This window comes from Engraulis encrasicolus, chromosome 18 (genome assembly GCF_034702125.1).
Source record: "Engraulis encrasicolus isolate BLACKSEA-1 chromosome 18, IST_EnEncr_1.0, whole genome shotgun sequence".
In the NCBI taxonomy this organism is placed as follows: domain Eukaryota; kingdom Metazoa; phylum Chordata; class Actinopteri; order Clupeiformes; family Engraulidae; genus Engraulis; species Engraulis encrasicolus.
In genome coordinates this window covers 34,432,821-34,498,055 of record NC_085874.1, presented here as the reverse complement: position 1 = coordinate 34,498,055, position 65,235 = coordinate 34,432,821, and the positions used below count along the sequence as shown (strand labels likewise).

General features: G+C 43.4%; 4 protein-coding genes across 9 annotated transcripts in view; 1 reads left to right on the top strand and 3 right to left on the bottom strand.

Moving 5' to 3' along the window:
* Nucleotides 1–994, top strand: part of itpk1a (inositol-tetrakisphosphate 1-kinase a) — a 68,410-nt gene extending 67,416 nt beyond the window's left edge. For both annotated transcript variants that reach the window (XM_063223504.1, XM_063223505.1), the window contains one exon: nt 1–994. This exon is cut by the window's left edge and continues 764 nt beyond it. The gene's annotated coding sequence lies outside the window, so the exon portion shown is untranslated.
* Nucleotides 995–4,500: 3,506 nt separating this feature from the next.
* Nucleotides 4,501–35,558, bottom strand: chga (chromogranin A). Its single transcript, XM_063222163.1, has 10 exons — nt 35,319–35,558; nt 34,881–34,924; nt 32,355–32,448; nt 28,823–28,891; nt 26,645–26,749; nt 14,535–14,677; nt 14,201–14,486; nt 7,870–8,180; nt 6,704–6,925; nt 4,501–5,698 (listed from the first exon to the last, which is right to left on the bottom strand). Exons 1-10 carry the CDS (start codon nt 35,362–35,364, stop codon nt 5,612–5,614), a joined length of 1,407 nt encoding a protein of 468 aa, XP_063078233.1. The 5' UTR covers nt 35,365–35,558; the 3' UTR covers nt 4,501–5,611.
* Nucleotides 35,559–40,273: 4,715 nt separating this feature from the next.
* On the bottom strand, nt 40,274–55,883 carry si:dkey-177p2.18 (phospholipase B1, membrane-associated). Its single transcript, XM_063222493.1, has 16 exons — nt 55,753–55,883; nt 54,405–54,469; nt 53,670–53,760; nt 52,562–52,620; nt 51,310–51,377; nt 50,879–50,922; nt 49,880–50,000; nt 48,708–48,759; nt 48,216–48,296; nt 47,194–47,259; nt 46,115–46,206; nt 45,287–45,368; nt 44,708–44,809; nt 43,442–43,537; nt 42,711–42,782; nt 40,274–41,364 (listed from the first exon to the last, which is right to left on the bottom strand). The coding sequence occupies exons 1-16, from the start codon at nt 55,808–55,810 to the stop codon at nt 41,194–41,196; spliced, it is 1,320 nt and encodes a 439-aa protein (XP_063078563.1). The 5' UTR covers nt 55,811–55,883; the 3' UTR covers nt 40,274–41,193.
* Nucleotides 55,884–56,750: 867 nt separating this feature from the next.
* Nucleotides 56,751–65,235, bottom strand: part of sel1l (SEL1L adaptor subunit of SYVN1 ubiquitin ligase) — a 22,195-nt gene continuing 13,710 nt past the window's right edge. For 3 of the 5 annotated variants that reach the window (XM_063223498.1, XM_063223501.1, XM_063223499.1), the window contains exons 15-21: nt 64,958–65,045; nt 63,884–64,032; nt 63,153–63,318; nt 62,656–62,733; nt 60,428–60,600; nt 59,449–59,577; nt 56,751–58,368 (exon numbers count right to left, since the gene is read on the bottom strand). In XM_063223498.1, the coding sequence (XP_063079568.1) occupies nt 58,087–58,368; nt 59,449–59,577; nt 60,428–60,600; nt 62,656–62,733; nt 63,153–63,318; nt 63,884–64,032; nt 64,958–65,045 (1,065 nt within the window). In that variant the 3' untranslated portion in view covers nt 56,751–58,086. The remainder of the gene's footprint in view (nt 58,369–59,448; nt 59,578–60,427; nt 60,601–62,655; nt 62,734–63,152; nt 63,319–63,883; nt 64,033–64,957; nt 65,046–65,235) is intronic. The other 2 variants (XM_063223500.1, XM_063223502.1) reach the window with 1 other exon arrangement.

Here is a 65,235-nt window from a genome sequence, read left to right as displayed (position 1 = left end):
CACCGCTTCTCATTACAAGCCTAGATTCTTTACACTCCTTTTACAAGGACTTTTGGGAAATAAGGAGTATGGAATCGAGAATCGAAAATGTTAAATTGTTAGTACTGGATTACATGGTCTGTTTGACTACTTGACTGTGTGTGTGTGTGTGTGTGTGTGTGTGTGTGCGTGTGTGCATGCGAGCGTGCGTGCGTGCGTGCTTGTGTGTGTGTGTGTGTGCGCGCGTGCGTGTGCGTGTGCGTGTGTGTGCATGCGAGCGTGCGTGCGTGCTTGTGTGCGTGTGCGTGTGTGTGTGCATGCGAGCGTGCGTGCGAGCGTGCGTGCTTGTGTGTGTGTGTGTGTGTGTGTGTGTGTGTGTGCGCGCGTGCGTGCGAGTGTGCGTGTGCTGTTATACCTATTGCACTCTCGTGTCCTCCGGTTCTCGACGTACGGACTTGAGGATTGAACAGAGGAGACAGACGAGGCACCTACATGCCTTAACAAAATGGATCATTCCTTTCTTCACTACTACAAGAAATATCAGCACACGTCGTCATATTCCATTATGTCCTCGAATCAGATGTTGGGGTTGTACTATATAATACAGATGTTTTGATTGTGGGTATTACTAGGGTAAAAGGGGATTGATGTGTGAAAAAAAGAGTTTCTCTATATTGATTCATTTTTATTCTTATTTGTAAATATTGCATAATGTTTAATTAACTTAAAAAAAGCGTAGATATGTAGTAATTCACTGTAAACCTCCTCACAGCTGATATATACATTATATAGCTGTTTCTTTTTAATATAGTCAGTGACAAGATCAGAGACCCCAATGTGAATGCATTTATCCTCCCCCCCAACTGCAGTGCCATCTTGATTGACATGTGTTATGTGAATATTATAAATGGTAGGCCTACATGAAAGACTTTGGGCTCATTTGTGACGAAGCAGTGTTGCTTTTGCTAGGCAGTGGGCATGCACACCTTGGCAGTTTGATGCATTCTGGTTAGAATTTCCTAACCACAATGTATCAAACTGGCAAAGTGTGCATGCTCGCTGCTTAGCAAAAGCAGTACTGCTTCGTCACGAACGAGCCTATTAGCTGTGGCCAAAATATCCACTCCAGTCGTTTACTACCCCCTAGTGACGGGCAACCTGGATGTATTAATTTGTATTAATAATGTATTATTATTATTAATAATAATAATAATAATAATAATAATAATAATTTATCAATAATATTTAAATTAATAATGTATTAATTTTACAATCCAGTGCCCGGCCCCTGCTGTGGCCTAGCGGTAGGGTAGGGCACTGGGTTACTACACCGGCAACCCGGGTTCGATTCCGGCTAGGGTCATTTGCCGATCCTTTCCAATCTTTCTCTCTCTCTCTCTCTCGACTCATTTCCTGTCTCTCCTCCACTGTCCTGTCATAAATAGGCAAAAAAAAGCCCTAAAAAAAATACAATCCAGTGCCAATGCCAGAATTCATGCTGTTCAATCAGAAATGTTACTTTTTTCATGAATACTTAGATTAGACTCTTTAGATTCTTTATCTAATCCAATCTACTAAAATAACACACTTCTTGGGGCAGAAATGATTCAAGGGATATTTTGTCCATAGTATAATGTCCATGCGATGTGAGAGATCGCCGCATCATGTACAGGAGGAGCAGACTCTGGGCCGCCTGTGACCCTGATGTGGCCCACACCTGTGCCAGAACAACACCAGACCATCGACCATCTCAGTCGTCTACACATAGGCCTACTTGAACATAGAAAACAGAATCGATCAAAAGGTATCTCTCCAGAGAGACAAAAGAGTGCGAGACAAAACATGGATGGAATGTCTAATTGCCACGGACAGTCTTTTCAACCACTTTTGTTTTTGTTTTGTTTTTTTCTCTCTCTTCTTTTTCATGCAAAAGCGTACTTTTCCCTGTGTTGCCATGCCAACCACTGTAGAAATGCTGGCTGTGGTCACAGCATTGTTCCATGCCCACAAGCCTTCCTCCCACCCCCTACCCATGAAGGTCTCTGACTGTATGCACTGTACATAATACTACATACACCTATACCTGTGTGTTGCACATTGTATATGTGGTGGGGTTTTGTTCTTTGCACATTTTTCGTTGGAGCAAAACTAACAATTTAATTTTCTTTTCTTTTTTTTTGGACATTTATGAATCAAATATGAAGCAACAGGGAAAAAAATAAAGAAGCACAAGAATGTGTGGTGATGATGGGAAAAAATATTTATGGCTTGTTGCTGTGTGTGTGTGAGAGAGAGAGTGACATCACTGATGTGGTAGAATTCACAAGCCAGAGCAAACTCACATTCTCAGACCATCTGCAAGGGAAGAGGTGTGAATGTGCGCATGCGTGTGAGTGACAGTGTCAGAGGGAGAGCAAGACTATACAGCCATTGCAAACAGTTTTGTCACCTATCCATCTGTTTGGAACAACAGCTAATAACCTGACTTTCAATCAATCACTTGGCTTCAGAAGTCGCTCATATGAAAGCTACAACCCTCCCAAATGAAATTTTACGTACAAAACTAAATGTCATGCATGAAAGGAAGATTGACCATTTAATGAACACAGAAAGGGCAGATTTTCACAAGACAAAAGTTTTATTAGCCTATCGAACATAATGTGAAAATGAGCAGATAAGTCATTTCAAAACGCTTCAAATATGCAGATCAGGTGTCATACTTAAATCACTGACTCACTCTCACCTCTTCAGAAGATCAACTTTGGCCTTAGGTGTATGTTTAGGGCCATTGTAATCATGGAAAGCAGCACAATGAAAAACAATGAAGGTCAATGAGAAATGGTGACATGTTCGCTATTTGTAGAGCAATACTGTAAATGTTTAAATTCATGATTTAATCAATAAAAGCCTTCAAACACCAGCAGCATGCATTCAGCTCCACATAAGAGCTGTATCCCTATCATGTTTCATTTTAGGCACCATGTATTCTTTTCATATTCTTAATCTCAACACCAAAGAAGTCTCTCACACTGTCCTGTCACAAAAAAGCTGACCAAGAGTTTGTCAGGCCTAATTCTGACAAAGATAAAGGCTAATGGGACTCATACTCTGAAGTCATGATCCCAAGATCAATCATTTAAAAACTGATAGCATCATAACTGTATGGTGTTGGAGATGAAGAATATGAAAAAAATTACATGGTGCCTAAAGTGAAACATAGTAGGATACAGCTCTTAAGTGGAGCTGCATGCATGCTGCTGGTGTTTGAGGGCTTTTATCATTGATTAAATCATGAATTTAAACATGTATTGCTCTACGAATAGCGAACATGTCACCATCTCTCATTGACCTTCATTGTTTTTCATTGTGTTGCTTTTCATGATTACTATGACCCTAAACATATACCTAAGGCCAAAGTTGATTTTCTGAAGAGGTGAGAGTGATTCAGTGATAAAGTATGACATCTGATTGCGTATTTGAAGTGACTTATCTGCTCATTTTCACATAATGTTCGATAGGCGACAAAACTTTTGTCTTCTGAAAATCTGCCCTTTCTGTGTTCATTAAATGGTCAATCTTCCTTTGGTGCGTGAAATTTATTTTTGTACATAAAACTTAATTTGGGAGGGTTGTAGCTTTCATATGAGCGACTTCTGAAGCCAAGTGATTAATTGAAAGTCAGGTTACTAGCTGTTGTTCCAAACAGATGGACAGATGGAAAAACACTTTTTGCAACGGCTATACAGTAACACTGTTTGGTTAGTGGAGGGTTTGGTTAGTGTTTCTCAACCTTTTTTTTAGGCAAGGCACCCTTTCAAATCATGAAAAATTTCAAGGCACCCCAAACCAACAAGCCGTAACATGGCATCGCATCCGATACCACACAAGTTTAGAAAAGTAACACATTTGGAGACGTCACACGACCTACGTTCAAAGTTGCAGCTAACTGGGGCGACCTATATTTACTTTATTGTATTGTGCGTAAATGGCAGATGAAAGATTCCACTGACTAGCATTAACTTATCAATTTAGAAAATTATGTATTATTACATTATTTATTAGCCAAGTTTCCGCGGCACCCCAGGGTGCCCCGGCACCCCTGTTGAGAAACACTGGGTTAGGCTATGCATAAAAGCCTATTGGCAATATGAGCTAGCCAGGCTGCGCCCTCCTAGTGACGCAACACCGTCAGCGTTGCAACTCGTCAGGTCAAGAGCAACGCAAGTACTTTCTGAGTTCCCTCAAATATGGGAACTCGTTACACTTTGCCGGAAAGCAAACAATCATAAGCAAGCCAAGGGAAGCCTGTAAACACCCCCCCAGTGACACCAATGGGCTTGACTGTAACACTGTGACACAGGGCCCGTTGAACCAGCAGAGAAAAATAATCTGGTTCTTTTATGCATACATAGCTTTGCTTTCCATTACTACATCAAATGAGTTATGATTCATACTGTATGCCTTGTGCTATAACCAGCGTCACTGGCAGCTTTTAGGTAAACTTTGGGGAGAGAGGAAGTAAGAAACTTGATGACAAATTACACCAACACACATTTGTTTTGTATTTTTAATTCTTTAGAATTTTTTATTTTTTGGTTTTCTTAACTAAATTCCCATACAGATTTCTTTTAAATACAAGTGTTTGTTTTTAAGTCTATGAAAAAAAGACATTTTATTTATTTTATTGCATCTATGAGGACCCCAACAAACATGATTTCTTTATAAATAGCCATATATGATGTTAAAGATGTTTTTATCCTGATAATATTTGCATAATACACAAGCTCGCACTATCCCCAAGTAGATAGGCTCTGGATTTTTATTACAACAATAATACAGACAAGTGTTTTATTTATATAATGTTGTCACAGAGATGTCACGCAAATGCTCAGATGCTTTTTCTTCTTGTCAAAGCGAGCGTGTCAGCGAGAGAGAGAGAGAGAGAGAGAGAGAGAGAGCGTCTTTGTCGAGCGTTTGAAAAGCAAGAGAGGTGTTAGCGAGTGTAGAGCAGGCCAAAGAAGAAGCAGCATGAACGATATGAAAGTCTCTTATGCCTCTTTTCCACTGCCGGTTTTCTGGTAGGCCTACAGCTCGACAAAGCTCAACTCTGTTGCCACTCTTTGCTTTACAATTGAGCTGTGTCGTAACTATTCAAAAAGCAGAAAGTGGCGGCCGAGTCGCGCTGTGTGGAGCTGGAGGCCTATCGGAAAACCGGCAGTGGAAAAGAGGCATTAGTTTCCTTACTTTTAGACAAGCTGGCTGTGGGGTAGCTTTCCCAGGAGGACTCATCTTTTGAAGGAAACAAAACAAGGGAGGAGGAAGGAAGGACATGAAAATGAGGGAGGAGGTGGCGTTGCGGTCACTCTGACCAACAGGTGGGTACTGTATGGATGATGCCCAGATCAGATCATGTGTACCGTAGCTGGACCACAGGGGAGAAGGAGGAGAGGAGGGCCATACAGTAGGACCTTACAGAGGGCCTTTTGTTGCCTTCAACACCTCTGAACGCACTTGCGTCCGTCTAACCAACCGAAGGCAGGGCAGCTAAGTGTACGGTAAGAGAGGAGGAAGAGGAAGGCAGCGAAGGAAGAGCAGCCCAGAGAGAGGGGGTTTGGGGGGGGGGGGGGTTCTCTCAGCCACGTCGCAGATCATGCAGCTTCTGAGCCACGTTCTCCAGCTCCGACTCAATGGCAGCCAGACTCTCAGGCATCTCAGAGTCCTGGAGAGGGAGAGGGGATAAACATTGGAAGAGTTTCCTTTTTTTAAAGATATTTTTTGGGCTTTTTGCATTTATTTGTGACAGGACAGTCAAGTGTATTGACAGGAGGTGAATGGGGAGACAGAGACGGGGAAGGATTGGTTAAAAGGACCGGGCCAGAATCAAACCCCGGTCGCCGGTGTAGCAGTGCAGTGCCCTACTGCTTGAGCCACAGCAAGGCCAACATTGGAAGAGATTTGTTGCTAAATGACATAGGTGTCATTTTTTGACTTGCATTTTATTGTTGTACGGTAAATGACTGTGCAGAAATCCTATCATCTATGTGTGAATTCTTGCCATTCAAATATTTTGAGAGCCTACTTTTGAAACCTAAATTAAATGCATTTTGCAATTCAGAACCCAAAAATAGAAAAATGTCAATTTCCCAAAAGGTTACGAAATGGATATACATAATTTTGCAACAAAGCTCTTCATTCATAAATAAACGAATAGTAATACACTTAATCTAGTAGGCTACTACATTTGTATATACCGTTACTACGTATAGTACTGGCTCCTCAGTAAATCCAGACATGAAACATTTTCAGCAGCTTCCACTGATAAAGCTTTTTCAGTTGCAGTTCCCATAACCTCTTTTGATCTGCAGCTTTAAAAATATATATATATATATATTATACAGTGAGTTTAAGTTTAAACAGACTTAAGCCATTTCCATTTCAGGGTACATAAATATGGATCAGTGGCATTCTACCTTTTTAAAATAAACTCCCCCTTGACATCATTCTAAGCCTCCCAACGCTGTAGAGCCCCAGTTGAGAAACATTACTATATACAGTATACTGTATACGTGCATACGGTATATATACATACAGTGCATACATACCACTACATATGAGCATAAACATGTTTTTGTTTAAAAGTTGTGCACTGTCCTATGACCTCTCTAACCGCCATTTCCTATGACCTTATGACCTCATAGCCCCCCATGACCTATGACCCCATTACCTCGGGCTTCCTGCTGGCGCTGCCCTCTTCGTCTCTGCGTTCGCCGGAGGGCTCTCGCCGGGCCATCAGGCGGAGCTCCCTCTCCTCAGGGCTGGAGGAGGAGCGCTGGAGCCCAGCGGGGGCCTCCTCCTCTGGGTACGCCTCCTTGGAGTGGTGTGGCATCTCCTGGAGCTCCTCGCCAGATCTCCTCTCCTCCTCTTCCTTCTCCTCCTCCAACGGTGCCTGGAATAGAACATAAAACATATTTTAATGAAGGAGGATCAATACAGCAACTCAGGACAGGAATGTTTTCATATTCAGAAAGGTGCAAGACTAACATTTTAGCATGGCATCTTCTCTGATGAAGTACTACTGAAGTATTTGAACTACGGTAGGTCCTTCCCGTTGATGCAACAGATTGTGAGGTACAGGAGCGCAGAGGATATACTTCCTTTCTATAAAATATATTTTTTTAACAATTGAGCAGTTCTTATTCGCTAAATCAACTGCACATTGGAGACTGGTCAAACGCAGTTTCAAACTTCTGTGTTAACCCTGTTACATAGATCTTTGACAATAAAGCACAGTTGACTAGACTTGACAATAAACAATTGAGAGGAAAGATATTAGTAAAGTACTCCAAATCACACACATCCACAGTAAAAAGTAAAACACCCAAATCTCAAACCTCACACACCCACCCACAGCCATACACATCCTTCCAGTAGGAGTTAAATCATTATGTGGCATGTGCCAGTGACATGCGGAAGTGGCATGCGATTATAAAACAGGAATGAGTTTTGGTTTAGGCACAGTTTGGCATGTTTATAGGTTGGTGTACAGACGTTTTTTCACTGACAGGTTAGGTTTAGGAATGAGTTTTGGTTTAGGCACAGTTCGACATCATAGTAGCCCCTGTAGCCATAGTAACCGTAACCGTGAGGGCACTTGGCATGCTGAGCCATGACAGCACTTGGCATGCCCGTTAATTGTTGTAATCACAGACCTAAAATACACAAATAATTAAAAACAGTAATTAATAATAATTAATCTAATTATAATTATTCATAATAATTAGTATAGGTATGTTGTTCTAATATACAATCAACGTGCATGCCACTGCCCACTTCCACATGCCACTAAATGATCTAACCCCCTCTCCATCCTTTCAGTTGATTCTGCTGTACCTCCTCCTCCTCCTCCACGGCCTCCTGCTCCTCCTCCATGGCACGCTCCATGGCTCTCCTCTGAGCCTGCTGGGTGAGGGGTGCGTCCCGGAGCAGGCCGTTCCATCTCTTCACACCAACTCCCCTCTTCTTCTCATCCTCCTCGTCCTCCTCCTCTTCCTCTGACTCGGTAGTGTTTTTCTTCTTCTTCTTGGTTGCGTCTGCGCTGTCTGTCATTGTCTTCTCCTCCTCCTCCGCGGCCCTCTTCTCCTCCTCAGCGGGGGACATGGAGGCATCTAAGGTGTCCGCTGGACCCGCTGGACCGTCGTTGACTATTTGGATAACAAAAGGAAATGCCACCCATGATGGACTGCTGTAGACCACTTACGTTTTTTTTTCCAGTTAGCAATTTACTTAGTTTCTTAAAGTGCTCTTTCTTTCTTTCTTTCTTTCTTTCTTTCTTTCTTTCTTTCTTTCTTTCTTTCTTTCTTTCCAAAGCTCCTGCTGTTTTCCTCTCATCTCTCCACACCACCAATCTCTCTGGCTCTCTTTCTCGGGTTGTGTTGTTCACTCTCATTTCTTATTTTAAATCTCTCTCTCCATCTCTCTGTCTCTGTCTCTCTCTCTCTCTCGCTGCCTCTGGCTCTCTCTCTCTCATTCTCCCCTCTCTCCCTCTCACTCTTTTCCCCCCTCTCTCCTCTTTCCTCTTAGCGCTCTGCTCTGCTTTGCCCAACCCTAATATCACCGTATTTTACATCTCTCTCCGTCTCTCTGTCTCTGTCTCTGTCTCTGTCTCTTTCTCGCTCTTTCGCGCTCTCTCTCTCTCTCTCTCTCTCTCTCTCTCTCTCTCTCTCTCTCTCTCTCTCTCTCTCTCTCTTTCTCATTCTCCCCTCTCTCCCTCTCTCTCTCCCCTCTCTCTCTCCTCTTTCCTCTTAGCACTCTGCTCTGCTCTGCTTTCCCCAGCCCCAATGTCAGTGTCCAACAACAGGCCTCCCTCCCTATTATCCGGCATCAGCAAGATGGCACTCTCCTTAATGAACTTCCCCATTGCCAGCTGGCCAGAGGTAGAGGTAGTGTGTGTGTGTGTGTGTGTGTGTGTGTGTGTGTGTGTGTGTGTGTGTGTGTGTGTGTGTGTGTGTGTGTGTGTGTGTGTGTGTGTGTGTGTGTGTTTTTATGTGTCGCTGGGGGGAGGTTGTTCTTGGATGTGACTCTCTCTCTCTATCTCTCTCTCTCTTTCTCTCTCTCTTTCTCTCTCTCTCTCTCTCTCTCTCTCTCTCTCTCTCTCTCTCTCTGGGGATCACATCCCTCCCTTCCCATCCCACAGACCTCAGTGCACCATGGAGATGCCGCAACAATGTGGCCTACATTTTTCCGAATGTCATTGTGTACATACAGTACTGTACAGTTTTATACATGCAGTAGTTATACATTTTCTACATGTGTTCCCAGTTAAAGACCATCCTATTATTACATTCTAGGTGTATTGTACTTTATTCTAGCCTATGCATTAGACTCAGTCTCTCTCCTGCCCCACAGCACCACTGTGCTAGTTGGTTAATGAATTCAATTATTTATTAGAAAGTTATCCAATCAGTTCATTGGTATAGCAATCATAATATGCAATATGTGACATTAGAATACATTCTTTTCTCTAAGCTCCCCACATTTGGGTTTGCATGCCCACCCACGGGGACCCCGGCTCGAGTCCGGCCGGGGTCATTTCCCGAGCCTCCCCTGTCTCTCTGTCCCATTCGTTTCCTGTCACCATCTTCGACTGTTCTGTCAAATAAAGGTATAAAAAGCCCCTACGTTTTTTTACATTCTTTTCTCAGCTATTTTATTCAAATCCATTCTAATTGATTCTATTTAATTCAACTCCTGTTTTTACCTTCAAGCCCATGCCCTCTCCCCCCAGTCATGGGCAAGCACAGATAGGGCAGAGGTGGTGCTAAAGCACCTGCCCCTTTGCCCTACAGGACGAAAAAATGCCCTTTTTGCAAACTCTTCTGTATTTTCTTGTGGTAATCTACAAAATGGTCGACAATCAAAAGCATGTGACAATAATGCCCCGATATAACATATATCATCTATATAGCCTAGTAAGGCAGCTGGATGTTCCACATGCCCAACTACCCCCCCCACCCCCCCCCCCCCCCCCACCCCCCCCCCCCCCCCCCCCCCCCCCCCCCCCCCCCCCCCCCCCGCCCCCCTCCGCACCCCCTCAAGCACCTGCCCCCCAACATGTCTGTGCACGCCACTGCCATCCACTGTTATACAACCTGGTGCGACCACTTGTTTCTCTATATTTATTTATATAGCTAGGAAGCTATAATGAGCAGAGAAACGTCTGTAGCGGCTGGACTGACTCCAGCGTCCATTATTTAATGAATTCTCCAGCTCGCCTGGATCTCATTTGGTAAATGGAGGCACTTACAGCACAGCTCTCCCCATTTATCCTCAGCATGTCAACCCAGCAGGAGCTCCATAGCAACATAGCAATCTCCATCTCTCTCTCTCTCTCTCTAGCAATCTCAATCTCTCTCTCTCTTCTATCTCTCTCTCCATAGCAATCTCCACCTCTCTCTCTTAATCTCTCTCTCTCTAGCAATTTCCATCTCTCTCTCTCTCTCTCAATCTCTCTCTCTCTCTCTCTCTCTCTCTCTCTCAATCTCTCTCCATCTCTACCCCTCTCTCTCTCTAGCAATCTCCATCTCTCTCTCTCCCCCTCTACTTTCGCTTTTCTCGCCTCAGTTCTTTCCTCCTCTACCTTTCTGTCACTGTCTCTCTCCTCCCTCTTTCGCTGTCCCTCACTCTTTGCCTTTCGTTCTTGTTCTCTCTTTCTGTGTTGCCCCGTCACCACTTACCCCTGTGTGCTGCTGTTTTGTTTTGCTCTTCTTTCGTAGTATATTCCTTAGCTCCGGCGGTATCTTCATCTTCCTTATTCCCCTCGATTTCTCTATCCCCCTCTTTGCTCCCTCCCTCTCCTCTCTTTCTTTCCTTCCCTCATGTCTATTATGCCATAACTCTCCTCACTTGCTGCATCTCTCTCTCCCTCTCTGTTTCTCTGTTTCTCTCTTTTAACTCTCTCACGCTCAAACCTCACACACTCTTTAATCATGTCTTTCACTCACTCTGCTACTGTCCCTTCAGTCCTCACCTTACAGTACCTCTTCCTTCCTTCCTTCCTTCCTTGCTTTCTCTCTGCTTTTTTCTTCCTTTCCCTTACGACCTATACTACTCTACTCACTGCACTGTTTTTCTGTGTCTTTTTCACTTCCTGTCTTTATTTTCCTTTCCCTCCCTCTTTGAACTCACTCTCTCTCTCTCTTTATCTCTCCCACCCTCTATTTCTGTCCCTCTCTCTTTCTCTATATCCTCATCTCACTCTCTCTCTTTCTGTCCCTCTCTCTTTCTCTATATCCTCATCTCACTCTCTCTCTTTCTGTCCCTCTCTCTTTCTCTATATCCTCATCTCACTCTCTCTCTCTTTCTGTCCCTCTCTCTCTGTCTCTATATCTTCGTTCATTATTCACTTTATGGCTTTCAGATCTAGTGTCTTTCATTTCTAGTCTCCGTCCTCATCTTTCATCATGGCATCATCGCTAATGCTCCCCATCTCTCTTCATCTTCCTCTCTCTCTCTCCCTTTCTCTCTCTCCTCTAGCCTTGCACTCCTTTGCTCTCCATCTCTCCATCATGTCCTCCTTCACTGTGTGCACTGCACTCCCTCTTCAGCATTTCAAGCTGTCTCTCTTGATTGCACTCTATTCATTTGTTCGGAGCCAATCAGTGCCATGCTCCATTTTTCATTTTTCAATTCTCTCTCTCTCTTCTCTCTCTCTCTCTCTCTCTCTCTCTCTCTCTCTCTCTCTCTCTCTCTCTCTCCCTCTGTCTCTGTCTCTCTCCCTCTCTCTCCCCTTTGTTCAGCCCCGTTCTTTATATCATCCTTAATCACCTCACTTGTAGATATGAATGACATACTGTACAGACGCACACAAAGATACAAACATGCTCTCTCTCTCACACACACACAAACACACGCCCGCATGCACGCACACACGCACAAACACACACACACACACACACACACACACACACACACACACACACACACACACACACACACACACACACACACACACACACACACACTCACACTCACACACACACACACACACACACACACACACACACACACACACACACACACACACACACACACACACACACACACACACACACACTAACACACGCAGAAAGAGATGGCTCCCTGGAGTGCTGTATTTATCTGTCATTGATCATCTGGCTACGCAGAGATGTAGGGGCTATTCATCCTGGTGACGAGTCATCATAATGATTATGAGTCTTCAGGGAAGGAGAGAGAGAGAGAGAGAGAGAGAGAGAGAGAGAGAGAGAGAGAGAGAGAGAGAGAGAGAGAGAGAGAGAGAGAGAGAGAGAGAGAGAGAGACAGAGACAGAGACAGAGACAGAGAGAGAGACAGAGACAGAGACAGAGAGAGAGAGAGAGAGAGAGACAGAGACAGAGACAGAGACAGAGACAGAGACAGAGAGAGAGAGAGAGAGAGAGAGAAAGAGAGAAAGAGAGAAAGAGAGAAAGAGAGAGAGAGAGAGGTGAGCCAGAGGCCTACTGTATGTCATACTCACTTCCACAAAAGAGCTGACAAGAGAGGAGACTACCTGTCTGCATCTGTTCTGGGCTATACACCTTTTTATCTCTCTGTCTCTCACTCAAACTCACTCACAAACAAACACACACACACACACACACACACACACACACACACACACACACACACACACACACACACACACACACACACACACACACACAGAGGGGGAGACAGAGAGCAGAGAGAGCGAGCGAGAGAATGAATGGCGAAAATAAGAAAGAAAGACAGGGAAAGAAGAGTAATGTAAGAGTAAAATGCTGCGTGTGTAGATGGATAGAGGGGCAGATGAAGAGAAGGAGGACATGAGGAAAGTAGAGTACATTTCACACCCAGGTTCATGTTCATATGCAGCAAGCCACACAGATACCCTCAGCTCTGCTCTGCTCGGCTTCCAATCTCACTTTCACTTCACTGACAACTGAGTGACCTGTGTCTTGTTTCACCATGTCAGTGAAAAGGGAAGCGGATCAGATCAATGTGTTTGATCTGCAGGTCTGGGTGCTTGGGTGCTTGGCTCCGTGAGCATACACACGTGACATTACATGGTAGCTGTGGCCTAATGTTTGGTGAGTCGGTACAGTTCTTCTACAGTGAGCTACCTCACTTGGCGGCCATTTTGGCGATGCCTTCGGGGATCTACTGTATTTCGGATTAACCCATTTTAGCCTGACGCAGCGTATACGCTATTTGACCTTTGGCGCCTGGAGCGACATATACTACACTGCATTCAGGCTTTTGAGATTTTGAGTTTTTTTAGGTAACACTTTATTTTAGGGATACATCTATTAGCACTAATTCATACAATGTCCCTGTATAAGTAACTTGGAAGGCATGTACAAAGCAAAATCAAACGTTTGTTAGGCATGTATTCGCAAATTTCTTTTTCATTAACAATAAGGGATTTGTTACCAATTTAACATTAGTAAGGACCTAGTAGGCCTTAGCGTTTGCTTAGTACATGCCTTACAAGTTACTTATGCAGGCATTAACATTGTAAATATTAGTGCTAATAGATGCATCCCTAAAATAAAGTGTTACCTTTTTTTCTTTATTAAAAATGTAGGTATGTTAAATCTGAATGAACACATTCTAATTAATACAGATGAGGGTCTTGGTTTTTAAACTTATTTCATGTTTTTATGCGGTTCGGTGGTTGAGATATTTAGGCTTTAATACGCAGAGGGCACCTTTTCCCAAAAAAGGCTCTGGCATTCAGCAGGTGTTTTTGCAGGTGCCTTAGGCTAAAATGGGTTAAAAAAGACCAGACAACCTGAAAATGAATGGAGGAATGGGAGATAAGGACCCATGGTTAAAACCTAGCTGCTTCTTGTGAATGAAAACCATGCATTTAAAGCTCCTTTTATCACAGGTTGTTTGAACAGGGCACAGGCACAGTACGCATAATAGCATGACTGTAACCAGTTCCCTGTACCTTCTGTGATGTATATTGTGCAAATTGTACGAATGTTGGTTTGTGTTGGTCTTGATGTGTCTCATCTTAACCCGCTTATTGTGGACTTGGAATGTAGGGATGTGGATATTTGTCTGGAAAATCAATTGAATTGAATTATGTCGTTTTGGATATATGTGTAAAATAGGTGGGATATACAAGTAAGAATAAATGTAATGTGATGAAATGTGACTACAAGTTCCATCCTCTCACCTTTTCCATACTTGGTCAAGGCCTCTTCATCCCCCTCCTCTTCCTCCGAACTTGAGCGTTTCTTCTCCTGCTCTGCCTCTCTCTGCTCCTGCTCCTGTTCTTTCTGTTTCTCCTGGCTCTCTATCTGTGAGCTCATAGTGTCAGAGATGTGGTTGATGGGGTTCTTCTCTCCTCCATCCTGCTCCTCCTCACTCCTCTCCTCCTCCTGGTTCTCGACGGCATCCTCCTCCTCCTCCTCCTCTTCTTCTTCTTCGCTCCTCTCCTGCTCCTTGCCTTCGACCTGCTTTCCCTCCTGGGACTCCTCTTCCTCCTCCTCCTCCTCCTCCTGGTGAGCCTCCCTCTCCATCTTCTCTGCCGCCCTCTCCGCCGCTGCCTCCTCCTCCTTCTCCTCTTCTCCCTCTTCCTCCTCCTCCTCCTCTTCCTCCTCAGCCTCTCTCTTCTCTCCAGGCTTCATGCCAGCCAGTAGCATCGATCGATCTGCCAGGGGGACAAAGAGAAGAGAAGAGTACAGCTCAGCTCAGAACACAGAGGCCTGCCAAGTCAGCCAGCCAAGTCAGCCAAAAGGATTTTATTTCATTTCCAAAAGGAGGCAGCGGTGAGGGAAATGGGATACAAAGGGGATGGGTAGAGGAAGGCACTTGTGAATATGGTTCAACACGGCGTGGTATTTATACTTTATCTCATGATAGATAGATAGATAGATAGATAGATAGATAGATAGATAGATAGATAGATAGATAGATAGATAGATAGATAGATAGATAGATAGATAGATAGATAGATAGATAGATAGACTGACTACACATAGTACCTAGTGCCATAATAGAAACACACTAGGGCTGGGCGGTTCTGGAAAAAATGTGTATCACGGTTTTCTTGATGAAAATTGATATCACGGTTCTCTGCACGTTTTTTTTTTGATAAGCGGTGATTTTTCCCCACATCTCAATGTTTCTGAAGAAAAGACTGACATTTTATTTAAAAATGAGATAAAATCCTGAATTTAAATTAATCTCCATTTCTATTTTAATCACTTTTTTGGAATAAAAACAACCTTGTGTAGGTGAAAACCATTATCACGTTTTTTTTAACAGTATACCGCCCAGCCCTTAAACACACAGAGACAGAGGTGCTGTTTATACGTAGCTGGATATTTTTATATGTGGATATTTTTTTGTCCTGCTTGTATTGGTTTTGCATTGGTTTTGGCCTTCCGTTTCAATGTAGCAGATATTTAAAATCCAGGTGTAAAAAGCAGGAGAAAAAAATATCTTGTTTAGGGGGCTGAAACGCATTTGTTACAATGGAGGATTTCTTTTTATCCACATGTTGCGTTTACACCTAACAGGAGAAGAAAATACCCTGCTAAAAAAATATCCTGCTACGTGGAAACAGCACCAGAGAGAGAGGAGAGAGAGAGAGAGAGTCCACTGCCTAGCAGTGATTAGATGCAGCTGCAGCTTGTTATCCCTGTACTGCAGTGTTTCCCAACCAGGGGTACGCGTACCACTAGGGGTACGTGAGCACACTGCAGCGGGTACTTGGAAAAATTTAATTTTATCAAATGCATGGAACATAGTAGTAGCATAATGTAATGTAATGTGTAACATAGTCACACTGGGATACAGAAAGCGATATAGAACATGAGTTACGAGGTACTCATGGTACAAAGAAAAGGCTTAGGGGGTACACGAGACAAAAAAAGGTTGGGAAACACTGCTGTACTGTATCCTTCACCTGAGCGGCACCCTGCTGCTGTTACAGCTACGGCAACTGACATAGGAGACCAGGCAGCCACAGAAAGACAGAGCACCACGCACCCATATAGGGCTGTAAATAATAATCTAAAAGTATCGATGCATTGATCCTACGGCCGACGATTTAATCGAATCACATCGTATCATGGGTCATCCTTAAGTATCAAAAATAATCGAATTGCTGCCCCCTGTCCAATGCCCTAGCTCCATAACATAATTGAAGTGAGAAAAGTAATTAAAATCTAATCTAATCTAATTGTATCGTATCCTGGGGAATTCTTAGGTATCAAAAACAATCAAATTTCTGCTTTAAGAAATCGATACCAAATCGTATCGTCATGGAGGCTGTGATTTACACCCCTACACCCACATACTGCATGATAACAACACACCCCCCCATTTCTCCTCCCTCACAAACACTCATCTCAAGGCCCTCCTCTCTTACGAAGTGAGAATAGCAAGAGTATCAATGCCAGAGTTTGACACCTCTCACCATCTCATTTGCCAATGGCATGTTTAAGTGGCTGAGTCACAGTAGCCTAGGCAACAATCAGACTCTCGTCTCATTCACTTTTCAGACTATTACCAAGCAGCTAGGGCAGCAGAGGTCATCTTGGAAATACAAACAAACTGACTGGTTTATTATTTCTCTTCCGGACAGCGTGTCTGTCAGTGAACGATGTGCGACTGATACTACTCATCTGTCTTCTGACTCACAGGGTACATGGTGTAAAATCTGTGGACTTGTTTTCTATACAGGCTTGTTTTAGAGGCTTGCTGTCTTGATTATTAAAAATCTCCTGGGACAGTGCCCAGCAATGTAACCTCACTTGGCAGTAACATAGTTAATAATATTTCAGTTAATACAAATTATATTTCCATGATATGCATAGAGTACATTTAAAGGGACTTTATGTAGGATTACAATTTTGGTAACACTTTATTTTAGGGATACATCTATTAGCACTAATACATACAATGTTAATGCCTGCATAAGTAACTTGTAAGGCATGTACTAAGCAAATGCTAAGGCCTACTAGGTCCTTACTAAGGTTAAATTGGTAATAAATCCCTTATTGTGCATTAACAAGACATTTGCGAATACATGCCTAACAAATGTTTGATTTTGCTTTGTACATGCCTTACAAGTTACTTATACAGGAACATTGTATGTATTAGTGCTAATAGATGTATCCCTAAAATAAAGTGTTACCAAAATTTTAATTAATCACTGTCCCGAGTCAGCCGACCACTTTCACAGTCCGTCCGCTGATAACCCCAAATGTAACTTTTGACAGAGCGCCGTGTCGTGGGAAACACTTTTCAAAATCACTTTACATACCGTATTCAGATTTGTATCAACGGCTGGCATTCTGTGATGAAAAACATTCTCACAGCGAGCTTATTTGAACAGCCTTTTTTTCCATGACATTGTAGATTTTGAGACAGGCATTCCACTGGCACTGCGCAAACAACGTAATCCTACATTGCGCCCCTTTAATACAATATCTCTTAAACTTACATCATTAAAGAACGGTTTATAAAATGACTCATTACATATTTTTCTTTATACTCTATGCAAAAACCCAACGCCATTCCTTGATATCCAATAACAAAAAAAAAAAAACTCTACGCCAACAGTAACCACGCCATCTATTTTTACTCTCCTTCGTGTCGTCTGCTCTGCAGTGTGTTTTCTCTCTCTCTTTCTCGAGCGTGCGCACTCTCTCAGTGTGTGTGTGTGTGTGTGTGTGTGTGTGTGTGTGTGTGCGTGCGTGCGTGCGTGCTTGGGTGCAGCTTGTGCGTGTTTGAGTGACTTTGTCTGTCTGACGATGTCTCTGCTAACCCTGTGTGTGTCTGTCTGTCTGTCTGTCTGTCTGCCTGCCTCTCTCTCTCTCTCTCTCTCTCTCTCTCTCTCTCTCTCGCTCTCTCTCTCTCTCTCCCTCTCCCTCTCTTACACACACACTCTCTCTCCATTTTTACTCTAGCTCTCCAATCCAAATCAGTCCTCTCCGAGCTGTCTCTCACAGGCGTATTAGCAGTCAATCTATGTCCCTTTTTGTCAGCCGCGTGCTCCTTGGATATTAGCCTCCCATTACACGCTCCGATCGGGGCTAATTCCAAACTTTTCGTCTCGGCCTCTCATTGCTATTCTCTCTACTACGCCTGCCTGTGCAGTAACTCAGCCCCCTGTGAGGTTTGGACATTCTCCATCCTCCTCAGTGGGAATATGCTGTCTGCTGTCAATCGAATTCTCTCCTTGTGTGTGTGTGTGTGTGTGTGCGTGTGTGTGTGTGTGTGTGTGTGTGTGTGTGTGTGTGTGTGTGTGTGTGTGTGTGTGTGTGTGTGTGTGTGTGTGTGTATACGTGTGTGTGTGTGTGTGTGTGTGTGTGTGTGTGTGTGTGTGTGTGTGTGTGTGTGTGTGTGTGTGTGTGTGTGTGTGTGTGTGTGTGTCTGTGTGTGTCTGTGTGCGTCCGTCTGTCTGTCTGTTTGGGAGACCCTGAGTAGTGTGAATGTGCCCTGTGTCCCAAATCTGTCAAAAGAGAACATGGCCTCACAGAGGACTTGCCAGTGCGGTCACAGCCCATGGCATGACAAGGATAAATAGAAAATTATAGAAGAAGCGCAACACTGCTGCAATAGGCATGAACGGGTACTTCGCTAGTAAATGTGTGTTACGCCCCTTTATGGGGGAAATCAAACCGAATGTCTCCAACTTACATGCTACATCGGCTTGCCTAAATGAACACAGTCCATGCTTCAGCCACGGCTGTTTGGCTATATTATTTGAACAGACGGCAACACAACACGTTGTACGTGAACAAGGCTAGTCTACAGGTCCGTATCTTTCGTTTATTAAACCCCAACATCACCAATTGACTTGCATGGGCTGTTTTCCTCTACAAATGGGCGTAACACACATGGAAAACGTCACGCCATTCATGAGTATTATGGTCAAGGTTTTAATGTGAAAGCTGACGTTTCAGTCAGTCAGACCTTCATCGGAGTCTGACTGACCGAAACGTCAGCTTTCACATTAAAATCTTGACTGTCTGTCTGACTGTGTGTGCAGGCCACCTCCTCCATTGTACATGACAAGGATAAATACCCTCCAAAAACACAGTATATGAAGCATGTCTGTTTGAGGGTAGAGAAAAACCAAGGCACTCAAGGATACAATTATATGCCGTGAAGAAGGCCATAAGGGCCGAAACACATAGGTATTGTAGCCAAATAAAAAGTTAAAAATTGTAGCCTTGAGTGCATCAGACTTTCTCTACCCTAAACAAGTTTGAGAGTACTGATGCACACCAAGAAAAAAAGGTGAAGACCAAGAAACACTCCGATGTCGTGTTTGTTTTTGATGTCTGTTTGAGGATTTGCATGTGTCTTTTGCACCAGGCCTCACGGATCTCTTTGTCATGTTTGTATTCAAACCTACACACAAAATCAATACAGGAAAAAAAAAACACAGTCACAGAAATTAATCTGAATGAGTGTGTGCTGCAGTCAGTGTGTTGGTAAAAGGAAAAGTGTGTAGGCAATATGCAGCAGTGGCAGAGCTGTAGGGGAGGCAAGTAGGGCTCTTGCCCCTGGGCCCAGGGCCCTCCCGAATTGATTGTGGGGGCCCCATCTTCCCCTTGGCAAGCCATATGGGGGGGGGGGATCAGTGATGTGCCCTGGGGCCCTGTGTGCAATTGTTCTGTCACTGATATGCATTGTTGTCATGTACCGCTTTCACATTAGCATTACAATAATAGGAATGACGTGATCTTTTGTGGCTTGGATGGGCATATTTCTGTTAGCCCACCATTGTACGCTACAGACATAAGCCTACACATGTAAGAGCCAGACCAGCTGTGTGTGCATATACAGTACACTTGCACAAAAACGGAAGAATAAAAAGCAGACGGAGACAAATCCTTCTGCTCCTTTTCCCTGCACATACGGTTTTCCTTCATTCCATTTGTGCATAATAATGTTTTTTCAGCAAATTCATATCCCATAATACCACCAGCTTGCCACAGATGCATAAGCGCACAGGCTGACAGATTGTTGTTCCCTGGTGTTGGCACGCGCTGCACAGCCCTAAACAAACTTGGCAGCGGTATTGCAGCTCTGCCTCGGCTATGGGCTGCATAATTTGTACGAGAAGTAAAGAGCACTCAAGTATTCAAGTGTGTGGCAGACAGTTAGTGCTGAAATATCAAATAATGAAAAAACTAGCTACCAGGCATTTCTCATATCTTGGTTATATTTGATATATTTTGTTTGTAATATTTGATTTTCAATGATTTACAGTACTACTGTACCACCTTTACTTATATTCTCTCATACATTCAAATTGTCTCTCTCTTTCTCTTTCTCTCTCACGCACGCACGCACACACACACACACACACACACACACACACACACACACACACACACACACACACACACACACACACACACACACACACACACACACACACACACACACACACACACACACACACACACACACACACACACACACAGCAAAATAAAATGCATCATCACTTTTTTATTGTTGTTCAGTTCAGATGACACAGTCAGAGACTCCAACTCAACTGTCATGTCTGTGATTTCTTTCGTTCCCTAGCTGCTCTGTTTGAGTTGTGTGCTGAACAGTGTGCTGCAGCAGTCACTGTATCCACAAGCACAGATACATCATCTCCGGCAGCACCTGCACAGACCCGAACATAAGGCATGCAGGGCATTTGCCCGGTGGACTGTTGATGATTTCGGCCTGTTCCTCCCCTCAGTGCAGTGGTATCAGTCCCCATGCCATGCCAGCTGACTTCTCCAAGTCACATTTAAATATTAATTTTGGCTGTTGTGGTCATAATAGTGAATAATAGATAACTGTTGTCACAGGCTTCACTGTCGCTCTCAATGCCTGGCCGGCTTTTTCATCCCAGCCCAGCCCTGTTGAACACACCCAAGCACCCACGCACACGCACATGCTTCCCTTCAAATCCTCTCACTTTTAAATCTGCGAGTCTGTTCCTTTTATCCTGCTGTCGTCGACAGTGGAAAAACATTCAGCGGTGATTCGAGGGAGTTCATTTTCATATCAAAGAAAAAGCCCTTTCCATCATTCTCCAACAACAGCACTGCCTGGAAAGCTCATTGTTATGTTATTTTTCTGTACTTGTCTCTCTCTAAACTGCACACACGCACACACACACACTCGCACGCACACACACACACACACACGCACACACACACACGCAAGCGACATAGACACATACACACATACAGTGCTGCACACACACACAAACACACACACATACAGTATTGCACACACACACACACACACACACACACACACACACACACACACACACACACACACACACACACACACACACACACACACACACACACACTTATCTCATTCACTTTCACAGCCAATTTTCCCTCCTTTTGTCAAGATGTTTCACTTTGCATTTTATCTGGAAATAACAACCTTTCATAGATAGCTCACCCAACATTGGTATTCTCAGCACAGCACATACACATAAATGTATGTGAAACGTATGTGAAACGGGCATGGGTCAAAGCCAGACTCACTGTTCTTTCTGTCACGGCTGTCCACCGAACTGGACAGGTAGTCTAGTCACCAGAGGGGGGTCACGCGCACCCCCTGTACTTGTTGTCGAAACCTATTTTTTTAGACTCCTCCATATGTCTAATTTACAATAAGAGATGTTAGCATGGCTGCACATTGTCCCATGGGTGTTTTCCAGGGGTCATCTTGGAAACTGTGCAATAGCGATTAATACAATTCTGTCATTTGACTATTCACATAACTTTTGAACCAGACATGGTACAAAGACAAATGAGACCACTTTCCATATGATTCTAGCATGGGGAATTGATTTGAAGGGTCATTAGGTTCGTAAAAACATGTTTAGACTACTTTCTAGGAGAAAATGACTAAAATGTATAAAATATTCTAGAAATTCGGAGAGAAACTAGTGTGTAGATTTTCAAAAAATGGTGAAAAGATGACATTCATTGCAAGTATTTATGCCTAGAAACATTCTTGACTCGAGGTGACTACCATACATGCTGTCATTAACATTAAAACATCCCTGCCACCTTTTAAGGCTATGCTTAGTCATGGTTGATGCGAAAAGCATAATATTAGCAATCAGATGCATTGATGACTTGACCCTTCCAAAGCATCCAAAAACAGATTTTTCAGTGGTTTACAATAGTATCAGAAGTACTTAGAACATAATAAATGTTTACCCCGTTTTTGGTGACAAGAAAGGCCTCAATTTCAAGATGGCTGCCACCAGGCCCACAAAATGAGCATTGTCTGAAAATTACCATACAATGACCAGGAATAGTGATGTTTGATATGTATTGTGATAATATAATATTCTTAATACCATGCTTACTTGATGGGTAAGTAATTCTGAATAAATGTTGATATTGAGGAAGTCCATTAGCTACATAAAATAATCTTATTGAATTTAATTCTAAGATCGAAATTGGTGAAAAAAACTGCCATGTGTAGGCTCAGAATCTTGTGTAGCCAATACAGATAATAATATCAATATAGGTGTTTTACCCCATGTTTCTGACTTAATCAGTTCATGTTCTGAGTAAAATTGCATTACTGTATACCGCTAACAACAATGTAAAATTCCCACTTTCCAGCAATTCTGAAGATTTAGAATCAGAATACTTTCATTTGGTATTTCCTAACTCCTTGAAGTGGTGTTGGCAGAACAATGCATATCATTTCTCGCAAACATATTCACCCTTTATTGCTTTAAAACATGCAACACACCAGCCAGCTCCTGCACATTGCTGTAATTTACCAGAAGAAGCCACCCCAATTTCCATGGTAACACAACATGCCCAAACACCTGTAGCAATAGCATTGTAGCGAAGGGGAGTAGAGTTGCCCAGCCGGGACTCGAACCCAGACCTTCTGGGGTAGTAAACTGGGGCTCTGACCGCTACGCCAAAGAGCCAGGCTCTTTGGCATGACAGTCGGAACACACCCACAACCCTTGTGATGGTCACTCCATCACACTGCCTTCCCCTTCAGGAAGTGCACCTGTGCGCTTCACACACTCACGCAACTGCCCATCATGCTTCACCCATCCAGTGTGCCCCATCATCAATGCTTCACCCATCACTGGGGTCACCAATCCTGGGGGTCCCTCACCTGCAATTACAGCTCACAAATAATGGGTATGCTTCCAATGGCCTCATGGTAGCCATCCCACTTCTGACACCATTTGTAGCGAGTAGATTTGTCCAGCCGGGGACTCGAACCCAGACCTTCCGGAGTAGTAAACTGAGGCTCTGACTGCTACACCAAAGAGCCAGGCTCTTTGGCATGTTAGTCAGAACACACCCAAAACCCTAGTGATGGTCACTCCATCACAAGCATAATAAAAGACACAACAAATACTCCAAACTCTGAGTATAGTAACATTAAGCCAGGGGGTATACTGAGAACATGGTTAAATGATAAACCAGACTCTGTTAACCAACAATGAGTGGTAAACCTGCTAATATATATGCCTATTGTTATCCTTTAGTAAAGAACATTAGGGGTCCAGGCTCCAGATGATATACCTCTAACCTAAACCAGCTAATTAGTGTACCCCCTAGGATGCACTCTGATTTAATATTAAAATGAAAGCTTTGGATTTGACCACCATTCTCTCCAGGCATCAGTGAGAAACACTGTGTCTGTGTCAGACTCTGTTTGTGTCAGACTCTGTGTCTGCCATAATCAACCCATGAAAACCAACTGGTCCAGACAATGGCCAATGTTGTGTGCTCAAAGACAGAGCAGAGTTGCTAAACACTCTCTTTACCAACAAGCCATGATCCCATCATGTTTTAAAGCGGCCACCATCAAAGTTGTGCCAAAGAAATCATTCCTATCCTGACGCATGCATCATGAAATGCTTTGAAGGGCTAGTAATGTTGCACATCCAAAAACAAATCCATCCATCTACCCTCTTCTTGTTCACATTGTATACTCAGCCAAATATCCCACAGAGGAGGTGATTTCTCCCCGTCCTTCCAGCCCTAATCTATCTGCACAAAAAAACTAACATGAGAGAATTCTCTTGACATATGAGGATGCTGGTCATGGATTGCAATTCTGCATTCAGCACCAGTACCTCATCTACAGACTGTACAATCTGGATATCAACACCAGCCTCTGCAACTTGCTTCAAGACTTCTTTAGGCAAGCACCAAATTCCAAGAACCTCATTCATCATGACTCTCAGCACAGGGCCCAAGGTTGTGTGCTCAGTCATCAGTGCAAAACAACCTTTAGCACCAATCCTCTTTGGAAGTTTGCAGATGACACAGCTCTGGTGGATATCCTCGCCATGGGGTGATGAGACTCAGGAAAGAGGTTGACATTGTAAATGTGGTACAGACACAACAACCCAATACACAGAGAACGCCCAACACCCTTCATACTCTTCACCCACTCAGTTTGTTACTGGTGTAGAGAGAGTGAACTACAGAAAATCCCTGGAGAGGTGCATGAGCGAGGTTCTCTACTGGGACACCAACCCTTTGTCACTGATGAAGCCCATTAATGCCATTGCTTCCTGTGTAAACTGGAATGGGTAAGTGTTTCACCACCTATCATGAACATTTGCTCAGCTAGTGCTACATATCCAATCATCTATGTGCGCTGCGCAATGTCCAGAACATGCAAGATATGTCAGGAGACATGTCAGTACACCAAGGGACATGGAGGAGGCCATAGGATGGCTTGCAACCCAGCAGTGGGATTGCCAGAGCCCTGCAAAAATCAGCTTTTTAGGCCACTAATGTCAAATGCTCAGGAGCAATAACAATTCTACAGTATTTATTTAGTGACTTTCAAAACACCCAAGGTTGCTTTGCTGTGTGTGTGTGTGTGTGTGTGTGTGTGTGTGTGTGTGTGTGTGTGTGTGTGTGTGTGTGTGTGTGTGTGTGTGTGTGTGTGTGTGTGTGTGTCTGTGTGTCTGTGTGTCTGTCTGTCTGTCTGTCTGTCTGTCTGTCTGTGTGTGTGTGTGTGTGTGTGTGTGTGTGTGTGTGTGTGTGTGTGTGTGTGTGTGTGTGTAGTGATAAATCCAAGATGAGCATCAATCCAGTTGATCCATAATCCAGTGAAGAGGATGGTGTTAGAAACTGTCTCAAAAGCTCCAGAGAGGTTCAGGATGATGAGGATGATTTCATTATGAGGGTCTGGTGTCCACAAGTGGGGCCTATTCCTACAAAGCAGCACTGTAGGGAGTGATTTGCATATACCAGATAACATAAAGACTGGCACATTCACTATTGGTTCCCTGTGCTCTTCATAGATGAGAGCAGGTTCACACTGACGATATGTGACAGACATGACAAAGGTTGGAGAGAACATGGAGAATGTTATGCTACCTGCAACATCTTCTATGAACAGCACACAGTGCAGATGTTGAATATGTCATTTTGATGTCCTTTTGTTTATACAACTTGCTCCCAACGGTGCTGCTCAGAAAGCATAGGCCCCACGTGTGGATACCAGGCCCTTATACCTTCATCATGAAGTCTGTTTCTGTCCAAGTACATCTGATACTATTGTAAACCACTGAAAAGTCTGTTTTTCGATGCTTTGGAAGGGTCAAGTCATCAATGCATCTGATTGCTAATATTATGCNTTTCGCATCAACCATGACTAAGCATAGCCTTAAAAGGTGGCAGGGATGTTTTAATGTTAATGACAACATGTATGGTAGTCACCTCAAGTTAAAGAATGTTTCTAGTCATAAATGCTTGTAATTAATATCACCTTTACATCATTTTTGAAAATCTACACACTAGTTTCTCTCCGAATTTCTAGAATATTTTATACATTTTAGTCATTTTCTCCTAGAAAGTAGTCTAAACATGTTTTTATGAACCTATTGACCCTTCCAATCAATTCCCCATGCTAGAATTATATGGAAAAGTGGTCTCATTTGTCTTTGTACCATGTCTGGTTCAAAAGTTATGTGAATAGTCAAATGNCAGAATTGTATAAATCGCTATTGCACAGTTTCCAAGATGAGCCCTGAAAAACACCCATGGGACAATTTGCAGCAATGCTAACATCTCTTATTGTAAATTAGACATATGGAGGAGTCTAAAAAAATAGGTTTCGACAACAAGTACAGGGGGTGCGCGTGACCCCCCTCTGGTGACTAGACTTAAAGCGATGACTGCAAATTTCTCAGAAATGTACCTGTAGGCCTATCTGACTTATTACTGTATTTAAGTGGTATGGGCTTATGATGTTGTACTAGTATGTCAGTCTACGTGTATCGAGATGTCTATATAGCCAACGTATAGGTAAGATAAGTAAAGATCATATACGTAGCTATAAGCATAGATAGAACTATAGGTATAAGTAAAGATAACTACTATGGTGACTGGACTTCTACTTCTGCTTGAACACACCTCTGATGCCTCTTTTCCAATGCCGGTTTTCTGGTAGGCCTACAGCGAGACTCAGACTTTTTGCTTTTCGAATAGGCACACGAATAGGCACAGCTCAATCGCAAAACAAATAGTAGCGGCCGAATTACGCTGCGTCGAGCTGTAGGCCTACTAGAAAACCGACAGTGGTGTGGTGGGGTGGGGCACATAATATTGCAGCTCACCTGGGTTGGCCTCCAGATCGCCAGGTGTAGTCTGGGGAAGTTTGATGGTCCCCTGTCCTGGCGCGCTCGCAGGGCTGTCGGGATGTGGCGCCCTCTCACTGGCTCCTGATGATGTAGACAAGCACAGACAGCATCATTCACACTGCAAAGGGGTCACTTATCCCAGGCCCAAGGAGAGAGGGGTCCCAGAATTGGGTCATCATTACATTGCATGTAATTGGTTTGAGGCCCTTTCAGATATCTTTGTCCCGGGCCCAGCCAAAGCTGTCAGCGGCCCTGCACACCATACTCAACCTTGATGAACATGGGGCATTAATAACTACATTGTTTCAGGCTAAACCGATTGGTCTGTAAACTGTAAACTAAAACGAAAATGCTATTTTGAGGGTACAAGGATTAAAGCGAAGAATGCTGAAAGCGAAAATGAAGAAATCTTCATTTTGACCTTGATGGGCAGGCTTCCACAGAAACTCTATCCGTGTGCACTCAGTTAAGCTGTGTTCATTTTCAGCTCTTCAGTCCTTCCATAAATGTCCAGTGCATATTTTTTGCAGTTTATTTCCAAACCTTACGCTGCCCGCTCACAGTTCATTCTTTTCATGAATATTTACTGAGTATAGAAGCTATTATTGCCTGAGCAGGGGTGCATTTCTCAAAAGAGAAGTTGTTAGTTAGCAACTTCGGTAGTTGCCAATTGGAAAATGCATTGAAAACAACAAAATAGCTAATGTAGTAAGCAACTTTGGTTTCGAGAAATCAGGAGAACAGGATTTTCAGCAAAACATATCTATAACAGCTACTTCGAAATGGCATTTACATGGAGAAGATTGACCTACTCATGTATGAAAAGTGTACATTTCCAAAAAATAATATATACTTTGGATATTTGAAATAAATTATTCCAGAAATAATGAATATTATTGATGGTGGTAGTAAATATTCATAAAAAATATGACATTTGTGAGAGGGCAGCACAAACTACTGAAAATGTACAAGCTAGATAAGATAGCATGTGCCAGGACTTGAAGAGTGTGTGGCCTTCAGAAACCCAGGCCTTCCCGCCGCTCTCATTACTCTAGAATAGATCAACCGAAAAACTCCAATTCAATCAGGCAGAGACCAAAGCACAGGAATAGTTACAGGCAAGCAGTCAGGGAGGCTCCGAAGGAAATTAGATTCCCTCCTTCACTGCCGACCACCCCCCACCACTCACACACACACACGCGGCGCGCACACATGCGCACACACGCACGCACGCACACACACACACACACACACACACACACACACACAGACACAGACACACACACACACACACACACACACACACACACACACACACACACACACACACACACACACACACACACACACACACACACACACACACACACACACACACACACACACAGACACTGAGGGGTGCTGACAGCTTTGGGTGGGCACAGGACAAAGTCATCTCACAGGCCCCCCCAACCACCCACCCAATACATACAATCTAATAAGGACCCATTTGTGCTGCCTTTCTCTCCCTGGGCCCGGGACAATTGACCCCTGTGCCCCCCTTGTCGTCTTCTTTGCAAAAACACATGCACACACGAACACGTACACATACACACACACACAAGCGACATCTCTCCTTGTCTCTACGAGCTTTCACAATAAAGGCAATCTAATCAATCTAATCATTACCCCTTGGAGTCTTGACACATAACGCTTCCCAGAAAACCCATTCAAGATTATCAACTCTACCGTGGCATTAATTCCCGTTTGACCCGATAAACCAGGGTTTCCCAAACTGGGGTGCATGCACCCCTGGGGGTGCGCGACCTGCTACAAGGGGGTGCACGAGTTGAATAGAGCAATGGCTGAGATGTGGGTTTTTATACAAAAATTAAGGAACATTACGTAGTTTGTAATTGTTTTTTGGTGAATTGTATGTTGGAAGGATCCAGCTGAAGTGTCATTTATAACTCCTAGACTTGTTATGCAAGTTCCATTAAGGATGGCAAAAAAAACCTCAGGTCTATTGGAAATGAGGATTGCCCAAAATGTGCGGCTGTGCACCATTTGCTTAGGGGGTACGCGAACCACATTGAAATGTAAAAGGGGGTGCGCAGCGGGAAAAGTTTGGGAACCACTGCGATAAACGATGAGAACCTTAGAGCGCTCGCTCACCTTCCACGGCGATATCCTGCAGCTCCTTCAGGAAGTTGCGGTGGCGCAGGATCGAGACCAGTCGCTCATCTGCGTAGAAAACGACAAGAGGAGAAAAGGGTGAAGTGAAAAACAAAGGGAGGAGGACGAGAGCAATCAGAGATGGCGACATGATCCCCTGGCCAATGCTACTGGATGCATGTGATGTGTCGAGTGTTTAGCGCCACTCACAGGCAACCCAAAACACTGTGGTGGACAGACAGACAGATAGAAAGACAGACAGACAGACACACAGACAGGCAGATAGAACAGACAGACAGACAGACAGACAGACAGACAGACAGACATGGGGTGCACTCCATTATCCAAGCTTCTGTCCTCCCTTACGCTTGTGGCCAAGTGATGACGTCCTTAGACGTCACTGATGATAGAAGTTTGATTAAATATTCAATTCAAAGGTAATTTTCGTATTTGCAATTGGAATGTTGAATGGGGAAGAGTGCCTAACAAGTTGTTGTACCTTGACTAACAGTGAGAAAACGTTATTGTTTTTCCCACGGACGCGGGGCGTCAGTGAAATACGAGGCCACAAGCAGTTTGGATAATGGAATGGACCCAGGGTCATAGCAATACCTGGCCCAACCCCCTCTGGGGGGCAGAAAACGGCCTCAAACAAGGAGTGGTAACACTTTACTTGACACTGGTGTCATATGCATGTCATCACAGTGTCATGACACAGTCATAGATAAGTCATAAACATTACGTCAATGTCATACACATTTTAAGACTGTTGGCCTTAAGTGACATTCGGTTATGGCAAAGACAAAGGTTGTCTTTGCCATAACCGAATATCACTGAAGGCCAACAGTCATAAAATGTTAATGACATGGACAATACTGACACGTGCATTACTGTGCCATGACACTGTAATGACATGCCTGTGACACCGGCGTCAAGTTAAGTGTTACCCAAGGAATTAAACTTGTGACACATGTTACTTGCAGTCTTCCTGTGGCTTTTGACAGATGACACAGGCACCATTTTAATGTTTGACCCATCTGTCATTTGTAAAAAGGACTCAGCAGTTTGTGTGAACCTTGGAGAGTTAATTGTGCTGAAATATACAGCCTCTCTCGCAAACCACACAATTAATCATTTGGGGAGAGAGAGAGAGAGAGAGAGAGAGAGAGAGAGAGAGAGAGAGAGAGAGAGAGAGAGAGAGAGAGAGAGAGTGTGTGTTTCCAGTAATTTACAGCCGAGTCCAGCTTTTTCACTTTCTGCTGACCCAGAAAGAATGCAGAGTCAACACTCACACTCTTTCACCACCACCACTCGCTTCATCCACTCATCTATTTCTTCTTTTACTCTTCCCTCTATCTCTCCTCCAACATGTATTGTATCTTTTGGTTTCCTTCTTTCCACTGCTCTCCATTGCTGCCCCCCTCTCTCCCTCTCCCTCCCTCTCTCTCTCTCTCTCTCCCTCTCTCTCTCTCTCTCTCTCTCTCTCTCTCTCTCTCTCCCTCTCCCTCTCCCTCTCTCTCTCTCTCTCTCTCTCTCTCTCTCTCTCACCAGGTGTTTCCCATGGGCCTGCTACAGTTACAGTGTAAAATGTCTTCTGTTGCCCACCTTCCAAACCCAGTCATTGATCACACCAATGTCTCCGTTTTAAATGGCACCAGGGGCCTCGGATAACAAGCATTGCTGTACCGTCTACACTAAGAGGGCTGGACTGACCATCTGACATAGCGGGCATTTCCCGGTGGGCCCTGCACCCTTCGTGGACCACTGTTTTCAGAAATGTTTTTTTTTTTTTTAAGTGGGTTTTTTTACATTTCTGAAAATATTGGCCCACGAGGGTGCGGGGCCCACCAGTGAGTCAGTTCTGCGCCATTCCTAATTATGAGGGACCCCTTAAAGCCAAAAGAGCCTGTGCCCTATTTCTCCCCCAGTCCAGCCCTGTACGCTATACTGTAGCTGACTGTGGCACCATGCTTACTGTCTGCCACCTCCTCTCACCTCCCCTCCCCTCCCCCCCAACTGTGCAGTCTCCCTCATCCACCCCCCAGTCTCATTGCTGCCAGTTTCACCCCCTCCTCCTGCTATTGTGCCTACACCACTGCATTAGACAAACATAGCCGTGGGCAAAAAAAAAAATGGGCACATTTTGTCTCCTCTGATACATACACACACACAAACACACACACATGCACGCACGCACGCACACATTCTCACACACACACACACACAAGCACAAACACACACACACACGCACAAACACACACACACACACACAAACACGCACAAACACACAAACAAAATGAGGATGGACCTGCTGACTGCTTGTTTTCGCAGCAGGTAATTGTGTACCTCCACAAGGGAGCTAGTATGGATCCTGTGAAGGGACATACTATGCACCTTGTTCTCATTTCACTTAAATATCCCACCCCACTCCACCCACTTGGCTAGAGAAAGTTGTTGCTGTGTTTGTGTGTGTGTGTGCGTGCGTGCGTGCGTGCGTGCGTGCGTGCGTGCGTGCGCGCGCGCGCGCGCGCGTGCGTGCATGCGTGCATGTGTGCGTGCGTGCGTGCGGGCAGACATGCTTTGAGTAAGTGTGCACAAAGATGAGATGAGACAGGACAAACACAAAATATGCTGCCAATGCCTTGTTTCTGCAAGCACCTGCTCAAGCTGTACAGTATATACAGTATGCGGTACAGTAGGGTACATACTGTACATGCAGTAAGCACATCCGTAGCGCTGAGCTGGCTGTGTGTGTGTGTGTGTGTGTGTCACCCTAGCCCACTCACCCCTTTCCTATAATAATGACCTCCAGCGTGTGATGAGCTAATCATTTGCTGCGTTACTCACTCCCATTGCATTCCCCTACTGTAGAATAGATAGTAGTTAGGGCTAATAATAATATAATGATAATAATAATAGTCTGTTAGGGCTGGGCAGTATACCGTTAAAAAAACGTGATAACGGTTTTCACCTACACTAGTTTCACTTTTTGATAAGAGAAGGGTTTTATCCCAAAAAAGTAATTAAAATAGAGATGGAGATAAATTAAAATTCAGGATTTTATCTCACTTTTAAATTTAATTTCAGCCTTTTCTTCAGAAACATTGAGATGTAGGGGAAAATCGCCGGTTATGAAAAAAAATCGTGCAGAGAACCGTGATATTAATTTTCATCAAGAAAACCGTGATACGCATTTTTTCTAGAACCGCCCAGCCCTAATGCCTGTGCTACATACATACACAGCACCACTGAGCATTGAAGCAAGAAATGAAAGCAAAGCACCGGGCATAAAGCACAGACCCAGACACACAGGCAGCCGCCGGGACAGCTCTTCTTGACTCAGCAGTGGAGGAGATGGAGCCAAGATCACTTTCATCCCGCCGTCAAGAAAGAGATTTGCCAAAAAAAATGCACGGGGTTGTCTAGACTAGAGAGAACAAGGTGTGTGTGTGTGTGTGTGTGTGTGTGTGTGTGTGTGTGTGTGTGTGTGTGTGTGTGTGTGTGTGTGTGTGTGTGTGTGTGTGGAGCTCACCTGTCCTCAGGGTGTCCAGGCACTGCTGACTGACAGGTAAGGGGCGTGGCTTGGAGAGTGTGTCTGCAATCACCTCCACAATGCACTTCATTACCTGTGAGGGAGCAGACAGGCGGACAGGTGTACAAGTTAGCCTAATAGGTTCCAGCCAGTGGTCGTATTTAAACTTTTACCAGAATGACAATAACCAAGTCGTAATGTATTAGTAAAGGCTGTCATAGTAGTAACACAGTATCGATGTCTAGCACAATGTTTTGCTGGTGGAAAGGTGTGCATAAAATACTGAAGATTAACAATGGTTAGCGCTATACTGTTGAAAATCAAATATCTTTTTATTTTTTCAGATACTTCTTGTATATATGCATTTTCTGTTGGTTATTATATTGTTTTTATTTGCATCCTGTGTTTTTGTTCAAAGATTACACTGTTTCTAGGTTTAATTTTGTTGCCTTTGTGTGTCTTAAGGGGTCCTCAAGTCCTTTTATCTGCCTGTCCAGTACTTTGGCCAGCTATCTTGTATTTTAAAGTGCTCTATAAATAAACTTTGACTTGACCTGACTAGACTTGACTTTCATATTTTAAAAATGCCAATGGCACAGCAAGCTCTAAGTGCATGACTCAATGATGAGTAGACTACAGTAAAATCCCCCCCTTCTTGCTGAGAATCTGGACTCTCCAGAACTTTTCTCAAACTATTTGTCACACTGGCTCGAGGGAATTTCAAGTTTTTGCAGCATAATTCGATGTACCGTAGGAAGGAAGGGCATAATCAGGGCCGCTGCAAAGGTTTTGGAGGTCCTAAACATAACTGGTCAGGACGTCCCCCTCATAATTAGATAATTATAATAAAAATCTACTAACTAATAAATATATGTTTTGTAAAAAAAAAAAATCTATGTTTTTTTTCGTGACGTTTTTAAATCAATCTCAATTTAGACAACCCTAATTTTGGGGACAAAGTGGTTGGTGCCCCAAGCGCTGGTTGGTGCCCTAAGCGTAAGCATACTCTGCTTATGTCTGGTGGCAGCCCTGGGTGAAATGAGAGTGCTAATGGAAAAAGCTTCATTTTTGTCACTGGAGTAGCCCTCTAGCTTGCTCTAGCATTGAGTCTCTCTTATGATATTATCAGGCTTTGTTGTGTTGGCCAATCAGAAGGTCAGGCCCTCCAATGTCATTAAACTGTCAACCACATCACTGTCGTGCACTTCCCAATGTCAAAACAAGTCATTCGCTTGATCTCTCTCTTGGATGTGTGACACACACACACACCCATACAAACGCGCGCGCACACACACACATGCGCGCGCGCACACACACACACACACACACACACACACACACACACACACACACACACACACACACACACACACACACACACACACACACACACACACACAGGGCAGCTGACAACTTTCGCTGGGCCTGGGACACAGTCATCTGAAAGGGCCCCCACACAATGCATACAATGTGGGGACCCAATTCTGGGCCCCCTATCTCCCTGGGCCTGGGACAACATACCCCTGTGCCCCCACTGTCGGCGGGCCTGTGCGCGGACACACGCACACACACACACACACACAATTGGACAGGCTCGTTTAAGAGCTTTATCAAGTGAAGGTGTAATGGTAGACACCATTTGAAGGGAAGGGTCACAGGTTTGACATTCTACTGCCATTTTAGACCATGACACTATTGATTTCTTTCAAAGTCATGTGGCTTATCTAATCCAAGCGCAACTTAATACCTGCTGAAGTGCCGAGGGAAAATGTGCAGAGGCTGATAGTCAAAGGTGTATGTTTGGATTGGAAAGTGGTGGGGACATTAATATGGCAAATTGTCCGGGTAGCCTATGCTATTTTTGCATGATAGGCCTATTTGTGGAAAAGTGGAAAGTGGGGTCAAGCTAGGTTTACCTCAAAACTGGTATGAACATGTCCCCACCATCCATACCTAAAATTACACCCATGCTGATAGTGCTCAACAAATACAGGTAAAATGTTCTCTCTAAATCTACCTAAAATCTATGTTTTTGTTATTGTTTTTCACACAATTACTGTTTATGTGGTGTTCAGGAAATATATTATCAACGTTTGTTTGAAAAGGTTTGCTTTGCTTTACATACATTTAGTTTCCTGTCGTTATAAGGATTCCCTTTTCATTTCAATTCAAAAGGAACATTATCTGCTCTGAAGGCACCAGTAGAAGCTTACAGTATTACTTCTTGCTCGCACGCTGAGATGAAAACTGCTCGAGCAGAGAATGCGGCACCCACGAGACGAGCCGTCACATCGGTCCAGTGGACTCAAGAGACGCTGCTCACGTTTCAAACATACATTGTGCATTTTTACACCGCGGATGAAATCTTTTGATGTGCTGAATATGGAGTGGAAACGATAGCTCACACATGTTCAGAGACGTTTCAAAAGAAAACTGACAAGGCCTACCCAAGACATAACCTCGTGCTGATTTTGTGATAGGTAAGGTAGGCTATGATAACAAACTTTGTGGGATCGCATGTCTTACCTGAATGTCTTCATGCTCCCCTTTGGACACGGGCACTGGCGATACTGTGGATGATAAAAGTGTATGTTCATTTGTTCACCGATAAAGCAGGCTGTCAATGGCACATTCGGCTGTCCACATTTTAAAATGTTTAATTCCATTGCAATCTTCAACTAGACCTTAAGTCACACAGATTAGGCTATGGAAGCCAATTCACCAAGCCGAGTTCAAACCATTTTTAAAAAGCATCTGAGATTCAAATTAATTAAAGGCAATCATAATAAAATACATTAACAGCACTCAGCCTCTATTTGCCCATTATGTTTCAGCTGCACCTGGAGCTGTCCTTGGTACTGAGAGAGAAGCAGCGCTTCACCGCTTGACAAATGATGCAAAGGAGTAGCCTATCATTTTGAATGGCAAGCTCGCATCAAATCTTTCAGAATTTCTTGTGCTTACCGTAACTCACCACAGCCATCAACGCAAGACATCCCGCCGTTATCATTTTTTGTGTTGGGGAGAAAAAATATGCAATCGCCGATGAAATATGATGCTATAACCCTTTCGTAAGTACTTTCAACTTCGCTGTGCTGGAACGGTGAGGGAAACAGGGCACTGTTTTATAGACCGAGCATCCTCTGCTGAACTTCGTCCTTCTGGTTGGTTCTGGTGCACGAGCACGAGGATAGCGTGCCGCTACTATGCCTACACTGCACGAGCTCACTGCAACAACACCTGCATTTTATAGGATGTGAGCGGGAAAGGAAATGACATCACCCGTGAATAGGGCGCTAGTGCAACACCTTTGCTTGAGTGATGCACCAGTGTGTAGTCAGTCAACCTTGTAAAACAAATACATGTACTTGAAACATTACGATTAAGACCTTAAGATTGTTGCTGTTTGAATATTTCTTGAGGAGGTAAGGTCCTTCATATGTCAATGATAGAGTTAAAGCATTGTTGAATAGGCCTACTTAGTAGCAAACGAGCATGTTCACAAAGTTAAGTCTTATGTCATACTAAAATACTGGTAGACTATTTCAGTTGTACTTCTTTCTTTCTTTTGTTTCCTTGTTCTTTAACTTATTTACTGATATAATGAGCTTTAAAATTTGGCTACATCTATGAAGATTATTATTACAATACAATATCATTTGAAAACAGTAGGATCATTTGAATAAAATAGGATATCATTTGAATTAGTGCCACATAACCAGGGTGCACAGTGCTGGCTGCAGTGCACAGTGGATTTCATCTGTAGTGGGTATCGCCTAAACTTGGCTAGGTTAATATAGGCCTACTTGAAAAAGACTAGTCTGTAAAACACACCATTGCTAATGCTGTCATTCTCGTTACAATCATTTTGTTCCAGTTCATAGTTCAGTATTTTGACTTGACCAGCAAGACTCTCCTACAGCCATGGTGGCTGGCTGCAGTTGAATAGGCTAGACGTCATTACATTACTGCCTGAATGGATTCAATCAGCAGGCTACTGTGAGTGATGGGCCACAGCGAGGCCAAACGTGCCTATAGCAGCAATGGAAATTTATAGAATATGTTAGTAGGCTATCCGCTTGACATGTACAACACTGGGGATTTCAGACACAAAAAAGGATGAGTACGCACACAAAAACACGCACACGAGAGAGAGAGAGAGAAAGAGAGAGAGAGAGATAGAGAGAGAGAGAGAGATGGCAACAGAGGGCAAGAGACAGACAAAAAAGAAAGAATTGTATCACTCTGACAGCAGTTTTAATATCAAAAAGACATGGCACTTTGCTGCTGAGATTTGGAAATCCCATTTCATAGCCGTGGTGCAGGCAACAGCAATTGTAATAATCCTTTGACGCTAGTAGTATACGACTCATAGCTCTAGGTCATTGATAGCATCGTTGTGTACTCAGACACTTATACATGCACATAAGCACATGTCATGTCCCTGGGATGGGACTGCTTAACAAGACAAAGAGCTCCTATGCTCCTCTCTGCACTAGCTCTGGTATTTATTGTCTGAGACAGAATGGGTTGCTAGGACACAGCAAGCCTGTTAAAAAGTACAGGGTATTATCTAACCAATGCTCTGTTTTCTGAGCAAATAGAGGAATGTCAGTTACAGACATGATGGCGATGTGTTTGCATATGACTAAACATGACACCTTGTGTGTGTGTGTGTGTGTGTGTGTGTGTGTGTGTGTGTGTGTGTGTGTGTGTGTGTGTTTGTTTCAGGAGTGATTTGAAGCTGGACCCATGAATTTGTAGCAAGCGGGAGAAGACAAGATGATGAATAAAAGAAGGAATCGGAAAGGAAAGAGAGCGAGAGCACCACTGAGTATGGTGAGTCAGAGAGAGACAAATGTGAGTATATTATTATTTATGTATAGCTTTAACTTTACTGCCTGCTGTTTTTTTTCCAATCACACCAACAAGCTGCTAGAGAGGCTGGGAAAAACATAGGCCCATTCAACACCTATGTACATGCAGGGCCGGCGCTAGACATAGGCAGACAAGGCGGTCGCCTAGGGCACCAAATGTCTTGGGGAGCCAGGAATAAAAAATAAAAAAACACCACAAAATTAGAGCAAAATAAGACATTAAACTTCACATTAACAATGAATATTCATGGCCAGTCAGTATAAATGTAGGTAACAGCTCAGATGTGCTCCATCAGATGTACAGTGTTATGTTTACAGATGCCAATTTCTAAGTAAATGCACAAAAAAAGAAAGAGGGAAATGGAGTGCTAAGGCACCAAATTGACTAGAACCGGCCCTGCGTACATGTACAGGAAATCCTGAGCTCGAAAACACAAAAGGACAAACAAGGCTTATTTATTATCACACTATGATTTCCTGTGACACCAAAGAACATGTAGCAGTCAATGCAATGTACAGTACAGTCGCTATTGGGTATAAACAAAGTGTAACAAGCGGTCGTAGTGTATATTTTCAAGAATGAATGTAAAGAACGGTATGGTTCTTTTCTACGTTGGTAAATAAATACACATATCCCCCCCCCCCCCCCCCCCCCCCCAACATCATGGACATGCATGGCATTGGTCATTCATAGAAAATGATGCCGATGTAAATCCACATTTTTCCATGTTTGACTTTGACAGTGCACTATTCCCTTATTTCAGGCTTCATGAGTTATCTAACACATTCAAATCTGGTTAGTTGGTGAGTGGGTGCAGTATTTAACTGCACAGTCCAACTGATCTTGGCCTTTCTAATAGAGGATGAGTCAGTAACTTCACTCTGCAATCTGTGCTCCACCAAAAATGTGAAGTGTGAATGTGGTGAATCACAGCAGTGCCCTCAGCGCATAGATAGAGCCTCTAGCCTACAGTATATTGTTTTAGCAAAGGTTCCCTGCAGGCTTCTTGAAATGCAGTTGATTTGGTTTTCCTGAACAAAATAATGATGACCACTGTGTCAATGGTCTCCTTGTAGAGTTTCATATACAGTATATATATTTTTTAACATATTGAGTTTTCCCTTCTCCCCTCTTCCTGTTATTCATCATTTCAGTGTGATTCTAAAATTATGTCTTGCATTCTGCTGTTCTAGCCAGTGTATACAGTAATGATGGATTTCATGAGCCATTCGTTCTATTAATTGAAGGTGGCAGCAGTGGGTTTTGTTTTATTTTTATTTTATTTTATTTTATTTTTATTTTATTTTTTAAACCCAACCCAACCCGATCACACATCAGACTATACATGTACTGTAAGTCTTAGGTTCTAGGACCAGGTTTCCATCCAACCTATTGCCAAATTTGACCTTTACATGAACGTTTACTAAGTAATAAACAAATGTTTCCTAGTATGATCCAAGTAGAGCCATTTTTGCAGCTAAAAATGGCTGTTTTTCGAAATTCAAAATGGCGGACCATGGAGAAGATCCCCATTTTCATGTATGAAAAGGGCAATTTTTCCAGTCATAATGAATACTTAGAGTTTGATGGTGGTGGTAAGTATTCATGAAAAAGGTAACATTAGTGAATGAGCAGCATGAATTCTTGAAATAAACAACTAAAAATCTCACACAGTGTCTCTTTAAGTTCAACTGAAAAGCCTGAAGGAGTAGCGATGCTGAAATAAGAAAGCAAGACCGTCTTAATGCAATATTTTTTTAAATGAATTTTCCTATTTCTCAACTGGTGAAGATTATAATCGGTCAGATAATGAGGAGACCTTGCCATCACTTAATACTGCTAAATGCCTGATATGCTTCTCAGACACAGCCGCACGCACAGAGAGAGAGAGAGAGAGAGAGAGAGAGAGAGAGAGAGAGAGAGAGAGAGAGAGAGAGAGAAAGCACCTGCATATTACAAAAGAGGTAAAAACAAAATGGGAACACACCTGGTTTGAAAACAAAAAAAAACTAAATTTGTGGTGCTTTGAAATTTTCATCGAAACCCTCATTAATTCATTCATTGCTTGACAAATGCACATCTGTAATCTGCATCAGTGAGTCAGCTAGTTCTGTTGCAATCACTAGTGGCAAAAAATAACTTGTGCAACAGATGACTAAGCCCAGGCCCTGGGCATGAATTCATGTGGTGCCCACAGCTCATGCCACCTCAGGCAGCAGTGGGAGTACAGTGTTTCTCCCAGAATTTTTGTTAGTCAAGGTGGTGGGGCGTTAGAAGTATATATATATATTTGACCAATCAACTCAAGAAATTACGTACATTCACAACATGAAATATGTTACATAATATATCTTTTCATGGGACCTAGTCAAGGTGGTTAGTGTTTCTTGTCAAGGTGGCTGCCTTAGCAATAAAGTGCTGGGGGAAACCCTGGAGTATCTAGGAAAGTATTTGAGAAGCTCCAATGCAGATGTTGCAGAGGTTACTAGAGGGTTCCGCCGACCGCCGACCCCCAACCCCGAGAAACGTACCTAGACACACCAAGCCGACTTAATATCGACTGTCCCCAACGTTTGCTGATACCCAACCCTTGCTTTATGTGGTGGAGCCGCCATAATTGAGCTTTAAAACCTGGTGGAGATAAGCAAAACACACGACAGGAGCAGCGATTTACTTCATGAAACAGACCAGTGTGGGCCACATTTGGCCCTCAGACCGTAGTTTGCCCACCCCTGCTATAGACCATATCTGGCCTGACTGAGTAATGGAAAGTAATGTAGCAGGTGTTTTTTTTTGTTTTTTTTTACAAATAGTCCACTCTAAACCTATTGTCAGTAAAACAAACACAACATGGGCACAGACAGAGTGGTCAACACAAAGGGAAATGTAATGCAGGTGAGTGAGTCACAAAACAGTGATCTTGCAGTGCCACTTAGCAGGGCCCCCTTGTCAAACAGTAGGACGCAGAAGCATGACAACAAAAGTGTTTTTTTCTTCTTTTATTGGTCTTTCAAGTTGCATTCACATTTCTGACGCAGGTTCATAGGCTATTCGAGTTTTTTAGGCAGGCCCTTGTGGTGTGAAATGTCAGCCATTGGAGCCGAAGGGAATGAGAGAGAAAGAGAGAGGGGGGAGGCAGAGGGAGAGAGAGAGAGAGAGAGAGAGAGAGAGAGAGAGAGAGAGAGAGAGAGCCTGAAAGCCCATCTCAGGTTGCAGCTCCCAAATCCGGTTAGCCTCATTAGCAGGGCCACCGTGAGCCCTCTCTCAGTGCAGTTTACCTTTGAGCAAACAGTGCTTTTAAAAGCCACACTATTGTTGTGCCGGGTGGGTGATTTCCACTCTTTTTCTGTCTCCAATACCTAATGAGTTTTTTAACCCTTGCTACCCCATTTTTCCAGAAAAAGCTCTCTTAATTGCTTTTCATCATCGCTAAACGCATTACGTCGTCCACATTACACTGGCAACATTTCTGACACCGCACCACTAAGTCCTTATCTGACCTCCAATTCAAACAGACGTTTCCTCATTAAGGTGTGATGTTTCAAGTTGTATCCAATGTCCCTTTTTTTGGCTTAAACCGTGGCTTGATGACCTGTCCTTGAGATTCTAGTGCATGATATGAAATGGCACATCAGGAAGAGTCCACCTCACTGTAATGTAAGTGCAGAATAGACTGATTTAGTGAGTGGTGAGCTAGCGTAGAGACCTTTTTTTGGCCACTTGCCAATGTTGTCCATCGCAGTTGCCTGTCACCCACAGTGGCAATTAATGCAAACTCGACCTCTAGTGGTTATTACAGATATTACAATTTGTAAAGAGTGCAAAAAAAGACTTTGAATGAAAGAAATATTTACATCGTCAAAGAAGTCAAAGCCTCTCAAGCACCTCAAACAAAGGCAAACAAGACAACAGTCAGTTAGTTCGGAACGTGGGCCCAGAGGTCTGTGGGCTCTGCTGACTGTTACAGACTTAGGAGGGTCATGATTGTCCGAAGGAGGAGGTAGGTGAGGGGCAAGAGGTGGGTCCTGATGGAAGTAGCTCTAGTGGCGCTGGAGGTTTTGGTGTCTTCTGGTGGGGAGGTGGTGGGATCGATGTCCATGTGAGTTGGTTTGGTGAAGATGTAAGGGTGCTCCTTAACAAGAGAGAAGACAAGGTCAAAACTTCATTGTACATTTTGTGTAGGCTACATCATGTATCATCATGTTAAACTTGGAATTTTTTTCCCGCACACCTCAGCTGGCAGGTGCGTCGGAGATGGCCCATGGGTCACACTCAGCAGATAATTTGAAAAAACGAATTTCCGCATTTCGCTTTTTTTTTTTTTTTTAAATACACAATGTTTCGGTCCTCGACCTTCATCATTCAGCCTAGGACTGAAACGTTGTGAATTAAAGAAAAACAGCAAAATGGAGTTTTTTCAAATTACATGGATAGTAGGAGCCACTGATGAAGTACCATGTTTTCTTGACTTGCCCCATTATTGGTCCTTGTAAGGTTCCGGCAATCTCCATTAACCCATTTTAGCCTAAGGCACCTCCTGCTAAATACCTAAGCCCTTTTTAGGAAAAGGTGCCCTCAGCTTATAATAAAAACCTAAATAGCACAGCCCCCGAAGCACATAAAAAACATGAAATGAATTGCATTGCATTTAAAACCTAAGACCCTCCTCTTGCATTAGCATACCCACAATTTATAATAAAAAATCTCAAATCTCACGAGCCTGAATGCTGCATCTATGTCACTCTAGGCGCCCAAGTCAATGCAGCGTATTAATACCTTGGAGGTGGCAAGATATCCGCTTGGAAGGAGAGAAAATAAATGGCTCCTACTGTTATATTGTGTACTTCCAACTATACATACTGAACGGTAACCCTAACCCTAATATACTGTACAGTGCAAACACATAATGTTACATGTTTTTACATACTTTGTTAAACGGCAGCTGATTAATGTTACAGAGTAAAATAAATTGTAACCCAAGACAGAACATTTTAGCCAGGTTATGGAAGAGAGATTTCCAATGGATTGTGCCATTGGGAGGGTACAGTCTACTATTTTTGACCTTGAAAAAAAAGTATATTCCACTAAATTCCACTAAAAATTATGATTTATTTGTGTTCATGAGGTGTAAAGACAAACAGTTGGAACCATTGCTATTGCAATTTTTGTTTTATGTTTGGCCCTTTTTGAGCAAGACTGACTGGACTATTATAGATCTGTGTAAGACGATGAGACAGTGGACTGGGCTGTTGGGGGCTGCACTGTATGTGTGAATGAAGAGCTCTTTTCCAAAATAAGATAAATCCATTTTGTAGAATGTTGGGAAATTGACATTTTTGTATTGGGCATTCCATTGAATTGCATTGTAAAATGCATTTTTATAGAGGTTTAACCAGTTTTTTCTCAAAACATTTGAATGGCAACAAGTCACACATAGATGATAGGACCTCTTGACAGACAAAAAGAGGCCATGCTCACCGGGGGTGGACACATCAGCTGAATGGGGTTAGAAAAACTCTCCACCATTAACTTTTCTCCCTCGGCCTGGAACTGCACAAAGGAATTGGACATACATGTACAATATGTACACAACAGGAAAACAGAACAGATGTGAATTCAGGATAAACAATTTAGTGAATCGTCTGACCAAAGCAATAATTGTTAATAATAGTGCACTAGATAGGTGATAGTGTAGCTGACTGCTCTAATTAACTTCATTGTGTGGATGAAGCGTTGTGCAATTTAAAATCAACTGTTTAGTGGTTTCAACGAAACAAAACAAAAGTCATTGGCCTTCAACCCTATTCTAGCCTAATTCTGCAAACAAATAAAAAAAGGAAATGAAAAACATTAAATCTCCACTGTCTAGCTTCTGCACATTTGTCACTATCTATCCATCTAATATCCAATATTCCATATCAGTTTGTCATTGTTGTTTCCTAATGCCTCTTTCCCACTGCCGGTTTTCTGATAGGCCTACAGCGCAACTCGGCCGCCACTTTTTGCTTTAATGATTGAGCTGTGTCGTGCCTATACGAAAAGCAAAAAGTGGCGGCCGAGTCAAGCTTTGTCGAGCTGTAGGCCTACCAGAAAACCGGCAGTGGAAAAGAGGTAAAAGTTTCCGTTGCTTCTTCATGGCCTGAGCAAGCTGTGCTGTGAATAACTTGTAGTAACTTGACTTGTAGAAACGCTGCCGTTTCCTAACACACCATGTTGTTCCACAGGCCCTTGGCCAACTCCTCGTGCCCTTTCATGGTGAAGTGGAAACAGTCTGGAGTGAAGAAGCTCATGTCAATCTTCCCCGTCTGCATGGAGAGCAGGAAAAGGCAAGAAACACACAACGTGTCAATACTTCAGATTTTCTTTTACTTAAAGTTTTATCCTTTACCTGACATTTCTCGACGGTATTACTTCCGTCTTCATCAGAGGGTTAAACAGTAGACATAATGAACGTTATACATATTTATTATATGGTTGTGACGTCATCGGTCGAATGCTCCATTCATTTCAACGGGGCTCCCCAACGTTCGCACGTCTGTTATTTTTCGATAACGGACGGGTTGGTCTATAACAGACCGCTGTCAATGGGAACAAGACTTTTCACTGCTAAAGCGACTTTTCAACAAGACTCTAATCAGCTGCTGTGATAGACAACACCTGTTGTCCTGGCTACCTAGCTGTTGCCTAGCGGTGTTCCACAACGGCACTGTTTTGTTTTGCGCAGCAAAAATGTTTATCTTAACATTAAATAGGCCTAAAGAAATGTCCCCGCCATGTGTGAGTCATTCAAGTATATCCATATAATAAGCGGGTTAACTTTCGGCGAGTCGGTCGCTTTGTGGAATAGCAGCACTTCAGAGAGAACAAGACCCCTCCGCTCCGCGTCGGGGTCTAAATATTCTCTCTGTCGTGCTGCTATTCCACGGTAGCGACCTTCTCGCCGAACGTTAACCCTTACATACAACGTGTCACTTTCGCTGCTTCAAACAGGCTGTTAAGATTTTGTTATTAAATTGACACTTAACACTTAATACACCATGCATATCAGTATAACATCAGTATTTGTATTTTAACACTCAATTCATTTGATTTGGCCTATCTGAGGTTTGAAGTATTAATCAGAAATATGCAGGTCAGAACTGATATTATAATAGAGTTATGCTAAAAATCAGCCAGGACTATCTCAGTAAAGCTGTGTACTACAGGTATGTGCGTGATGACAGTCTCTGTTAGTGTTGGGCAACCTGGACTAATTTGTTATAATCCAGTTCCACATATTCCAAATGACCTGGTTTTACCTGTCCAATTCAACCAGGCTGAATTGTACAGGTAAAACTAGGTAACTTGGGATACGAGGCACTGTTTGGTAACTAATGAATCCAGGTTGACCACCCCTGTCTGTACAGAGTGCTACTGTATGTAAAAGTTTGGTAGATCGACATGATCAGTGTAAGAGGGGTGGGTGTTAGCTGTACCGGAAGCCGAGGTGGATCTGCAAATTTTAGGAAGGGCTGAAGGACTACGGCAAAGTCATCCTTGAAGAAACGATCGGAGTACAGCAGCTGCTCCAGTCTTTTCTGGGTAGAAGGAGAGTGAGATCGTGACAGTCATATTAACTTTCATAACAGTCTCAACTGGGAAGCCAAATATAGTGCAATGGAGAAGAAATAGAACTACAGAACTACAGAACTATAGAACTACAGAATTGTACCAGGAATGAATATAAATTGCTGCTGCTCGGCCGTACTGTGGCCGAACAGTAGGGCACTGGGTTACTACGCCGGCGACCCGGGTTCGATTCCGGCCCGGGTCATTTGCCTTCCCTGTCTCTCTCTCACCACTCGGTTCCTGTCCCTCTCTCACTGTCCTATCACAAATAAAGGCATAAAAAGCCCTAAAAATATGTTTTTTTTTAAATGCTGCTGCTCATTTGGTAGGCACTTCAGGTGTTCTCTGATCCCCTGATGCAAATAAGTTGAATCAAAAACATTACTGCTGCCATGCATGTTTCCTTTGTGTTATTGTGGGTAGAGGCGAGTAACAGTGGTACACACCTGAAACTCCAAGTTCACCCCGACCAGTTCCTTCAGATCGTTGGAGTCTGTAGATGGCTTTATTAGACAAGAGCAGAAAGACCTGCAAAAAAGAGTCATGAAAAAAACGTTCATATTATAAGCAAGATTTAGATGGAGTAGATGAATATACTGCCAAATATGGTCATTTGAAATTGTCTAGAGCCTAGGCTACAATTTGACAAAAGTAGCATAATTTTACATTGTAAGCAGCATTTCATGTACAGATAGGAATGTCATTAGGATGTGCAATATTAACTGTGTATTAGAATATGTAAAAAACACAGGATGTTAACACATAGGATATGTCACCGGCAGAGTGTTGCACAGCTTTCTTTTCTGGTATGTCATTGCCCACTGGCTAGCTCAACCCCCAGGAGAGTAGTACACTATAACCGTAAGAAAAAAAGACCATGGCACTCTTCCTAATTGTGGACAATAAACACTGTAGCAGCTAGGACGGAAGGAAATGTGCACAAAACTGCTGACAAGGGCAAAGACATCAGCGTGCAGTGGCCTGAACAGTGATGATGATGATTACGCTTCTCACACATAGTTAAAGACCATCAATCTTCAGGAAATTGCCTTTTTATTCCCCCTTCTAACCCCTTTCAGTCACTTACCTGCCAAGTTAGCGCTGTGGGTCTCAGTTTTTTAAGAGGTTTCTACTCTACAGGGAGTGTTTGTCATTTGAAGGTCAAGTATTAGAGCGCTGGTCGGGTATGAGGAATGGTGATTGTTTTTGGCCAGTCATCATCAGGCTTTAGCCCTGGCCCTGGTCACATGACCCAGGGGTGAAAGGTCACATACCTCTGCAGCAGGCAGCCCGGGGTGGGCTTCTGCACCTCTCGCAGGGTCTCCATGGGCAGGATCTGCGCCACGTTCACGATCATCCGCGGAACCTTCAGCAACACAATGAAGCAATCACATTGTTTCCCCCATTATAGTACATTTTGCAGTGTTAAACTTGAATCTCAGAGTGTTAATACATTGCCATGTCTGATATCGCACACTTGTGTCAGTGCACTGAAGGTTAAGTCCATGGTACCCACAGACAGTGCACTGAGGTCTTAAGTGCATATAGTGTCATGGAAAAGCTTGGGGCACTACGCACTGTGCCCTCACTGGACAGGTGACGAGTGGGCACACTGGACAGGTGAGCATAGCATTAGCTCACCAAAATATTGGTTGGCTACTGTTTACATGGCACGGTGTCTCGTGCTTGTATTTACATTTCCTTCAGCGTGAGTGCCATACGCACTGAAACATAGCGCCTGAAGTGCACAAGTTTGTGATATGAGACATGGCATATGTGCTCTCTTCCTTTATGTATGCATAGTGCATTCAACACCGGAGAGAGTAGGACCAACAACAGGAGTGTTAATACAACAATGAAATAATGTAAACAATCGATAAATCCTACAACAATGAAATAATGTAAACAATCAATAAATCCTTCTCAAGAATGTCTGCACTGCAAGAGTCATACGGTGTGTTTAAAAACACATCACATCAATGCCACATCAGTGCATTGTGTCGGCCTAGTGGACGAAACGGCATCCCAAAGTGACATTAATTATGCAGACTTAAAGTTTGTATGCAATCTCAAATAAGTTAAAATAAACAGGAAACAAATAAATTGGAGATACACAGTGCACAGCAATAATTTCACAAAAATGGACAAGTATCTCATCTAAGTTATACCTGTACTATTGACCTTACTTTTCTGTCATAAGCTCAAAATATGTTGTATTACACGTAGAAAATGAGCATTTTGGGAATAGCGTGTGTTTATTAAAATATTGTTCAAAATGTTACTTTTCAATAAGGATGTACTCATTATAGCTGTGCATTGTATACTGTGTAGATGAAATGATAAAATGTCTCACTTCGTTCATCAGCATCTCCAAAGACACGGTCATGTAGTAGATGAAATTCTCCACTGAGAACAGGGACTACAGAAATACAGAGGACATAAGAAGCACCATTATACAGATATAAACACTGCCCTACAAAAGCAAAGTGCAGTAACTTCAATCACTACCATTGAAATGGACAAAAATGCCTTCAAAGCCTTGGTTTTAGGTAGGATATTGTAGGATATACAGAGGATCTAAGAAGCACCACCATTGTACAGATATAAATAGCACCCTCTTTCTGACTGTCAGCTTCAGGGATCTAACTGTAGGTACTTTCCACTAGGCAGGCACTGAATACTTCAGCTGCTGCAGGCAAGATTTTTGCACTGTTAGAAGCCATTTACACATACATGGATATTTTTTGAATACACATGGTTTTGAATTCTCGTTTACAAAACTCCAAAACTCCACAAAATATCCCTAAAATGCACCTGTGACAATTACGTTTTTTTACATTTATCTGCATGCCGTGTAACATAGACGGATTAAAAATATCCATATTTGAACATATCTGTATGTATACGTGTAACCTGCACCTCACAGTACAAATTAAAGACTTGCTAACCCTTTTTTAAATTATCTTCAACAACACTAAATGTGATGATGAAGAGTCAGCAGTGTAGACAGACATTTGAAGTGTGAAGTGTAAAAAGGTGCACTGTTTAGGATGGTGGTCAGAGTAGGTATTGCAACCATGCTGCCTATTGCCAAAGTTGATCTTTTAGTGAATATTTACTAAATAATGAACTAATATTTACTAGTATTACCAAAGCACAGCAAGTTTTGCAGCTAAATTGCCAGACAATGGAGAAGATCCACCTTTTTCCCAGTCATAATGAATACCGGTACTTAGAATGCTATGGTGGTGATAAGTATTCATGAAAAAGGCAACATTTCTGAATGGGCAACGTGAATTCTGGAAAGAAGCTGCAAGAAATATGACACAGTGCACCTTTAAGCATAAAAACCCCATGTGTGATGTGATCTCATACCTTGTCCTTGCAGTAATCACAGATGTCATTCATGCCGATGAGGATGGTCAGAAGCTTCCAGTCTTCATCGAAATCTATACCCTTCAGCATGGGAGAGGGCCTGTTTAGATCCTCAAAGAGTTCCTTATTGAAGGTATGTTTTTTTTCTTTACCATCTCAAATAACAGAATGCCAGAGGGGCTAGGGTACGTTTTAACAGAATTAAAGGTAACAAGTTATTTTACAGTAGACTACATAATGTTAGCCAATAGTACATGTCTGTTTGTATAAGTGACTTGTTTTTGTTTAACACGCTTCATAAATCACTTACATAGTTACTGCATGTTAGTTGTATTGGTAGCTAACATGTGAACCCTAAAAGTGGAGTAGTAGTAGAGTAGAGTACAGTAACTTTATTGATCCCGGGGGGAAATTAAGGTGTCACGTAGCTTATATAAATACACATAATGTCCACTTAATTACTGAATTAATAATATGTTCAGATGTCCTCACCTGGTATGTTTTCAGTGTGTCAATAAGATGTCTGACCTGATCTGGAAGGTTACTGATGGAGAAGAAAGTAAAAGACAAAAACACAATTGCATTCAAGACAACAACACTGTCCTATTATTACATTTTCTCAGGGTAGGCAATGTTTTAGTTTAGAGATATATAGAGGATGCATTTTTGTGATCAAATACGTTTTAGACAATGGTTAAAACTGCTGCAGCGAAGATGAATAAAATCATGCTCATAATATGCAACTGAAGAAGCTTCCTCTTGCTCACTCGGTGTAATTACACTTAGCTCTGCGTGTGCCCACTGACAATGACAAATCGCTTGGGTGGGAAATGGTTCTTTTTTGTTGGCTATTTACTTGTGTATGCTCCAGAAGATATTCCTCCGAATTCAATTATTTCAGAAGAACTCATAAAATGTAACTACTGGGAACTTCTGATGAGAAAACTGCTCAGAAATAGCCAGTACAAGCCAGGGGTGCATTTCTCAAAACCAAAGTGGCTTATTAAATTAGCTACTTTGTTGTTTTCAATGCATTTTCCCATTGGCAACTACCGAAGTTGCTAACAGGCTAACAACGTATCTTTTGAGAAATGCACCCAAGTCTAGCCAAGCTGACCATCTATTCGATTCTAAATACACCTGGGGATGGATGCCAGTTTCAATCAAACATTTCCAACGGTTTGGTGGGGTAGGTTGAAGATGCACTTGAAGATCCACCTTATCATCCACGGTTATGAGGGCGTCGACATTAGGTTGGCCAGACGTCCTTCTTTAGGGAGCACCGTCCTTCTTTTCAGTGCCTTGTCCGGCAATACAATTTTTTTTTGCCCCTTTTGGACAATTGGGGGCCCCATGGCATGTGGGGGCCCCTAGGCTGCAGCCATATCTAGCCTGTGTATTAATCCGGCCCTGGTAATAAGGTGGATAGTTCTGTCATTGATCCCACCGGTAAAAAAAACTCAGGTCTCAGGTGTATACGGTCTAACTAATTGTAGTTACAGAGTTAGTCACAGAATACAGAGGCATGGGATAGACATGAGAAATCTGGCAGTTTGGCCAGACAAGAACCCCAAAAGAACTTTGTAGTTGCGACTGACAGGCTAGCTGATAACAAAAAAAACATTGGAACTGACAGACTAACAGGTTACCGTGACAACACTAACAATGTGTTGTGTCCGGTCACGGCCAGATTGAAGCCAGTCTCACTGAGGGGTGCGGGGGTGCCGTGGACCGTCTTGGTGGGAGCGGCACCAATCAGATCGGGGTTGAAGAGCTTAATGATGTCTGAGGAGGAACAGAGGTCACCACACATCAGCCAATCAGGTACTCCCCTGAGAAACATACATCATACAACTTCTGGATAACTAAAATGTAAAATCCTGAATTCATATGGACACTGATTTTGCCCCAAGCCTCTTAAGATTTGACATTAGGTAGTTGTAAAGAAAGACTTAGTTTAAGTTTTTTTAATTATTAATTATTTTTTAATTATTTCAGCCTGAAAACTCGGAAGCTAAAGAAAAATTCACACATTGTCATGAAGGGTGAGAGTATGCACAGAGGAAAACATTCCTCTATTCTGTCTCTTAGCAAAAAAAGCTGACATCAGGACTACAGAACTGGGTTAAACTGAAGACTGCACTCTTTTCTATATTTTCTGGTTAGGAGACAGCTCTGTGAATAGATATGTCATCATCCAGACTAAATACAAAATCGCAAGAACTGACTTGTGGTTGAATGTATCGGGATGGGTATACGTTGCAGAAATACAGCAGAAGTGGAATACATGCTGTACAGTATGTATGAGTGTTGAATTCATGGGCATGAGTGGGAAACGGAATGCATAGGTACAGTATGCCATTATATTATTACATTACATTACATTGTACTTAGCTGACGCTTTCATTTATTCAAAGCCACTTACAGTTATTTGTCAGGGTATTAGTTACAGTCCCCTGGAGCAATGTGGGGTTAGGTGCCTTGCTCAATGGCACTTCAGCCATGGATGGAGATGTAGGGAGAGGTCAGGGGGGGATATATATTATACATGTAAGGGTTTGCGGGCTTGCTTGAGTGTCGTGGTAAGGTAGGATGCCTATTGGTATTTGTCTAAGAATATAATCTTACACAAATAAACAAAATTATATTAAAAAAGAACTCACTAGCGAGTGTGATGACATCCTCAAACGTTCCATGGCCTCCAATGCTGCAAACGCCATAAGGCAAAACAATATTACAGGCATATAAGCCAACCACAATCTTGTGTAAAAACACAATCTACTGTACATCAAATCCATCCATACTGTTTACCCCTAAGGTCCATGAGAGATATAGCAAATAGGCACATTACACCATTTATTCTGATGTGTCGGTTATGGAAATAATATTACATTACATTGCATTAGGCAGACACTTTATAACCAAAGCGACTTACAAATGAGGACATAATCATAGCCAACATCAGTAGCAGATACAAGTACACAGGAAATATACAGAACAACAAGTGCAGATGCTAAGAATGTTGTAAAACTAATAACAGAAAGAAATCCATTCACTTAACTTCAGAACAAGTTAGAAAAGGCATGGACTCTACCTCCATGAGACGTGGCGGAATTCAATGGGTATTCCCAAGACATTAGTGGCATTCGCACCGATGGCTGTCTGCAGGATCACATGACAATACTGTTAGGCTTGTTGTGGCTCTTTTGGGAAATATAAGCTTAATTTGCCATGATTAGTAGAAATACACTTATCCAATTAACAACTGAAACATGTTTTATTATGAATAGGCAGAGTAGCCAGTGGCATGCAATTAACAGATAACTGCAAAAAGGTAATCATTCAAAAGCGGATTTCACAATTTATAGACATCCTAAACACAACTTTCTTGTGGTTAAATGGCAACCTACACAAAATGCACTGGGTATTGCTAATAATAACACAATGAATAGAATGAATTCTCTTTGATGAATAACATTTGGAAACATTCCTCTATGAGTTAACTTTCTGAGGGTGTATAGGATCATTTTTATTTTCAGATCTCCTCTCCAAATGTTCCGAGGGTTGAACTGTCAGAGGAATGTAGGAAGTAAAGCAACAGTCAAAGGGAACAGTAGAGGAGTTCCGCTCCAAATGTTCAACCAAAGAGGATGGAATTTTAATCAAGAGGACTCAAAAAACACCCGCTCCATGCAAAAGCGTGTGCTCAAGTTGGGTCTCCTAAGGAGGCGTTGTTCCCTCCTTCTTCTTCTCTTTTTGAGGTGTTTGCACAAGACGTGCACTACCGCCATCTACAGCGCCAAGGGGACTTCATTTATTCTCAACCTCAGGACTCTGAAGTTCTCCTAACCGAAGGTCTCCTAAAGGGGCGTTCACCCGACATAAAGTGGATACCGGAAAAGAGCCAAAATGACGCATCTCTGTCTAGAATATCTCTGGTTCAACCCTCTGAACATTTGGAGAGGAAATCAAAATAGTGTACTGTGTTTTCGTCACAACAGATGGCTCCCACCCAGACAGACTATGGTCATCATAATTATAACTCAACATGGAGACAGCATGAAATTTTAGCACCATAGAAACTGCCTCTAGCAAGTGTTAAAGACCTAACAAACACACTTCATCGTCATATGTGAATTCAGTGCATTAAATTAAAAACCAACATAGGCTATATACTAAAAACCATGCGACAAAATCTTGAAGGACATATAGAAACAGACTAAGGCAATTATGCTCTATGTTTGGAAATGCTTACAAACATTCAAACCATTAGCATCAAGAAGAGCACACTCAAAGCAAACTCTAAAGGCTGAAGAAAGGCAGACAAATATGATGGAAAAACTCACAGTCAAAGAATCCCCGAGTGCTGCAATCACTTTGATGTCGGCTGCCTTCACCAGTTCCACTGTCACAGTCACAGGCAGATAAATGGGGATCAGTGAAGCAGAAATGTGACTTTGCAAGAAGCTTAGACGCATGCTGGCCTATTTAGAGCCCATTAAAACATTGAATAAGAATGGCAAGTGGAGCTACGGATGGAATCATGCATTACACTTCTTTTTTTAAGTATGTTTCTGGGGCTTTTTGGGCCTTTATTGTGACAGGACATTGTGAGATGAGACAGGAAATGATCAGGAGAGAGATATGGGGTAGGGCTGGGAAATGACCCCGTCTGGACTCGAACCGGTGTCCCCATGGGCATGCAAGCCCAAATGTGGGGGGCTTAGCGCGTTGTGCCACATGCATAACACTTCTAATGTCAAGTTGTGGGGGAAGCTGGGAAAAAATATAGTCAATTCCTGATTATAATTGAAAGTATATGTTCTCCTCAGTCACCCTACAGACTGAAACGTTAACACTGATAGGGTCCCCCATAATAAGAATGTGCACCTTCAATTAGAGGTGAATTAATACATTTGATTGAACTTCCTTTGGATTATTTAGCTCTATACATTGTAGATCCAACATATAAGAGGGACGGGAATCCCAAGGTTGTTATTGCACCCCCACAGCCAATGGGAGGGCCCAGGGCCAATGGCCCCACCCACCTATAGCTCCACCCCTGTGTCACATCAAGCACTGCATTCGAGATGGCACTGAAGATCAAATCTGTGCAGACCGCTACAGATCTGTACAGAACACATGCAGTCTGACAAATGCATTCTGGTTAGAAATTTGTCATGGCATGGGGGTTGTAAGGATCTGTGCGCTGACACCATACCAAATGCGGGCGACCCGGGTTTGAATCCGGCCAGGGTCATTTCTAAACCCTACCATCTCTCCCACTAGCTTTCTTACATTAAAGACATAAAAGCCCCCCAAAAACATTACAAAAGAAAGAAATGTGTCATGTATTCATGGGCGATACTTCAATATAATTAGTTTTGATCATTTCTGCACCACCTGCTGTGAGGGTGTGAGAGTTGGACGTGTAGGTTAGGCTGAGGGGCTCACCCGATGTGGGGACCGAAGAGGAAGGGGCCATGTCATCACACTGGAACAGGGGGTGCTTGAAGTTGGCAGGCCTAGTCTTCTCCGGGAACTCCTGAAATACACACAAGCACAGGACGGGACACAGACACAGACACAGGAGGGCTGAGGTGTCAACCCCGGTGTAGGAAAATAAAAACCCTGTCACCATCAATTTTCAAACAAATGTCAAATCGTCACTGCAAACACCAGATTTATCCTGTACTGTTTTTTTTCCACACTTGCCCTTTTAACTCTCAATAAATATCCAGCAATATGCATGAACACACACCACTGTCTACTAAAACCCCAAGACAGGAGAAGTGGACTAAGTGTAAGGTATGCTGTAGGCTACCGTCTCTTCAGTATGATAGTACAGTATACTTCATACCAAGCTTTCTGTCTCCAAAAAGTGGACTCAGTATGCAGCTGAATACTGTTCTGTCTCCTGAATGTCTCTCTTCCTGATTTCACCCATTAACACTCCCGCCGCCTCAACAGTGATCGCACACACACACACACACACACACACTTGGGCAAGCATGCCCATGGGGAGCAGGGTTCGAGTCCGGAGGGGTTCATTTCCCAACCCTACCCCATCTCTCTCCACACTCAGTTCCTGTCACACCTTCCCTGTCCTATCCTAAATATAGGTCCAAAAAGCCCATTAAAATATCTTGATTTAGCTGTGATCGCAAAAAAAAAGCCTGCAGACATTACCCTCCTCAGAGCCTCGTCGGTGTAGTGCCTTAAGCCCTCCTCAAACTCCCACGTCCAGTCGCTGCCTTGGAGAACAGGGGAAACATCTTTAGTCATCACCCTTCCTCCCAGTGATCCCCCCCCCCCCCCCCAACACAAACACACAAACAGGGCCGTAACCAGATATTTTCAAATACCAGGGTCAAATACTGTGCGCTGTACTGCATACTGTACATTTAGAATGCTTCAACCACTTCAGTCAAACTCTTAGGTTTGTTTTCATTAATCGCTGCATTGATGATAAATGGGGGTGGCATATATAGACTGAATTTATCATTGTTCATATATTGGGTATTCATCAATTGATACATTATGCATTACTGAAACAAAATACAGAGGACATGACCTCTGTGGTCTCAATGGTAGTTACGGCCATGTATACAAACACAATCACACATTTGAATCATTCTTTGTAACGGTGCACAGTCCCCAAACACATTCAAGCAACCATAAACACATACTAAAGACAAGACATGTTGGGTAGGAGCTGCTCCTCTCTCTCTCTCTCTCTCTCTGGCCATCATGACACAGGATGTTACAATATGCGACCTTGCCTCCTCCACTTGTGCTTGTGGCCTCATCCCGCCTCCTGGCCTCTCCTCCGTGGAGAAAATGATAAAGTTTCCCAGCTGTCAGCCTAGCCACAACAACTTTTGAGGGACTGTTTTTCATTCACCATCCCAATTGTAAATGAGAAAAAGACTCTACAATTGAGCTTTTGCAAGATATTGAAATATAATGCTGTGGTCAGTGATGTCATCATGACATATTACTTCCTGGTACGAGGAGACAAGCACAAGTGGAGAAGGCAAGGTTGCATATTGTAACGCACTCAGACAGAGTAGTTCTACAGTGCTGCTTCCCTCAGTAGGTAATGAGAGAATGGGGCGGTCTTTCAAATATGGCTTCCCTCATTCACACTGACACCCATAATCCCTCTGGGTTCACTGCTGTGGTGGCCATGTTTGTAGAGAGTGGTTTTGTTTTGATTCGCTCGGTTCAACAAAACCACAGCAAAAGAAAAATGCGGGTGCTGCACACAGCCGTAGAACAAACTCACACAAATACTTTGGTCAAATGGTCTCACAGAGTAGCTACAAATGTGATAGTTTTCAGGGGGGAAAATACAAACACACAAAGGCTTACATACACACACACACTCGACCTCCACTCCTCAAACTCACACTCCCTCAGTCACTCACTCAAAACATACACACATTCGCACTACCAACCATTCACTGAGCCCTGCCTGACAGTCTCCTGCTGGTTTCAGTGTGTGTGTGTATGTGTGTGTGTGTTTGTTTTTTACCTTTGCCGGGGCAAGGGGCTAGCAGGCACGTTACCACAGCCACCATCAGCCAGTCCATGGTCCAGCGCGGTGGCTGGCGCAGCGCACAATGTGACCCGCGAGGTCGAGCCGGGCCATTATATCTGCGGGACCCCCTGAGCTTCCCCCCACGGCAAAACAACTGTGTGACTAAGGGCAAAATGTGAGTGACGCGTGCCACCGAAAAAGAGCTCCGTGCATAGCTGCCTAGTGCCTGCCTACCGGGGTCAGCTCTATGATCCCACAGCCCATTGGTCCCATGGCCCATTGGTCCCACAGCTTATTCCTGCTGCTCCATGTTCCCACATTTTTAAGAAATTATTATTAAGTATAGCCCCTATGTTCTACAACTCCATGTTCCCTTATTTCCAAGGAATCTAAGACAACGTGCCTTTGGAACATAGAACCTTAATTTGAAAAAAAAAAAATCAAAGAAATGTGGGAACATGGAGCAGCAGGACTATGCGGTGGGACAAATGGGCTGTGGGACCAATGGGCCTAAAAATTAAATGTTAAAAGTCTTAGTGATGTGGGACCAATAGGCTGTGGGACCAATGGGCTGTGGGAACATAGAGCTGACTCCCTGGCTATTGGCTACCAATACCACTAATGCTACAACAGGGCCCAATGAGTGAAGAGTGCATAGGCCCCTACACATGGTAACAAACTCAAAGAGTGAAGTCAAGGGGAGGATACTCTTCTTTAGGAGGATTTAAAATACAGACCAAATAAAGTCATTTATAAAACCGAAATAATGGTGTGTGTCTGTATGCGTGTGGTTTAAAAAAAGATATAAATGTTTTTTCTACACATGACTGGAATTCAGATGGGTTGAAAATATAAAAAGCAACCTTCTTGGGATATATTAAAAAAACATTTTTTTTGGCTATTTAGATATGAAAAGAAAAGGTCTGAGAGATTTCAAAGAAAACCATTAACATCTTGCTTTACCAGGGAGAAAAGAAAGTACATGTCAACAATTAAGTTTCATCAAATTTATTTTTTTACATCAATAACAACTCTTCGCTTCCAAAAGTCCCTGGTGAAATTCGTCTGAAGGCTTGTCATCAGTGTTCCTCTAGATACGCATGTATGTGCCTACAGAACGTGTTCTTCAGTAGAACATACCAGAACATGCCAATGTCCTGCCAAAGTCCTGAGTCTTTTTTTATTTATTCCTTTCTTTTTGTTTTTTTCAAATGAAGTTCACGACAGTGACAACATTCTCCACAGTTGATCTCAAAAGTACAAGTGATGTCAAACTCATATTGCTAGCCAAGATAGCTATTCATAACTACAGAAAGAGATGGAAAGAACAAAAACAACATCAACAGGCAAGCAAAACACTTTCTTTTTTTTAAACTTTTTTTCTTCTCATTCATTTGCATTCGTTTTCTTCTACGAGTTCAAGAGTTCGACTACGGGTCTGTGTCGTGGTATAGGCATGTCTTCACCCGTTAGCAGTCCCCCAGCAGTAAAGACATCCATTCTTTCTTTCATCCATTCGGTCTTTGCATCAATGTCTATTTATTCGTTCTTTCTAAAGGCGCTCCTTATCGAAGCTGATTAAAATGGTGGCTGTTGGCGTCACGAGTCTTGTCCTTCCCCCCCCAGGTAGGGCTACTAGAGGGCTGGTGGAGTGGGGGGGGGTCTGTGTGTTTTTAAAGGGGCACTCGTTTCACTTTGGTCTCCCAAGAGTCTCTTGACCCAGTGATGGGTTTCAGGTCAGACAGTCAGACCTGACAGTTCCTGGCATTAAGGCAGCCAGGGTGGGTGGCAGAGATTAGAGTTGTTGTGTGCTAAATCAAATGGATGCTGCGGGTGGTTGAGTCGGTGAAGAGACCTTTTGTTAGTTATCAGCTGAGTATAAAAAAATGACGGTTGACCGTGTGGCTTAGTGTGTGTGTGGTGGTTGGTTAGTGGTGGTGGTTCACGCCACCCAGCGTTGCCATTTACCCTTGGACAACACGCGAGTGGGCAGATGGTAAAGGAGGAAGACATGGATGCACTAAGAGTTTCTCGATGCTCCTGTCTTTCCGCCTCGTTCTCCACCAACAACACTGTGCTCTCTCCATACAGCCTTTCCTGGTGGACTTTCGCTGTGAGATATTTGAGGCAGGGAGGGAAGGAGAGAGGGTGGTCGTTGGGTTGGGTTGGTCGTTACAGATGCCACACGCACGTCTCTTGGTTCTCCTTTCTGTCCTTCTCCACCACCACCACCACCACCACCACTGTTGCCCATCCCTCCTAACCCTCCCCTCCCCCCCCACCCAGAGTGGGATCTCTAGGGGGAGGTGGCTAGTGGTTGGTGGTCTGTCACTGTTCCTCTGGCACGGGGTCGGCTGCTGGCTGCGGCGGCTGGTCGTCGGGCTGGTCTGCGGGAGGTGGGGGCGGGGGGGCGGCGGGCCTGGGGGGCGGCACAGGAGGAGCAGCGGCGGCAGCAGGGGCGGGGGGAGGGGGACGCAGGGGAACCTGGTGCTGGCGCTGGCGGTAGGCGATGACGGTGCCCAGCAGCAGGGCGATGACCGTCATCAGGTACAGGTCCCACTCCGGCCCCAGCAGCTGATCCAGATCCACCTGGGACACCACCTCCTTCAGCTGGGGGAATAGGAGAGAGGGAAATGGGGGAGAGAGAAAGAGAGAGAGAGAGAGAGAGAGAGATGGTGGAGAAAGAGAGATGGGGGAGAGAGAGAGATGGGGGAGAAAGAGAGATGGGGGAGAGAGAGAGAGATGGGAGGCAGATGGGGAGAGATGGGGGAGTGAGAGAGAGGCAAGATGGGGAATAGAAGTAGAGTGTACTTTATTGTCCACAAGGCTTCTACAACATGTCAGCAACAATCACTGCATAACATTAAGAAAATAAGAAACATAAAAAACATAGAAAACATACAACATAAAAGCATAAAAATTGTGGTCAATAGAAGAGAGGGGGGAGAGAGAGAGGATGGGGGAGTGAGAGAAGGAAGATGGGGCTGATGCAGGGAGGAACGCAGTGAAGAGGAGAAGTAGTGGGCGGAGGGATGGGGGGGGGGCAAAGATAAATGGGCGGAGAGAGAGAGCAAGAGAGATAGAGCGGGAAAGAAAGAGAGACATGAGAAGAGGTGAGAGGAAGGAAGGGAAAATAAGGGGAGGGGAATAAAGGGAAGAACAGAACATAAAAGAAAAGACGAAGAAAAGCAACAGAAAGGGAGAGGTGGAAGGAGAAAAGAGGGAGGAAGGAAGGAAAGGGAGACAGTGCATCATAAAGGGGGGAAAAGAAAAGAGAGAAGAAGGAAAATGACGGTGTGTGAAGTGTGACCAAGATGAGACAAATTGAGAATGATGGTGGGAGGGTTGGGAGATAGATGGAGCGAAAAGAGAAGAGAAATGAGGGGGGAAACTAAATGCATCAAGTCATGAACTTTTTTGGTTATTATTATTGCTCATTTCATACACTATTTGAACTCCCCTGCACGATGCACAGACATGCTATGAACGTATTACGGGGGTATTTTGTGTATGTATGGGTGATGTGTAAATTGAACTGTGTGTGATAATTGTCTTTGTGTGATGTGTTGTGTTGTACATGGACATCCTGAAGGTACTGTGTGTGTGTGTGTGAGTGTGAGTGTGAGTGTGAGTGTGAGTGTGTGTGTGTGTGTGTGTGTGTGTGTGTGTGTGTGTGTGTGTGTGCCGTACATTGAGATCGTGCAGATACTGTAGTGCGTAGACGAAGCCCAGCTTGCAGAGTGCCAGGAAGACGGGCACCTGGGCATCAGGACTGGCCTCGGCCGCCATGTCGTAGAATCGCTTGGCCAGGTGGATGTCCTACCAAGGGGGAAGGGAAATGGAGGAACAGAAAACAGAAAAATCATGACTTTGACTGTTGACTTGATCTATCCACTTTATTAACTAATGGCGGAAAAACTGAGAAATTAGGACTTTCGCTGAACTTTTTTAGTACAATTATTTAGTAGAAAAGCCGCACTCTGGTTTTACATGGAAAAATAGGCCTACAATCAGACAACATTCAAAATATGCTGTAATGTCAGCCCCCCCTGTACCTGTTTGATGCCGTGACGTGTTTGTATTGAAAAATATTGGCCTATAGTGAAAGCCCATTGGGAAACTCCAACTCCCATTATCATTGTGACACAGCACTCCACAGCGCACAACGAAATTGCATTTATGCCTCACCTGTGCAAGGGGGCAGCCCTCAATGGCGCCCTAGTGCGGCGGGACGGTACCATGCTCAGGGTACCTCAGTCATGGGGGAGGATGGGGGAAAGCACTGGTTAATTACTCCCCCCACCAACCTGGTGCGTCGGGAGTCGAACCAACAACCTTTGGGCTACAAGTCTGACGCCCTAACCGCTTACCCATGACTGCCCAAAATCAGACAATATGAATATGGTGTAATCCATATGTAAAGAGACGTTTGTCCTGTGGCCTAGTCGTTCTTCAGAGCCCCCCTCCCTGGCCTGTACCTGTTTGATGCCGAGGCCCTTCTCGTGCATGTAGCCCAGGTTGCTGACGCTGAAGAAGGCTTAGGCCGAAACGTCGCTCTGTCTGCCATGCTAACCCAGTATTAAAACGGCAAGAAACTTATCCGGGAGTGCGGCTTTTTTACTAAATATGTAGCCCAGGTTGAACATGGCCTGCGTGCCCTGCACTGTACCTGTTTGATGCCGAGGCCCTTCTCGTGCATGTAGCCCAGGTTGAACATGGCCTGCGCGCTGTTCTGCTGCTCCGAGGCCAGCCGATAGTGGATGACGGCAGTCTCGTAGTCCACGTCCGTGCCATAGCCGTAGAAGTGGTAGTCGCCCAGCTTGATGCGCGCCACCGTGTAGCCTGCCCTCACACACACACACACACACACACACACACACACACATACACACACACACACACACACACACACACACACACACACATACACACAGACATGTACATGGACACACACACACATAGACATGTACATGGACACAGACACACAGACAGACACACACACACACACACACACAGTAACACACAGTAACACACACACACAGACAAAGGAATAAAGTAATGGTTATCATAGGAAAGATCCAAAGCACCAACTGCCCTGCTTGAAAGATCATAAATCAGTTGATGACTCATCCATCCATGAAATTGGCACAGGTAGTTACAGTACGCCATCATTTTCTTTTTCTTTTTTTTTTTTTTTTAAAAATGTTTTCAATTCCGAGCCGCAGATCAAAAGTGACAAAGCAAATCGTTTTTCAAGACTAGGCATGTGCAATCAGTTTTGCGAGTGCTCAGAATTCTGTTGAAACAATGGCAAAAGATCACCAAAGCGTCTCAGCCCGCTTCTTTTTGTTCTAGCACTCGCTGCTTGCCACGTTCACACATGTCCCAGAGGACCAGTGTTCCTGGAATGTTCTCAGAACAATGAGCTTCGTAGAAAAGCGCCTCTTTCGTAACCATGGTAATGTTCTCAAGTTGCCATTGGCCAACGTAGTGAAAAAACGTATTGGAGCATAACCGTAGAACATTCAGGAAGCTGAGATCTTGCACACTGCTTGACAACTTGCAAGTTGTGCCACGTACACACAGTTCACAGAAAGCGAGGGACATTTGAATGAGGTTTAAACAAATAGCCTTCCACAAATCCTCATCCTCAACCTCATCTTCAAGGCACAGACACAGTAGCTGATGCTCTATAACAAGTCACACTCAATTCACACAGAAAGCCAAATATCCCCAATATAACATTGTGTGAGCCTTGCTTATTTCTTCCAGTTAATTCACTAATGCAGCTGATGGTAATAAGGCCACACCAATTTAATTTGTTGGTTCTCGGATTTTTTCAGGAAAAAGTTGAAGCGAGAGGGCGAAAAAAAAAACCTCCAAAGGAAGGTGCAAGACAGGCAAACACCTGGACATGGAGAAGGACAGTGTAGAAGGGAATTAAGGCAGCCAAATAGACCAGGCACAAAATTAGCTCACAGGGCAATTATTATATTAATCTGGTTTGAATAAACTGAGATGATTCAACAGTTGAATAGTTGTTGTTTTTCTTTTTTAAAACTGCTATCCCACTCCACTAATTCCACTAAGAGCAATACTGTGTTTCACCGCTGCTACTGCTAACCCACAGGGGCTTCAACTTGCCATTGCATGTTTGTCTGTAAATGTTTGAATGTAACACGTTTCCTGATTCGCTAGTCGTAATCGGCATGTTGAAAGGAGTGGTTTTATTGGTTCTCTACGTCACATGACCTCCAACTACTAAAGAGACACCTCCCCGTTCATGAAAACATGCAGTCTTCGTTTTTTTTAGCGATTTCATTTTTTGGGGTATTGAAACTGATTTTTTTTTTTTTTCCATTTTGTTACAAAATACAAGAGGCGAATCCGAGAACCAACAAATTAAATTGGTGTGGCCTAACCAAAATTAACAAGGTAAACCAAGCAGTCAAATCACACGTTTTAAGGAGACTGGTGCAACAAATCCATACTGCCGCACAAAGACAAAGTGCAGTACCTACATATTTTGTCAAAATTAGAGTTTAGACTGAAAATGGTCTTCATAACATCTCATTTACCTTGTGACAAAGCCTTGCGGTCCAAATGTGTCCCGTTTTAGGTAATGCCTTGTCAAATTTGCAGTAACTACAATATTCAACCTAATACCAAGGCTTTGAAGTCATTTTTATCAGTTTCAATGTTGGCGAAGTTACTGCACTTTGCCTTAGTAGAGCAGCATAGGTGGGATATTATTTTCTACAGACAGTTCTGTCTATATCTTGGGAAAATGTGAAGCGAGTTTTGACAAGTGTGTGGTGGAGTTAAAAATAAATCCTGTCATGCCAGTTTTGTCCAGTAGGGGGTGTAGTAGTTGAGCTTCAGCTGCGCTTTACTCACCCTGAGCGGCTGCTCTGGTCCAGTGGAGCAGGGCGCGCGGATACGTCTCGTTTTCACTGAAGATTCGCGAGCCCTCTGCTGGTAAAACACAAAGCGCAGACACACAACACAGTGTGAGATCATAGAGTATGCTGCTGAGGCAGTCAGGAGGCCAGATATTTCACACATTTAATTAGGAGGCCATATTTGAACAGGGGAGTGTAATCGAGAGGATTAAAGGTGCACTGTGTAATGCTTTTAGTAGTAGTTTATTTCCAGAATTCATGCTGTCCATTCACAAATGTTTGATTTACAGGAATACCATCAAATTCCCAGAGATAGACATTTTTAGCACAGTTTCAATGAGCAGCATAGTTGCAATACCTACTCTGGCCACCATCCTACACAGTGCACCTTTAACATTGTTTAGGGGGCTGTATTGTTTTTGAATAATTATTGGTCCTCCAAATAAAGCCATCAAGTACTATATATGTGTGTGTGTGCGTGTATACACTAACTCTGGTCCAGTATGAACGCCACGTTGCTCTGGGCAACCTCGTAGCCCTGTTCAGCTAGCAGCAAGTACTGCACCAACGCCGCGTCCATCTCGCCCTCCTTGAAGCTTCCGTACGCCGTCATCAGCCGCTCCGACCAGCGCCCGCGCTCACACACGTTCTTAAACAGCTGCAGACACACACATACAGGACACACACCACACACACACACAAAGTCACATGATTTGCTGAGCCAAACAACTTGAGAATATTCAAAACAACTTGGCAAAGAGATTTGACAAGGAAACAGACTTGAGATTTCACTAACAAAGCAAGCATGTAAAAAGTAACTGGCTAGTTGACTAGAGTTCTGCTGAGTGATGGGGAGGACAATGAATCCTCCGCATAGCCGGTAAAGTAGTCTATCAGTTTGATGGATTCCAAGTCAAGTCACGATAATCCAATTCGAGGTAGATCTATAAAGTTATATATTATACATCTATGAATTCATAACAAATGGACTTAGAGGGGTAATTACACTGAATATGCGTATCCAATGGAGAATCGACCTGTGCTGTGCTGTGTGCCTGTGTGTGTGTGTGTGTGTGTGTGTGTGTGCCTGAGTGTGTGCCTGAGTGTGTGTGTGTGTGTGTGTGTGTGTGTGTGTGTGTGTGTGTGTGTGTGTGTGTGTGTGTGTGTGTGTGTGTGTGTGTGTGTGTGTGTGTGTGTGTGTGTGTGTGTGCGTCTCCTCTCACTTCCACAGCAGTGTGGCAGGACCTCATGACTCCGGTGCCTGTGGCGTGCATCTGAGCCAGGTTGTAGTAGGCCAGTATGTGGCCGGCCTGAGAGGCCAGGTTAAAGTACTTCAGGGCCTGCTTGTAGTCACGCTTCACCCCGATGCCATCTGGGACAGCACAGGACAGATTGCAGGGGGGGGAGAGAGAGAGAGAGAAAGAAAGAAAAAGAGAGAGAGAGAGAGAGAAAGAAAGAAAGAGAGAAAGAAAGAGAGAAAGAAAGAAAGAAAGAAAGAAAGAAAGAAAGAAAGAAAGAAAGAAAGAAAGAAAGAGAGAAAGAAAGAAAGAAAGAAAGAAAGAAAGAGAGAGAGAGAGAGAGAGAGAGAGATGTTAAGGGAAGGATAACAGAGACGCATATGAAAAAGAGAAGTGAAACTGTTTCCGTTGCCTAAACTTCAAACTCAACTTAACTTACCCTGTTTAGTCATTAACAACCCATCTCCACAACAGCCTCTATAAAATCACAATATAAGAAAGCACCCCATCTCCATAACAGCCTCTATAAAATCAAACACTACATCTGAAAGTACACTCTCATTTCTCCTCTCCCACCATTAAATCCTCATGTAATTTGTGATAGTAGAACAGCTGTAAAAACTGCTCGTCATGCACTGCATCCTATAAGACTTTCTATAACATGGTCATTCTGACCATTGAAAACATCTGTGTGTAAAACCAATAACAAATGTAAACTGTATACCATTAGATCATCAGAAAATAAGCAGCAAAAAAAATGCCGTCAGCTTTAACGACACAGTGGAGTTCAGAGCTTTGCATAACTGTCATTTCAGAGCTCTTGGATGTTGTGGAGTGCTCTTCTCCTTGACAACTACACAACCTTGATACATGATGAACATACACTATATTCAAATAAGTAAGTCTAGTAGTAGAATTAGGGATATGATGCCCAGTGATTACTGAAAGAACATTTCCATAACACATAGGGACTTTGAGGTGCATCTTGTATGAATTATGCTACAGTACAATACAAAATGAATGCATTTTAATGACATGAGAATGTGAAGCAGTCCTTACTGTAGTACATGAATCCCAACTGCAGCTGTCCGTCCACCCAGCCTTGTTCCGCAGCTTTCTGGAAGTACTTGAGTGCCAACTCGTAGTTCTGGAGGAACATAGGGGAATGTCACTCTAAATACACTTCACCATCACTACGCACAGCAGGCAGAGCAGAGCAGAGTAGAGTAGAGTAGAAATGTTCGTTTCATCTCTTACATCATCAACTTCCTTACAGTATTGGATTCAAACAGATTCAATTGACTGATCCTGGCACTATTGTTCTTTGATGTAAAGTT

Bases quoted from the DNA above. Each gene is read 5' to 3' on its own strand.
- chga (XM_063222163.1), bottom strand. From the start codon at position 35,364: ATGATAACGGCGGGATGTCTTGCGTTGATGGCTGTGGTGAGTTACG. The intron at 8,181-14,200 runs GTGAGAGGATGG...TTATCCAAATAG, and splicing joins CTTGACCAAGTATGGAAAAG to TCAACGACGGTCCAGCGGGT. The intron at 5,699-6,703 runs GTAATGGGGTCA...CTCCCTCTCCAG, and splicing joins GCGCCAGCAGGAAGCCCGAG to GACTCTGAGATGCCTGAGAG.
- si:dkey-177p2.18 (XM_063222493.1), bottom strand. From the start codon at position 55,810: ATGGACTGGCTGATGGTGGCTGTGGTAACGTGCCTGCTAGCCCCTTGC. The intron at 48,297-48,707 runs GTGAGGACATCT...CCCATGCTGAAG, and splicing joins ACACACTGAAAACATACCAG to GGTATAGATTTCGATGAAGA. The intron at 43,538-44,707 runs GTACAGCTAACA...CTCTCCATGCAG, and splicing joins CAGATCCACCTCGGCTTCCG to ACGGGGAAGATTGACATGAG.